Source organism: Magnolia sinica, chromosome 12 (genome assembly GCF_029962835.1).
Source record: "Magnolia sinica isolate HGM2019 chromosome 12, MsV1, whole genome shotgun sequence".
In the NCBI taxonomy this organism is placed as follows: Eukaryota; Viridiplantae; Streptophyta; class Magnoliopsida; order Magnoliales; family Magnoliaceae; genus Magnolia; species Magnolia sinica.
This window is the reverse complement of record NC_080584.1, coordinates 73,761,760-73,833,848: the sequence shown is the minus strand read 5'-3', so window position 1 is coordinate 73,833,848 and position 72,089 is coordinate 73,761,760. Positions and strand designations below refer to the sequence as shown.

Genomic DNA, 72,089 nt, shown 5'->3' with positions numbered 1-72,089 from the left:
TCTTTAGGCATTCCCAAGTTATGCTCTGATACCAACTTCTGTCACTCCCCAAACTTGAAAATCGGGCTAACAAAATTTCTCATCACCGAATTCAGTGCCGACAGCCTTCGTAGTACCCCATTCTCGGCTCTCAGCGTTCATACGCCAGATTCTGATCCTGAGATCCTACAAGGAGGATTTTCAACATAAATTTGTCTCATAAGAAGCATAACCACAAGTATACCCAAATCACAAAGGCAAGCTAAGCTCCTCGGCTTTGACTTTGATGGAGAATGATGGAGATCGGATGGTTGGATTGTGTGGTAGAGAGGTGGGCCACACTTGACTTCTTCCTCACCATAGAAAACCATGGACGGTTGCTCTTATGAGTTTGCTTGAAAATAGAGAAATGAGAGAGAGAGGGAGAGAGAGAGAGAGAGAGAGAGAGAGAGAGAGAGAGAGAGAAGATGGGATGTGAAGAGAGAGGGATGGGTGTGAGTGATGAGTGATGTGTACTTGACATGTAAGGGATGGGTTGCTTTAACTTTGGGGTTGTTTTGGTAAGGGAGTGATGGGATATGTACTTGACATATGAAGTGATTGATGTGTACTTGATTGATGAGACATGTTGTAGAGATTCTCTTGAAATTCGCACGCGCGGTGTTTTCCTTGAACTGAACGCGGGCCCACATCTCCTGGCCTAGGTATCGGACCGGCGCGCGAGACATGATATCGGAACCACGGTGACGGCGGGGTCGCTTGGGTAAAAGTCTCAGGTCGAGCTGACTCTTTAGTACGAGATATGACTCAGGGTCGCGCGCAACTGTCGATTACAAATCGCGAGTTGTCGAAATTCGACTGGGAGGATCGCGGAAGCCTATGGAACAGTACGGGCTAGGATACGGGCCTCACATTACATGTCATCTATAAATGAAGTGTGACTGAGAAGCTCGAAAGGAGAACTTTGTCGAGAGAAAGACGATGCTGAAGTGGTTAGTGGGACAGGTGTCTAAGAAGAGTCTAGAAGGCTATAGTGGTGCCAAATCAATTGTTATAATCAACTGAACGTGAGAAGAAGCATCTAAATGACTATCACAAGGAAATCTATAAATAGCAAATGAGTTCAATGAAACAAAGTGTCTCGTACCAATTAAATATATCAATTATCTTTCACGTTCCTTAGCATAATCACTCTTTTACGTTCCCTAGTATAACCAATATCTTAATCTTACATTAGGAGTCGCAGTAATTTATCAGTTGTAATCCAAGTCTACGCTCACATGCATTTCCATTGCAATACAAGAACTTCCTCTTTCAAAAAGGTGTTTTGTAGTTATTCCCTGCGGTGGACTGTAAGTGTTCCCTTTTGGTATGCTTTTGTATTCAAAAGTCATTTCCATTAAGGAAGGTAAGGTGCAACTCATTCTTGGAGGACAATCCCTACCCTCCAATAATTAACTGATCATTTTAAAAAACATCTTGCAAGTGGCTGAACAGGTGACCGATCTCCTCATATCTCGTTCACATGTGCTTAATTTCGAGCTGTATGCCTATCTTGCCATTTGGAGTTAAAGTTGTTTTGTTGGAATCGAGCCACATAGTCGGTTCTAGCACACCAACACATATCACATGACCGTGGTGGGCCAGCCAAGCCCACATGGCATGCAAGCAGATTGGTTGGTGTACCATGATTGCTTGCCTCTAAGTGCAGAGGTTCGTAAGTAGTATCCTGTGAATACAGGGTTGATCCTACGTGGAGATGAATTGCAAGAACGAGAAAATCAAATGCAAAACAAACTAAGTAATAAAAACTAAAGTGATGATTTGATTTTGGGAGTTTTAAATGAATGTAATTCAACTGAATTAAAACAACACTCAAGCTTCAAAGTTCCACGTATAAGTTAATGTTCTAAAATCATGATGACTTGAATAACACAACTAGGATCCGAGCACTATGGTCAGCCTAATCAAAAAATAAAGCAATTTAAACATTTTAGATAGATGATATAAAATATTAGAAAATCATGAATTTGCACTATTGATATATATTCTTTAATGCCAGTGATTTTAAGAATTCATATCTATGAGATAATGAATATTAAAGAAATATAGCAGGTTGAAAACCTCTCATATCTAAGAAATCTAATTAATATAGGGTAAACATATCCATCAATGTGGATCTCATATGATGGAAATATATAAATCTCACACAAGGATAAAAAACTAGACATAAACAATAGATAACATGTATACACCATTCTTCTTATCATTTAAATAATCAATCATTATAACTATGAAAACATTAAACCAATGTGCTTCCCTTTTAGCTTGGGCTAAAGGAAACTAGAAAAACATAAATAAATAAAGGAAGCAACAAGAAAGAATAAATATATAAAAGCTTGTAAAGAAAAACAAATTAAAACTATGAAATTTTTTAAAAATCTTAAATAAAACTCTTTAAAAAGCCTAGATCTTACTTTTGAATACTTTGAATGATGCTTAGGAATGCCCTGAGAAGCCCTATTTATAAGTGGGGAATTCCAACTTTCGTACCAAGTTAGAAAACTTTATAAACTGCCTCAAAATTACGAAGTTTGCTAAAATAAACTTCTCACTGCGCAGTTTTTCAAAATAGACTTCAGAGTTTAGAATACACTTTTTCAGGACGATTTCAAGATTTTTCACTTCAAATTTTCGATTCTCTTCATTCCTCACTTGGTTTTCTTAGATCTTTGGCATGTCAATTCTTCAATCTTGATATCCTAATATCCATTCATTGCCTCGGTAATTCTTAAACATCAAATACACGCTTTTACCACCCTTTCCAATCAATGCTCTTAAATTCACATTGTAACAAAAACACAAGTAAAATAAAACATTAAGATGATTCATGTTCATAAAACTAAGATATAAATGGGAGAAATTTTGCATTATTTGAGTCTCAACATACCACACATCATCATCCCGGTTGGTGTGTTGACATCACCAAGTTCTATAAGTCCCATCTTAAGGTATGAGTTATATTCAAACCATTCATCCACTCGGTGAGTTCTCCGTGAGGCTTGAGCAAAACAAAAAAAAAAAAAGAAAACAAATCCAAAAATCAAGTGGACCACATTGCAAAATCATTAAAATCCTTTTGAGGTCACAATATGATATTTGTATTTCCTTTTCATCCATGTCCTTGTGACCTTACACGGACAAATTGGATGGAAAATAAACATTATGATGGGCCCTACTAATGCTTCATAAGATCAGACCGACCTAGATAAAGAGGAAAAATAAATATCATATCTACAACTTTTCTAACCCCTTAGAGAGTTTCAATGGTAGAGGTTGGATCCCACACTGCTTTTCGCAGTGTGGTCCACTTGATCATTGGATCTGTCTTATTTTTGGAGGCCGGCCTCCCCAAATGGACAGACGGTTTAGATATAACACATTCCTCATGATTGGCCCACGGAACACAGTGATGTCAACACACCAGCTAGGTAGGTGGTGTGTGGTACACCAGCCAATCCGCTTCCACAAGGTACCTAGTATGAGTAGATCTTCAAAAATGGACGGATGGCCTGGATTAAAAGGCATGCATCATGAGGGGCCCACATAGCTTTGTTTGGATTCGGTGCTGTGTCCTGCACTTCGCAATCCGAGTACGAGGGAATCAGCGTCAACCCTACGCACACCAAGGACTACAAACGTCACCATCTTAAACACACGTGGCAGCCTTCCGAATTCCTTAGCCGGATGTTTTCGAATATATTCTTGGGTTTTCTGTTCTGACAAGTGGGGCCCACCTGTAGATAATCCTGACCATTGGCCTCATGTAATCCAACGGTCCGGATTACGAATCCACCTTCTTGATTGTCAGGATCAAAACCCAAGTAAACCGTCCATCACCTTGGGCCGTTCACGATTCGTATAGGAATTGTTGGATGATTTGACAAGTGGGTCCCATGTTCAGGTAATCTGAACCGCTGATCAGCTGCATCCCATCCCAACCGACGGACCACATTCCAAAATTGCCGAAGTGGATTGGGTGATGGTGTTGGCACTATGGGGTCCACCATAATGTATATGTTTTATATCCACGCCGTACGTCCATTTTCCCAACTCATTTTGGGGCATGGTACCTAAAATGCCGCGGATCCACTTGAGCTTTGGATCTGCATCATTTTTATGATCATGCTTTAAAATGATATGAAAAAAATGGATGGACGGCAGGGATCGAACACATACATCGTGGTGGGATACACAGAGCTATTCCACGTATACAATGTACCGAATTGGGTGGTGTGTTCTACGGTAAGCAATCCGAGTCCTGCTGGCGCGGCTTCGGTGGATCGCGGAATCACCGTGGGGCCCACCTTGATGTATTTTACATAAATCCACACCGTTCATCCATTTTGAAAAATTATTTTAGCTCCAAAAATGAAGTAAATCCAAATCTCAGGTGGACTATAATAGAGGGAATAGTAGTAATTGATAATTAAAAACCTTTAGTGGGTAACAAGATTTTTGGATCAAGCTGACATTTGTGTGGTCTCTTCATACATGTTTTTGTGACATTATCAAGAGGTTGGATGGAAAATTAAAATTGGGACGAACCGCAGGAAAATTTTAATGGTGGAGATTCAATAAAGACTGCTTCCTGTGAGGAAATTCACCCAGATTGGAAGATGCTAGCCACTGATCTTGGGACTTTTTGAAGTCCAACGTTGGATGTTGATGGCCCACTCTTCAACAATCTACCCAATGGAGTAAATTATAACTTTTCTATGTATGCGTTTCAGATCAAATTATAGGAAAGATTAAAAAAGAATGCAGATGCGTGCGTTCAACTTAAAAGCTCTAAAGATGGGTGGCTAGGATCTTCCAATCTAAGTATTTTTTGGACCATGGTCCATCCACTGTGGGATGCTACAATCCAATGGTCTGGATTACGAAACTAGATTCCTGATTGTCAGGACTAAAACCCGAATAAACTGTCCATCACGTTGAGATATACATATAGGAATTGTAGCAAGCGGATTGGGTGGTGGTTAGGCGCTGTGGGGCCCACCATAATTTACATGTTTTCTATCCCACCGTCCATCCGATTTTCCATCTCATTTTAGAGCATGATCTAAAAAATGAAGTGGACCAAAAGCTCAAAGGGCCCACACCACAGGTGTGCGCACGACCTCGTGTACAAAGCACTAGGGTGCGGCCATCTCTCCAAAAACGGAAAGATCCGTTTCCTAGCCTTTTCACGGTGGAGATATGCGAGAAATCTCCTCCTAATCATCACAGCCGTCCACTAAGATAACTCCCAGACCTCTGTGATCGTGGACCCCACCCATAACATAATCAAATCCTTCCGCAATAAACGCGAACGGCGAGGGAAACGAACGAACCAAGATCCATGCACGTTGGACGACCAAGTGCGGGATCACCATCCAAATCCGAGCCATCTAAAGCATTGGGGTGAGGGTTTCGACCACTCCCACGTTGACAGAAAAAGGAGAAGAAAGAAAGAAAAGAAAAGAAAGAAAAGAAAGGAAAGGAAAAGAAAAGGAAAGAAAGAAAGAGAGAAAAAAGAGAGAGAGAAAAAGAAAGATAGAGAAAAGAAAAGGGGAAGAATCCTGACCAGTGGGGCCCACCTGTAGATTTTCGTTTTTGACAAGTGGGGCCCACCTGTAGATAATCCTGACCATTGGCCTCTTGTAATCCAATGGTCTGGATTACGAATCCACTTTCTTGATTGTCAGGATCAAAACCCAAGTATTCTGTCCATCACCTTGGGCCGTTCACGATTCGTATAGGAATTGTTGGATGATTTGACAAGTGGGTCCCATGTTCAGGTAATCTGAACCGCTGATCAGCTGCACCACATCCCAACCGACGGACCACTCTCCAAAATTGCTGTAGTGGATTGGGTGGTGGTGTTGGCACTGTGGGGTCCACCATGATGTATATATTTTATATCCACGCCGTACGTCCATTTTCCCAACTCATTTTAGGGCATGGAACCTATCTGAAAACATTCACTTCTTCTAAATCATATCTGATCCATTCAAACAGTGGGACCCACCTATGAGATCACATGAAGCAGAAATCGGACGGTTCCAATCAACAATCACGCCACGCTATTCAAAATAATCGACTATCAACGGTCTGACTCGAGGCACTGCCACACCACTCCTAATTAGTAGATCAGGCTAACTTCGGAAACAAGTAATTTTCATGGTGGGTCCAACCTTTTACACACGTGCATTCACACTCAAGAAAGATGAGTCATCATCTGTAGGTAAAAGATAAATACCAGAGACACCGTCTACTTTCAACTTCAAAATTATATATCTAAGTACAAGATCATCCAATCTAGATTTTTCTTTTTATTTTTTCATCATAGTCCATCCACGGTGGGATACATCATTCCAACGGTCTAGATTACCGAAAAACAATCCCACTTATCAGAACTGAAAACCCGCGTATATTTACAAATCCTCGAGTCTCCTTATATAAGGACCCCTTTCCGCCGTTTCCTTTTTTAAAGAAGGAAGAAAATCAGAACATGAAGGAAAAAATGAACCATTTTCGGAGCTCAAGTGGGTCAAAAGCGTGATAGTGATAATTGAACGTCCACAATTGAAATATTCGTGGGCCACAGAAGTTTTGAGTCATGCTAATATTTTTTTATTTCAGTTCATCCCAATAGGAATGAAGTTATTAACGGTACTGGTGGCTTGTAAACATCACCATCGAACTCAGGTAGATTTTAATGGTAGGAATTTCTCTAACCACATTTTCCTTTAGTACGGCACACTTAAGCTTTGGATATAGTTCATTTTTGGCACCATATCCTGAAATGAACTCAAAAAATAGATGGAAGGGGAGGATTTCTCACAAACATCACAATGGGCAGCACCTGGGTTCCCAGGAAGCGGATTGCGTATTGAGTAAACTCTGTGGGATTCATTGTAATTCATGTATTTTATCCTGTTTATCCACCTGTTTTATAAGATAATTTTAGGGCCTTAGCTCAAAACCTAAGCATATAAAAAGCTAAATGCGACCACACTAAAGGAAATAGTGTGAATGAAATTTATGCTGTTGGAAAATTCTTAGAGCCCAGAGAAGTTTTGGATCGAATTTTTTTTTTTTTTTTTCACCTTCATCCATGTTTTTTGATCCTGTGAACATTTTGGACGAAAAGTAGACATCATTGTGGGGCTTGGAAAGGTTTCAACGTGGAAATCATTATTTCCACTTTTTCTTGTGGTATGGTCCACTTGAGATTTTTATAAGCTTCAATTTTGAGCTCAACACCTAAAATTAGATGGAAAAACAGATGGAAGGTGTGGATAAATCACATAAATTTACAGTGGGCCCAACTGAATTTTCAAGTATAACAATCCGATTTCATGGCCGAGTGGGTGCACGGCCGAAACGGAGAAAGATCCCCTAACAGATCTAACGGAGTAGCATTTATACTCGGGGAACATGCCATTGGTATCTAACCAATGGCGTTTTGCCACTTCACTTTAGTAGCATTTTGGCTACTGAAGCGTTCAGTATCCAATCCGCTCCCCTTTTGCACGGATCCGATATTGTACACGTGCAGAGCACCCCATGAGAGACGGGCTGCCAGCTGTAGGTGAAAGAGAAATAACAGAAACACCGTCCAAATTCAAATGTAAAACTCCCAAAATATCTACGTACAAGATCATCCAATCTACCATATTTTTTCATCATAATCCATCCACAGTAGGAAAAATCATTCCAATGGTCTGGATTTTCGAAAAATGGTCCCCACTTATCAAAAATGAAAACCCGCGTATATTGTCAAAACTCCTCGGGTCTCCATCTTATATAGCTTTCCTCTTTTTATACAGAGAAAATCAGAGAGAGAGAGAGAGAGAGAGAGAGAGAGAGAGATGGGAGGAGGAGCTGTCATCAGAACGGCGTGAGTATCCAGATTCAGCTACGACCAGTCCTGGACTTTGTTCAACCGGTCGTGTGAACAGTGCACGACTCGTCTTACGACCAGTCCTGAACCTACGACTCAAATTCTAGCAACTGTTCCTGGTTTCTGACGACCAGTCGTGAACACCCTACAACTAGTCGTGAAACAGTTTTGTTCGATCACGCTTAAAATTTCAAAAATCTGTTCAGTCTACGACCAGTCGTAGTGTCCTCAGGACCAGTCGTAGATGAGATTTATGCAACTATAAATAGAACACGAATTTTAGAGTTTCATATCAAATTTCAAGTAAAATCAAGGTATCACTCTGAGATAAGTTTGTGTTCATTTTTAAGATACATTGTGTATATTTAATATTATCTTTTGTTAGTTTTATTAATTTGATTTTGTTTCTGTATTCCAATCTAAATTGAAAAGAAGAATTGTTGTATTCCTTCTTTTTTGAATCAAAATCAAATATAATTAGCCCAACTGGTTTAATTTAAAATCAATTAGAACCTAGAACCATTTCAAAGTGAGTATTGGACATTGAACTTTTACATTCGAACTTCTGCTCCGATTGGTTCTTCCGGGCTGCTACAAAAGGAGAAATTTAAGTATTTTACTATATTGTAAATTTCCTTTGTCACGCCCCAAACTCGAAAACTGGGCTCACAAAATTTTCGATTGCCGGATCCAGTGCTGACAGCCTCCGTAGTACCCTATTCTCGGCTCCCAGCGTACATGCGCCAGATTCCGATTCTGAGATCCTACAAGAAGGATCTTCAGTATGATTTTTTTTGTATGGAGCATAACCACAAGTTTACCCAAATCACAAAGGCAACATCATCATCACATATCCATTAATATAAATATTTGAATACAATGCTTAAAGGGAAATACATATGTCGAAAATCAAAACTCCAGAAGACCGCTGCACGCCTCAAGCTCAACGTTGCTGCAACCCAACGCCACCTGCACGCAACTACCGTGCATAAGCTTACAAAAGCTTAGAGGGTGGTGAAAGTGTGTGCACGAGGTAAGTGTCAAGCACGCAAATATCAGAGTAAGCGGAAATGCTGACAAGTTCATAAATCATACGATATCAGAGTAAATAGAAGTACTGACAAGTTCATAAATCATATGATATCAGAGTAAATAGAACAGATCAACTATGTAAAAGAGGAGTCATAGAGAGCCAAATATCAAATGCCGAGGGTACAATGTAGTATGTAAATCCTGCTAAGTCTGTCTAGGCCATATAAGTATAGAAAACATAACCCAAAATGCCATATGCATGCGGATGCAATATGCGTGCAATGAAATGACCAAGCTGGAGTGTGAGGTCGGGATGATAGTACGTAGTATCGCAGGCTACGGGGTTCATCACACGGGACTTCTATCTAAACCAGTCTCATACCTAAATTTGGATAATCAGACTCAATGTGGTAAACTCCTGGTCTCAGGTTAGTCGCGTGCCCAACCGAAATCCTGGCCATGCGAAGGTACACGTAACAAATAGTTACGCACCACCAGCCCGAGTAGATAGTGAATGAATAAATGGATGAATATGCAATTTCTACTCAATAAGTCCATATATCAGTACGGTTCCTCTCTGAAAAATCACCGAGGTCTATTACACTCCAAACCAGATTGTCGCCCCATCGCCCGCAACAAGGTGAGTGAAAGAGGCCTCACTATCCGCCTGCAATATCGGGCCCGGCTCATCGATAGCGGACCCATTCCTAGAGCTGGTCAGACTCAGCCTAACATTGCCCCCTCCTCTCAGGCAGGTAAGGCCATACCCCCTTCCAACTGACCATGACACAGTGAGAGACGTGGCCTAACGGTATACGGCCCTCGTGCGCTCATGCATCCACTCGGTCTAGACGTTTCACCCAGGGATATCTATAGCACCCCATATAGATCCGATTTTCGATGTCCCATCTGGCCATCCACGAAATACCTGTAGAGGCTATGTCCCTGATGTCGCTAGGGCGTATGGTGGTCATGTCACACAAATGCGAGATGCATGAGTCAGACAGTCCAATCATGCATCAATCCTGCACATACTGTGCTCTCATGTGAGGCAACTCCGCCTATCAGGAAGCCCTATGAACAACCTGCCCTATGACATATACAATGGTCAATCACATCTCATAACAAACATGCAGATGATGCGTATGGGCATGTATTATGATGCTATGCTGTCACATACTCATAATCGGTACTAATAACCGGCATCAATAATCGGCCTCGACAATGTGGACATTTAACCAACATTGCCCTTAAGGAATGGTCACATAGAGCCAAACATATAATGGGCTCACGGCCTCACACAAAGGCCTAATATACAACACAATGGGTCTTACTTAAGAGCCACATATACACAACAGGTGGACCCTGCTCATGGGCCTAATACATATCACAATGGGCATTGCCCATAGGCCATGAATACATCACAATGGGCCTTGCCCATAGGCCCTGAATACATCATAATGGGCCTTACCTATGGGCCATGAATACATCACAATGGACCTTGCCCATGGGCCTTAAATATAGGACATGTGGGCCCTACACATGGGTCTTGAATACATCAAATGGGTCATGCATCATGGGCCTAATACGTGTCACAACGGGCCTTAACTATGGGTCGCATGTACATCATATAGGTCTCGACAATTGTCCTTGGCAATCGAAATCGGCCTTGACAATTAGAATCGGCAATTCGGCCAAGTCAATCGGAATCGGCAATCGGCCATGACAATCGGAATCGGCAAATCGGTTACGATAATTGGCCTCGATCACTAATCAGCAATCGGCCACGACAATCGGAATCGGTAATCGGCATCGATCGATAATCAGCCTCGATCGACAATCAGCAATCGTCCACGACAAATCAGAATTGGTAATCGGCATCGATCGATAATCAGCCTCAATCAATAATCGGCAATCGGCCACGACAAATAAGAATCGGTAATCGACATCGATCGATAATCGGCAATCGATGAAAATGGGCCTAACAAGGCCCAAGGGAAGGTCACAATGTGGACATTCAACCATCATTGCCCATCAATGTGGACATTTAACTATCATTGCTTCCAAGGAGTGGCCCACAAAAACATTATTATATACATTATTGCAAAATCACACATCACATCGGCCTTGAATACACAACAGGTGGGCCCTGCACCTGGGCCTCAAATACACAACATGTGGGTCACAACCCATGGGCCTAATGCTTATCATAATGGGCCTTATTAAATGGGCTACAAAGCATCACAATGGCCACGCCATATGGGCCGGAAACACATCTCATTGGGCCTTACCAAATAGACCGGAAATATATCACAATGAGCCATAACATATGGGCCGAAAATACATCTCAATGAGCCACGACCCATGGGCGTAATACACATCTCAATGGGCCATATGATATGGCCTAATACACATCACACTACATCAATGGGCCGCACTAATGGGCCGTACTAATGAGCCCCATAAATATATTAAGGTAGGCCTCACAAATGGGTCACAAGTATATCAAGGTGGGCACCTCCAATGGACCACAAAATACATCAAAATGGGCCCGACAAATGGGCCACAAAACACATCAAAGTGGCCTTAACAACATACCTCATACACATCAAGGTAGGCCTCAACAACGGGCCATAAATATATCAAGATGGGTCCTCATATGGCAAGTGGGCCACATCACATGGACCATATATACCTCAAATGAGCTACACCAATGGGCCTTATGTATATCAAATGGGCCACACACCAAATATAAGTGGTGATAATGATTTCCACCATTAAAATTCCCGAGGCCCGCCATAACCTTCATTTCCCATCCAATCTGATCATAAGGTCACAAAGGCCTGGATTTAGACGAAAAACAAATATCAATTTGGTCCAAACCTGGTAGCCCCAAGAGTTTTAATGGTGGACGTTCAAACCCATTGGTTCCTATAATGTGGTCCACCTGATCCTAGATCTGTCTTATTTTTAGTCTCAAGTCCTAAAATAAGCTTTCAAAATGGTTGGACAAATTGAATGCAACACATGCATCATGATGGGGGTCCACATGAACTATGGATCTGACTCATTCTTTAGCTCATGTCGTAAAATGATCTTTCAAGATGGATGGACGGTTTGGATGCAACACATGCATCAGGATGGGTCCCACCGTCCAGGTGTGGACAGTGTGAATAAAACACATGCATCATTGGTGAGTCGCACATGGGGCCCACCATAATGTTTATTTGCAATCCAACCCACTGATAAGGTCACACGGACCGAGTGAAAGGAAAACAAATTTCATACTGATTCAAAACTTCTAACCCAAAAGGGTTTTAATGGCCGACCTTCAATCACCGCTGCTCTTTTTTTTGCCGTGTGGTCCACTGGTTTGGACGGCATTGATAAAACTTATACGTCAAGTGGGTGGGTCCCACCGTCCAGTGGTGTGGACGGTGTGGATAGAACACATACATCTTGGGATCCCACGTGGGGCCCACCACAATGTTTATGTGCAGTCCAACCTATTGACAAGGTCACGCTGACCTGGATGAAAGGAAAAACAAATTTATATTCACCCAAAACTACTGTAATACCCAAAAGGGTTCAATGGCAGACGGTTCAATCACCACTGCTTCCTGTGACGTGGGCCACCTGATCAATGGCTGGATGGCGTGGATAGAACACGTACATCACGGTAGGTCCCACCGTCCAGGTGTGGATAGTGTGGACAGAACACACACCATGGTGGGTCCCTGCCTCCAGCGCACATAGCTGCGTGCGTCAGCAGCATATAAATTTTTTTTATTTTTTTGAAATCTATCTTTTTTTGGGTTTTTCGGTTGTAGGGCCCGCATCAACAAAATCCACCCCACCCATTGGTCGTTACTGCTCAAGACAGACCAAATGAGCCTAATATTGAGTATATTTCGGAGTACAAAAAATATTAGAGTGGATTTCAATGGTACAGCCACTATCTTCTATGATATGGCCCACCAAATGATCGGATTAGCTTCATTTTTCGGCTCAACGCCTAAAATGAACTAAGGAAAGGTATGGACGGCTTGGATTAAAAACATACGTCAGGGTGGGGCCTACATGAACAGCCCTTCCCAAAAATCAAAAAAAAAATTTCTTGCTACCGTCAGTACACCCACTGTCAGCTCACACTTCACTTGTTGGTAACGTCCAGCGTCCCTGGACGCTGGACGGTTACATATAACACATATATTTAAGGTGGGCCCCACCCACATACATGCTACGAGGGTGGGCCACCAAATGGTTGGATAGTGTGCATGAGACCCACATCAAGGTGACGTCCCTTTGATGAACGGTTTGGATATCTCGCAACTTATTAAGTGGGCCACAAAATAAGGAAGGAGAGAAAGAGAGAGAAAGAGAGAGATCGAGTGATGGAGGGACCCCGCCACTATGGGCCCTCCCTTGCATGATTTGAAACATACATCAAGTGAGTCCTATTACACGTGCGTCCATCAAACCGAAAATCAACGGTGGAGATCCTTTCTCCACCAAATGTAAGGTCTAGATGACCCTATCCATACAAGGAAAATAAACATTATAATGGGGTCCATGGAGAATGGCCCCATCGTGGAATGATCATGAAGATCAAGGTGGTCCATCGGCCACATCAAGGGTCCAAAGTGAGATCCGTACCATCAATCGGTAGGCCTCACTTGACCCATCATCAAAACATGAAAAATCTAGCCTAATAAGCACCCACCTTTGATCGTCTATTCCTTCTTCCGCCAACACGATCTAGAGCTCCAAAGGACGGACTTCAATGGTTGAGATTGGTTTTAGAGGGTGGGGATGGGAGATAGGAAGGCGGGCCACACATGGCTTCTCCATGGAAATCATGAACGATTTTCTCTTTGGGGTTGCTTGGGAGAATGAAAGAGAATGAGAGAGAAAGAGAGATGATGAGAGAGGAGTGATGGGAGAGAGGGATGGCGAGTGATGGGTAGGTGTACTTGGTTGTAAGAGAGTGTTAACTTTAGGGGAGGGGTGGTTGTACTTGGGGATGGGGTGTGAGGTGATGGGAGTACTTGACATTTGACATGATTGATGGGATTGATTTGAAAGGTTGTAGAGTTTCTCTTGGAATTTTACAAATGCGCGGTGTTTCTTCGAAATAAACGCCGGCTCACATCTTCCGACCAGGGTATCGCATCGGTGCACAAGACGCGGCGTTGAAACCGCGATGACGGTGCAGTCGCAATGATACAAGTCTCCGATTAAGCTAACTCAACTCTACAAGATACGAGTTAGGGTCGTGTGCAAATATCGATTATACGTCGCAAGTTGCCGGAATTCGACGGGAAGGATTGCGGGAGTCGTCGGAATAGTATAGGCTAGGATACGGGTCTTACATCCTTCATTTTGGTTTTTGTTTGAGATTAAGCCAGAAAAATCTCAATCTAGTGATTATTTGAGGAGAGCCAGGAAAACTCAGAAGTGGAATTTTTGAATTGTGTAAGCCCATTTGAAAGACACAATTGTGAAGGTTTTAGGTGAACACATGAAACCTACTTTCATAGTGAACGCCGATATCCCCTGTGTGAGGATATTAGGAGTGGAGTAGCAAGCTGTGTGGCTGTTGTTTAACAATTGGTGTACACACAAGCGAACCATTATAACTCTTTGTGTTTTGTGGATGTGTGATTTATATTTCCTATCTTTTATCATTCAAGTTTGTGGAATGTATGTGTGGATGTGAATGTTGTAATATTTACATTTCAAGCACTGTGGGGAATGTTGTAATAATTTAGATTTAAATTCTTGCAATTTATTTCAATTCCTTGCTATTTATTTATTCCTCTTCAGTTTGAGTTTTTGATACGAAGAACGTTCTAGAAATAAGGTTGTCCTGCCATAAACCCTTGGTTTTTATGGTGTAAGGTTGTTCTTAGAACAATATTTGTATCAACCTCTCAATACTTGTTTATTGAGGTTGCCTTTCGTTTCAGCATTGTGAATTGATTTCCTTTATTTGGCTGTCTCGTTATTTAATTCAATTATTATTATTTTAAATTTGGCATTGTCCTATTCACCCCCCCTCTAGGACATATAGCTAGACCTTTTTAGTTATATTATATGGGTCGTGGTTGTCATGTTATATGGGTCATGGTTGTCATGTTAAATGGGTCGTAGTTATCAGTTGATTTCCTGATTTCCTGTGGTGTGTTCCACCTTAGATTTATATCCATTTCATTTACACCATCCTTTACAACTAAACGAAAACACTCTTCAAAAGTAATAACTAGTGATGATGACATTGAGGAGGATGATAATATCCCCATTTGCAAACTTAAGTGGAAGAAACTTGAAGAGTCTTGTGCAGCTCTAAGTTTCTCTTCTGGCAGTGACTATGTTATATGGATTGTAGTTGTCATGTTATATGGATTGTAGTTGTCATGGATCGTGGTTGTCATGTTATAAGGGTCATGGTGTTCATGTTATATGGGTCGTAGTTGCTATGTTGCATAAGTCGTGGTTGTCATATTATATGGGACGTGATTGTCATGTTTTATGGATCGTAGTTGTCATAGATCGTAGTTATCATGTTATGCAGGTCATGGTTGTCATGTTATATGGGTTGTGATTGTTACATGTTCACCACGACACATATAATATGACAACCATGACACATATAACATGACAACCATGACCCTTACCGCATTACAACCACCTAATGCGACCTATGCTACTATACAGATATCGTTTGCACGACTATGGCGTGACTTGAACCAACTTGGTGAGTACATGGATAAACGATATCTACGTATGTCATGTACTAAATTTGATGGACGATAAGGATCTTATGTGCACCAACTTGGTGAGTACATGGGATAAACAATATCTACATATGTCATGTACTAACTTTAATGGACGGTAAGGATCTTATGTGCAAGTCATGTCATTGTCGTGCATATGTAGCCATATGTGCAACGTCCCGATTTTCACGTAGCCAATTACACTCACGCCTATACATGTACATCTACCTCACGAGGGATAAAGTAAAATACTAAACATAATAGAGCAGTGCAAGTAGAACAAGTAAATAAATTTCGGGGACAAAATTTTGTTTAAGAAGGTTAGATTATAACACCTCGAATTTTTCTATACTCGAGTATTGAAAGTCCTCGAGTGTTACCATAAATTTAACCTATTATGTACACGTGTACGGTACCAATCTAGCTAACCTAACCCTACATCCATCCTCCAATGTGAATCTGACCGATTAAGAATGATCTTCATCCATAAATCAAGTCATCCAACCGTTGATCGTGTAGTCTGATATATGTACCTTCCTTTGACTAAATCGATGAATAACTCTTTAATCATAATGATTTATATATAAGCTATTTTGTAAGAATTGTTTAAAAATAGATATAAAACCATGTAGAACCATTAGATTTCACAAAACGCTTAGATCACCAATAATTACGAAAATGCCGTTAACCTAGACCCCTGAATTATAGATCACATGGTTCGCATGATATGCTTGATAAAAAATTTTATACCACGCCTATTTATCATAAAATAACCATACACATTGAATTTCAGTCATTCGATCATTGTAAATGTGGCCCAATTGACAAATCAACCAGTAACCGTTAATTTTGGTGTCCATCAAGTGAAGAAACCTCGTGGGCAGTCGTAGTATGATATTTTCCTTTATATGAATGACTTGGATTGTCCATAAAATGGACCAGGTATGAAATATAAAACGCCACTTTGGTAGGCTTTTTCCTTAAGCACGAAGTTATCCTATCCTGTCTTATCAACTCTGTGAAAACCCAGATCTTCAGATTTAGTCACTTCCTACCGTCTATCGCAACTCAAATTTGTATCACATATTGGCGTCACTTGACTACGACATCATACAAAATTTGGACCCCGATCTATAACCCTACACCATTGAACGCGGAAGCCAACTCCTTCTTTTTGATGCAAAAGGTGAAATTTCAGATCTAGGCCTTTTCTACCATCGATCAACCACCAAATTTCGTCCAACCATTTACCTATCTTGACTATACATTTTTCTAAAAGTTGGGCCTCGATCAGTGAACATGGACTGTTAATTAAGGTCAAGTCCGTTTTGACACTCGTTAAGAGAACTTCTAAGATAAACTTATCTAATGCTCAAATATACTTCATATTTAGCCTTATGGGCTAATATGACATGAATAGACTGATGAGTGGAATAGATTTCCTGAACATGCATCGTAATAGACCTCACTTAGCTCTTATACAGGTTACGTCCAAATAAAGGAAAAATCGAATCCGTTACGTATATAAGTACTTCTTACGGAAACTCTCACTCATATATCCTTGCAATGTGTGGCCCACCTAAGGCTCGAATCCACTTTATAATTGTGTTTATAGCAGAACATGATCCTACAACGCTGATGAACGGAGTGGATTTCTCGAGGAAACATCACAGTGGACCCTACCTCATCACAGGTGTGTAATGCGAAAGACAAAATTTGCATTGTTGCATGTCCGGCATCCCCAACAACAAATCCCGATCAGAACTCACCTTCATTAACACAGAAACACCCGAGTCCGATGCAATCTACACTATTCAAACTTCAGAAAAGGGAAATCCGACTCTTCCCAGTTAAGTAGGGAGATGGGAAAGGAAACAGAAACACAGCATTCCGCCGTTTTTCACGCAAGATAAACGCATCTTGCGAAAAAAAATCCCCCCATGCAAACCACCAAACAAAAACCTCCCAACCTTCGATTTCATGGTCCATGGAGCATCTATGGACCAATCCGAACCATTCGGGAGAAATGGCTTGAAGAAAGACGGGCCAGAACAAAATCTGCCATTGAAGCAGTCCATCTTCCTCGCCAAGAAATTAACGACAGCTGTGGACAACTGCCCAGCCACTATTTTCAAATCCTAACCAATCACAGTGTGGCCCATATAATCAGTAGATCATAAGCAATAAAATAGGAAATCATGATCAGACATAAACGACCAAACTTCCCAGCCTATGCACATACGTTGTATGCGTAGGGTATTTCCACACGCCGTATGACTTGACCGAATTCCTCTTCACGTAAATATATATATATATATATATATATATAAGTATTCCCATCGCTAGTCGTCCAAGAAATAAAGAGAAGAAAGAAAAGAGAGGAGAAAGAGGACGAAAGAAAGAAAGGAAAGAAAGAGAAAGAGAAAGAGAAGAAGAGAGAAAAGAAAAGAAAGAAAGGAAAAGAAAGAAAAGAAAGAAAAGAAAAGAAAGGAAAGGAAAAAAAAAAAGAGAAAGAAAGAAAGAAAAAGAAAAGAGAAAGAGAGAGAGAGGGAGATTGCGTGCTGAGTTAACACGCCGAGTCCTAAGACTCACGGCCAGATTTGAGTCGAGCTTACCATGAGGGTTTTATCCTTTAAGCTCACATATTTAAGTTGATATATTTATCCTGCCTTTTACATGCCTTTCTGTCTTTCATCTTGCCTTTTTCTTGCTTTTATGTTATTTTATCTTGAACTTTTACATACCTTCATATCAGTTTGAATCTTGTCTGTTATTATATGTTTTATCATTAATTATTTACCCTTTTAGATCATAGTATAACATTATTTACAAAGTAATCTTTCTAAATTTATATGGGGCCATGGGTACAAGCCTTGTCCTTGCCTTGCCTTATCATGTTTATTGATTTAGATCTGCCACTCTCTGTATCCAAGAATTGGCCGTTGCCGCTCTTCTACTTATGGAGTTGATCATTGCCACCCTCCTCATTATGGAATCAGTAGTTGCCGCTCTCCTGTTTGTTATGTTGGCCATTACCACTATTCTAATTGACCATTGTCACTCTTCTTTATATCGACCTGCTGCTATCTATCTTTAAAGGAGCTTGGGCATGTGTCTTGATATTGCAAAACCTTCATGATTCAGTTCGTAATCTTTATAAGTACAAGTACTATGTTGGGAATCCTTCTTCTAGCGATCGAGTATATTTATTGTGGACATAATGCATTTTCGATAACGGCCCCTAGGATGACACGTAAATCCATGTTTCATGGGTAGTGGTGCACGAATCGATGTAAGTAATCTGTAATATGGTAAATAGTCGCTCCATGAACAAATCGTATTGCGTAATTTTTTCAGGCCTATGTTGTTTTTGTCTTGGAGTAACAGCATAAAACCATGTTCGATCAAGCTGATATTTATGGACCACTAAAAACCTTTAGTAGGTAATAAGATTTTTGTATCAAGCTGATATTTATGTGGTCTCTTCGGACAGGTTTTTGTAACATTATCAATAAGTTGGATGGAAAATTAAAATTCCAATGGACCAGGAAATTTTTAATGGTGGAGATTCAATAAAAACTGCTTCCTGTCGTATGCTACACATAAGTTTTGGATCTACTTCATTTTTATGATCATGCTCTCAAATGAGCTTTCAAAATGGATGGACAGTGTAGATGCAAGGGACATGGATCACAGTGGGCCCCACAGGGATGCACCAACCTCGGTGCATCCGAGGATTCACCCGAACCGCATCCCCAATGGAATGTCGCCATCTTAAACACACGTGGCAGTCAACCGAATCACCTCGTGATAATACAATCCTTCGAAGGAGGTTTTGGAAGATATTCTGGAAACGGATTTGCTACTCCCCTGCCACCGGCCAATGGCTGATGGTCGGTGCTCTGCGGGCCCCACCATGATGTATATTTTTCATCCATTATGTCCATCTATTTTTATAGATCATTTTATAATATGATACCAAAAATGAGTTATATCCCAATCTCAAGTGGACCACATTACCGGAAACAGTGTTGAATAAACATCGACCATTAAAAAAAATTTGGAGGCCATAAACATTTTGGATCAAGCTGATCTTTGTTTTTTTTTTCCCTTAATCTGGGTCTGTACGACCTAATCAACAGATTAGATGTCAAATAAACAGTACAGTGGGCCTGAGGAGGATTTTTAATGGCTGATATCCAACCGCTATTATTTTCTTGTGATGTGGTCCACCTTAGATTTATATTTCCCTAATTTTGGGTATCAATTATCTGTAAAAATGGATGAACCGAATGTATGAAACACATACATTATGGTGCGGCCCACGGAGCACCGACCACCAGCCACCGGGATGGTGGCAGGGGACTAGCCAATCCGTTCTTGATATTCTTGGGTTTTCAGTTTTTCAAGTGGGGCCCACCGATAGATAATCCTGACCATTTTCGTACTGCATCACATGGCGGATGGACCATGTGACGAAATTCGCCCAGATTGGAAAATGCTAGCCACTGATCTTGAGACTTTTTGAAGTCCAACGTTGGATGTTGATGGCCCACTCTCCAACAATCTACCCAATGGATTAAATTATAACTTTTCTATGTATGCGTTTCAGATCAAATCATAGGAAAGATTTTTTATTTTTTATTTAAAAAAAAAAAAAAACAAAAAACAAAAGCAGATGCCTGCGTTCAACTTAAAAGATATAAAGATGGGTGGCTAGGATCTTCCAAGCTAAGTATTTTTTGTACTATGTTCCATCCACTTTTCTTTGTTCCATACATATAGGATTTGTGGCAAGCCGATTGGATGGTGGTTGGGTGCTGTGGGGCCCACCGTTGTACATGTTTTTATCCCACTGTCCATCCGATTTATCCACTCATTTTAGGGCATGATCTCAAAAATTAAGTGGACCAAAAGCTCAAAGGGCCCACACCACAGGAAGCAGTGGTGATTGAATGCCCACCATTAAAAACTTCTCTAAGGCTACAAAAGTTTTGAATCAAGCTGATATTTGTATTTTCCCTTCATCCAGATCTGTGTGACCTAATCAACAGATTGGATGGTAAATAAACATTACGGTGGGTCCTAGGAAGGTTTCAACGGTAGGTGTTACTATCCCACTGCTCCTTGTGGTGTGGTCCACTCGAGCTTCAGATCTACTTCAATTTTCAGCTCATGCCCTAAAATGAGATGGAAAAACGAATGGACGGCGTGGATATAAAACATATATATCTCGGTTGGCCCCACAACCCCCAACACCACCTATGTGTTGGGGTCACCACCCAATCCGCATCCGGAATTGTTGGACGATTCTGACGAGTGGGTCCCATGTTCCGGCAATCTGAACCGCTGATCTGCTGCATCCCATTCCAACCGACGGTCCATTCCCCCAAAAAAAAAAATCCCCTGGATATTGACAATCGTGCCCTTTCAGTTTCGAGAATTGACCCTCTTCCACCCGACTGTTTACTAACGTATCCCGACTCTGCATCCAGCCGACCAATCCCTGCAGAAATCGGGCGCGGATTGGCTACTGACAGGTTAAGTAGGGTGCCTGCTACTGAAGTGACGTCACCAAGTTGTGTGGGCCCCACCATAATGTATGTTTTATATCCACGCCGTCCATCCATTTGGAGAGATCATTTTAAGGTAATATACAAAGAATGAGTCACATCCAAAGCTCCAGTGGACCCCACCACAGAAAATAGTAAGGAGAGTGACACCACCGTTAAAAACTTCTAAAGGCCACAAAAGTTTTCGATGAAGCTGATATTTGTGTTTTCCCTTCTTTAATGTCTTTGTTGACCTTTGAACAGGTTGGATATGGAGAAAAAATATCATGGTGGGCCTTAGGAAGGTTTCAACGGTGACCATCAATCTTCGGGCTGTTTTATTTGGTGGGGTCCACTAAAGCTTCAGATCTGCCTAGTTCTCTGAGACATGCCTTAAAATAATATTTCCAAATGAATGAACGTTGTGGATACAACAAATACATCACAGTTGGGTCCACAGAAATTGGTGACGTCACCTCACGCTACTCAACCTGTCAGTAGCCAAAATTCTACTGAAGTGACGTCACCAAGTTCCGTAGACTCCACCATTATGCATGTATTGTATCCATACCGTCCAACCAGTTGGAGAGATAATTTTATGGCATTACAAAAGGAATGAGATAGATCTAAAGTTCAATTGGACCCCACCATAGAAAACAGTGGAGATAGTGATATCCACCGTTCAAAACTTCTTAGGGATCACAGTGGTTTCCGTCAAGCTGATATATATATTTTTTCACTTCATCTATCTTTATATTAACTTATGAATTGGATGGATCTCAAAAATACATCACTGTCGGCCTTATAAATGTTTCAACGGTGGTGTGACTGCTCCCACGGTTTTCTGTGGTGGGTCCATTTGAACATTAGATCTGTCTCATTATTTTTTTAATGCCATAAAACGATCTCTAAAAATGGTTGGACCGTATGGATACAACACATGCATCATGGTGGGGTCCACACAGCTTAGTGACGTCACTTCAGTAGCCATCTGGATACTGACCTTGTCAGTATCTAATCCGCATCCTTCTACATCATACCTGATCCAGTCAGATGGTGGGACCCACACAGAAGATCACACAATTCAAAAATCGGACCGTTTCAATCATCATGCGGGCCCCACTATTCACAATAATCAACGGCTGACGGTCTTTCTCACGACACTGGAACGCCTCTCCTAATTAGTGGATAAGGACGACTTCAGAAATACACAAACTTCAAGGTGGGTCCCAGCTTTTGCACGGATCCGATGCTGTACACGTGCAACGCACCCCGTGAGAGACGGGCTGCCAGCTGTAGGTGAAAGAGAAAAAACAGAAACACCGTCCAAATTCAAATGTAAAATTCCCAAAATATCAACGTACAAGATCATCCAATCCACCATATTTCTTCATCATAATCCGCGTATATCGTCAAAACTCCTCGGGTCTCCTTCTCATATAGCTTTCCACCTTTTATACATCCCTCAAAGGGGAAAAAATCAGAGAGAGAGAGAGAGAGAGATGGGAGGAGGAGCTGTCATCAGAACGGCGCGAGTCTCCGGATTCAGCGCTGTCACCGGCTTCCGGAACATCCTTCCGACGCCGTCCAGGGCGGATCAGATTGCCCGTAGAACCTTGAGGCCCGTTCCCGCCGTCGCATCTGCTCCGGCGAACGACGCCCACGTCAATTCCAGGAACGTTCCGATCGACCCTGTGTTGGTGCAGAAGCCATCGTGGGAGATTGATGAGTGGGAATTCGCCGAGTACTTGGATTCGGCAGATCACCCGCCGAGGGTTGTTTTCGGAGCAGTCCCTACGATCGAGGAAGCAAGAGAGGCCACATCGGATCTGAAAGATGCTTTGGAGAAGTAAAAAATGCCTCTTTGTTGATTTCTTATTGTGGTGAAAATTGCAGTATTCAAGCTTTCTTGTAATCCAGGCCGCGTAGTCGGTGGGACCCGTCGTGAATGGATCGGGCCCTCTTCTGCTTTCCCAATCACATATAGACGGCTCACAAAATCGCTGGATTGCTTGTTTTTACCCATTTTCTCAGTGGATATTGATTGGGGAGGAGATTGTGGGACCCACCAATTGAATGGTCTGGATTACCAGATGGTTGATCGAAAACATAGAATGGAAAAAAAAATATTACTTTTCATGGACAGAAGTGAATAGTTGGGATCACTGAAAGGTCGTCCCCACCTGTATTGTTGGTGGGGCCAACATTAATTCATTGGTTTGTACATCAGGAACTGTTCATTTTGCTGGTTCCTAGGAATTTTGTGCGTATGGGATTGAGTCCCTACGATCTAAATCAATGAATAGGATTCCTTGAAAAATCTTCTAGATTGAATGATTCAACCTTCAATAAATGTCTTACAAATTGACACTAGAAAAATACGGGGATTATCCACTTTCAGCATGGTTGATCTACGGTTTGGATTGCTGAAACATAGCTCCTTGTATGCAGAATTCTGGGTTTTAATAAAATTGTATGTTCCCTAATGTGTGTTCTTGTAATTCCTCTATTCGTATGATACACTCGTCGCTAGGGTTTGATGAATATGTGATTCAACCAAACGGCTACACAAGCTGATTGATTAAGATTTTAAGAATCCAACCGCTCAACTCTTGATTGATGATTTGGACTAGAATTGAGGCCGGATGATCAATCTGATGGGGATCAATGGTTAGAATACATTATGGGGATTAGAGGAACAATGAATGGTCATTATTTCTTGGATTTATTTGTTTTAGTTAGTTATTAGGGTTTGATTTAGTATTTAATAATTTCCCCTTTTTGTATTTTTGCCACTGTTTTGGTGGGCTACTATTATTGTACCAAATGATGTCTCAATTATATGAATTTGGCCCTGTTTGATAGCCCATTGACTTAGCTTTCAAAAGAACCTAAGATCATGCAATTCTATTCCATTTGAGTGAGTTATGACCCATTTATACGAGGCCCATATGGGGATTCAGGGGCGTTTGGGTCATTTTCTGTTATTAGTAGAGCTGTAAATGAACCGAGTTACCTCGGTTAACTCGCTCGACTCGACTCGACTCAGAAAAGCTTGATTCAACTCGACTCGAACCCCCAAGCTGATTTTTTGAGCTTGAAAAAATTTCGAGCCGATTCCGAGCTTGACTCGACTCAGAGTTTGACTCGACTCGAATCAGATTCACTTAATATAAATATTTTGTAAATATTTATATTTAAATAAATTATATATTATATACATTAAAAAGCCTAAAATCTAAACTTGAACTCAGCTCTTAGGCCCAAGCTTGAATTCGAACTCGGCTCAAAAGATCGAGCTCAAGCTTGGCTCGAACTAGGCTCGAGCTGTCAACCGAGCCAAGCTGAGATGGCCAGTCAAGCTCGAGGACTGAGTCGAGGTAAGTTCAAGCTAGGGTAGCCTGCTGGCCAAGCCAAGCTAAGCTAGGCCAAGCTCGAGGACTAAGTCGAGGTAAGTTCGAGCTAGGGTAGCCTGCTGGCCAAGCCGAGCTGAGCTGAGCCAAGCTCAACATGGTTCGACTCTTGTATAGCTCTAGTTATTAGCACTTCTCTACTTAGTCTATATAAGGCCATTTTACGAATGTGTAATGCATTATTACAATGGTTTGAATAAGGGGTCGTCTAGATGCAACTTTACACCTAAAAGGAGTTTTTAGGTGTAAACTGTTCACATGCTGATGCAAACCCAAAAGGGAAAGGAAATAAATCAATAAGAAAATAAAGAGATTGCGAAACAAGACCCAACAATCCTCTAGCCAAATGCTACAGATCAAGAATGCAAGACTGTGAGCAAGCTCAACAATCCTCTAGTCTTAAACTAGAAATCACTTTTCCCCCCTTCAACAGCTACCATAGATAAAATAAGAAATTTTCATAAAGAGAATATTAATCAGCTTGTCTTATTCCATAGCCACATGCCCTATTTATAATCAAACCTTACAATTTATAATAAAGGCTATAGAATCTAAAAATCTACAAAAATAGTAAAGCACCTAAATAACGAAGTATTATAATTAAGAAAATGCTTAGAATAAGAAGATATGTAGATAAAAAAAAATATTTAAAATTATTCCCTGCCTAAAATAAAGATATATGAAAGAAAGAGCAAATTTCCTAATCTAGATATTTGAAAGAAATGGGAAGTGGTGATGGGCTAAAAAAGGAAGGTGGTCCTTTTCTTGTACACATGTGCGGAGCATGCACGTGTGGGATGTGGGACGATTGCACCACATGACATTCCGATGGATAGATTGGATGTACAGTGCACATTACAGCGGGCCCCACACATCAGCAGTGTGTATCAACCATTGTGTTCTATTAATGTCTTTTTAGTCGAAAGGACTTTACCCATAATCTGAAACATGGCTTTTTGCCAGGTTTCAGATCACAGCCGAAAGATGCAATGTGTTTACAGCCTATAAAGTCTTTCCAGGCAAAATGCAGGTATACAAACAGCCACTGCAATCTGATTACTTGTAATAATCCCTCTACAACTTAAGGATTTTATAGGCATCCAAATGACCCCTAAAACTTTTTTGTTGTTTCTTTACTTTGGAAGAGGATTTGGAGAGGGAGTTTGTGATCTCTAGCACTCAGCTAGAGGATTGTTAGGGTTCTTCCCTACAATCTTATTTATCTATCTTTGATCCTTTGCATTCTCTTTTGGGTTTGCATTAGCATGCATTACAAGCAATCTTTTCCTTACCAAATCTGAAGATATTGGTTATTATGATTTCACTCAATCATCTATACCCTTTGGATTAAATCCTTTTATCAATACGTTTATGTAGAAATGCATCTGAAGATTACCAAACTGATGAAATAGAGTGCAATAGCTTCTTCTAGAATGTAGTTTTTGTTTGATTCTTATGCATTACTTGCTAGGGTTTGGAGCACAAATGTCAATTATGTATGAGAATTCAATGTCATGAATCCAAAAATTCTTTTGCGAGATAACTGAATTTTATAAGAAAAGAAAGAATGCATTGTGGAATAGGGAAAGAGCTAGCTAGAATATTGTCCACGTCATTGCCCTATCTACCGACATGGACAAACAAAATGTTTATCTTTGAAATGTTCTCAAAATGAGGATGCTCCCTGCATCATCTCTTAAGGATATGGTCAATACTACAAGGACTCAAATTCCCATGAGAAGAACCATCAACATTTCACTTCCAGCACCAATCTTCAAGCACTAATTGGAGGATGTATTGCACTTTGTCACCACAGTTTGAACTTCACCATGATTAATATCTGACCAATAATTAAGAATACCGTAGATAGTACCCTCCGAATTCATTTTGGAGAAGGACGCAGCTGGTCACATTGCTTTTAATTATTTCCATGATTCTCACAACCAAAGATTCAAATTCAATGCTATCGAGGATGTTAGAATTCCTCTCTTCTAAATCTCCCAACAAATGGCAGTGGGGTTAAAGCACCAAGATTCTACTGTATCTCTTGGAGAGAACCCATCCCCAACTTTGAAACCCCTCACATATTGTTTTGGTGAAGTCCACAAGAACCTAGAAAGCTAAGGGAGCTCACATAGATTAGCTGAGCCATCAAACAATGTATCAGGAGATGGTGCACCATTCCCATCTCTATTCTACCCATGAACCATAGATTCGGTAGCGTGTCCCCTGTGCTGGAGATGATTAAGTGTGAGGAGGAAAAAGTGTCATTGATTTACTCACAGATTACTCAGGGAAAATGAAGAAGTAAATGTTGCACTCAAATGTGTATGGAGATCAGGCATATGCATCTCATGATACGATCTCTTTCCATTGGAAGTAGTGATTACTTGGTTCGACCATTGCATCTTATGGCTATATTGAAAACCAAATGTGAAATTTTTATATGCAGGAACAAGATCTTGCTCGTAAGTGATTTTTATTTATTTATTTATTTTTTTTTTAAATTTTAAGTGAGGATAAATTAGCAAGGAAGACTTCATGCTGATGGAAAATTCTAGAGAGTAGTCTATAAAATGTACCGAGGAATACTTTCAGTCAAGTTGCTAAATGCATGGAATTAATGATACTTTATATTTTAAGCTGTTTTGCTGCTGCTGGATTGTTTACTCAAAATCTTTGGTCTCCAGCCAGACCCAATGAAAAAAATTAGATGTGGATACTTTTTCTTTAGATTGGTCACTCAAGATTTCTGCTGCTGCTGAATTAGTGATACTTTTATCTTTACAGCAACAAGGTTGTGGATTGTCTCAGTTTTACCACCCCCCCCCCCCCCAAAAAAAAAAAAATAATAGTAATAATAATAATAATTTATATGGGAAGATTCAAATAAGGTGTCGATCTTAGTTGCTTATAATGAACGTAGAGATGTAGATGATGGGAGAAGAAAGAAAAAACTGATGGATTGCTGGAGTGGTGGGACTGTGGTAGAGGAAATTTTGTTGACATCGGAAGTGTCAATGGTTCACATCCAAAATTCATCAAAAGGTACCTAGTTGCCTCAAACTAGTCGTTGTCACTCATTGTTTCTTTGCCATGTTACCTTTTTTTTCTTTTGAATAAATGTTCACCATACCTTTCAAACTTAAGTTATTCCTTTCAAAAGCACCTTGTGTTTTAGGGGGGATGTTAGAGTAGGTCAGGGTAATCTTACTTAAGATTAGGATATTTCATTTTATGTTAAGAAGGGTATCTGTTAAGATCGCTCCATATCATTTCAGGTCTCCTATCTCTTCTAATATATTCACATTATTCTCAGATAAACAAGTCACAGGTTCCACAATGTAGTTTCTTGTGGTTTTACACCCTCAAGGCCCAATAGTTGGCGGCAACCTAAATGTCTCTCAGGGAAAGAAAAGAGTTGCCTCCAAAGCCCAACAGTTGGTGGAGCCATTCTCTAAGGGCAGGCAATAGGAGCTATCCAAAATCATTCAATAGAGTTCGGTAGAAAATCATTTCTAACGGAAGGAGTTCCTGGATAGAACAATGGGAGTGGTGGTGACTGGCGAGAGACTCTCTGCCAGCCAATAGATGGTATACACGGAGGTCTTAGATCATTGGTAAGGTTGATTTTAACATGATTGGTGCTTGGTGCTTTCCAGCTTGCTGTTTAAAGGGGGAAGCTGTTAGGGTTCTCCATGAAGGTTGGGTGCTACCTGACGGTTCACTGAAGCATTTGCTCGTTGGAAGAGACAGCTGGCTCATTTGGCTGATCAGCATGGTTCAAATTTTGGGGGCACCACTACATGCATAAGCTTGGCATGGTTCAAATTTTGGGGGCACCACTACATGCGTAAGATTGGCATGGTTCTAGTTTTTTGGGGGGTACCACTGCATGCATAAGATGTGGAAACGTTTGCTGCTAGGCCTTGCATCAGGTTGGTGTTAGAAATCGACACCGAAATTAATCAGATATGTGGAAGTGAGGAGGGTGAAGATCTTGTTAGATCGTGTTGCGGTGTTGTTGAGTCTGAAATAGCTATCTTGCGGAATGTAGAAGGGAGATAGCCTTTGCCGTTAAAATCAGGTAGGGGGAAAACTCAGTTGGTGTTGAAAAGCAGATTTCAATTCAGGACGATAGCTATGGAAAAGTCACCGGAAGGCTGCTCTGACACAAAGAAGATAGCTGATCCTGTTACAGCAGCGACAAGATATACGGCTGAGATGGAAACAGGGGTCCCTCGTATGTCGGGGCCCAGATGACTGCCAGATGGCAGCAAGGTTGGACTATTGTGTTTATCGGTTCTTGAAGCATTGAATTAGACATTCCAAAAGTTGAATGAACAGTTGAAGCTTCTGAAGGGAAGGTTTGTTAGTTGGAAGTTGAAACTGCTGCGAACCATTTGTTTTTTTTTCTTCCTTTTCTTTTTTTCAAGTTCTTTTTTTTTTTTGGATTCTGTTTCGATGTCATAGATTGTCCCTTATATTTGATTTTGGTTGCCCTTAATTTGTTTTTTCTGCTACCAGAAATTTTTTAAAAATAATAATAATAAATAAAATAAAATCTTGCTGTTTACTCTCGCTCACCATGCTGCGTTATTTGATATTTGCAGCATTTATTTATCCTCGTCTACTGTTGGTAATTGTGACAAGTCTCCTAGAGTCGTGCAAGGGTCTACCCTGCAAGAGCCTCCAAGCTTGGAACATCTGGAGATTAAGGCTTGTGTTACCAGTGAAAGTGAAGCAATCCTTAAATCTGTGCCAAAACCAGTTATTAATGCATTACATTTGCTGAATGAAAGTCCTGAGGCCCAGGTTTAAAATTCAGCTCTCACTATCTGATCCTTATGTGCTCATCTGATTGCATCTGTATTGGAGGATTCTCGCACAAATTATCTGCTTTTCTGCTTGTATCTGTATTGGAGGACTTCTCATTAACTTCTCTCCTCTCTTTTTTTCCCCCCCTTAAATTGCTGAGTTCATGACTAATATATCTGTTTTTACCATTCCTTAAACGGTAGCAACTCATCTGTCGTAACACATGCTGTTGATGCAAGTCAATCTGGACTGTCCAAATTGTGTTTCCCATTGTGGACAGACATCATGAAAATCACATTGATTGGATGATCTTTATTCTCAACTACTTGGTTTTTTTTTTATTTTTACTTTTTTGAAAAGAAATATTTTGGTATTAACCGTGTAAGTTGAACCACTGACCCCTCTTTATTTCTTAACAATCTTTTGATGACCACCAATTGGGTAGTTGGGATCATCCAATAAATGTGATTTTACAGGATATACTCCATCTACAATGGTGTCCTTACTTCTGGTCTGGAATTGACTTCACACAAACCACATGTATAGTCGATAAGTCATCACCATGGTTTTCAGAATCATTTACATATCCAATACATAACTGTATCAGTCACCCCTATTACGCATTATGGGGGTGAACCATTCCAGCATGAAAAAAAAAGGGCAGTACTATGGGATGATATGGCAATAAAGGCCCATTTTGAATTTTTAAAATTTTAAATTTTTCTCTAGTTTCTCACTTCATTTCAACTGTGAAGGAACCTTAAAAGTAATTTTAAACTAGATCTAGGTGTATTTTGAGGATCACTCTTTTTTTCCCCATTTTGTCGATCTTCTTTTTTTCAACTGTGAAGGAACCTTAGAAGTGTTTTGAGGATCGAAGCGAAATGGATTATTTTGTGAAATATTGGAAGAAGCGGTAAACCTTCAATTCTTTTTTTTCCCCCCATTTTGTCCATCTTCTTTTTGTAGTATTTATATGTAATAGGCCCAAATTCCCCAAATCATGCTTGATTTGTGTTCTATTTGGTCAACTTTCAATCAGCCATGCTGTCACTGCCCACAAACAACATTCTTAATAAATAAAAGTAAAAATAATCTAGTGCTTTTTCATGATGTAAGAGGACAATGAAATTCACAAGCAATGCCCCCTCTCAATTCTACTTCATCTTTAGTGCCTTTCGTGGCAAATGTTCTCACTCAACAATTCATTTCAAGGTTTTCATTCAAGTAGGCATTTGCTGTATGATCTAAATGATTATGAGAAGTACAATGATTGGTAAAAAAATGACAAGTTCTAAACTTTCAAGGCCTCCAATTGGCCCTGAACAGGAGGCTGCCTATGAGAAATGGTGGGTCCAAACCTAATTTCTGGTAGAAGCTATTGCACTAGCATGCAAGGGTATCAGGAATTCATTCATTCTCTCTTTAATTAATAAATTCTTCAGTTTCTAAAAAAAAGAAAGAAAAAGAAAAATCAGGTGGGTCCTATCCTTTCTGCCAGTGGCAGGTTGATGCATTAGCTCTCGTGGCCTAGCAGTTTATTTTCTTTCTGTAAAACATGGTTTTAAATATTCGACATGTGTATTCATACCCGGATCCCCTCTGCTTTGGTATGGGTCTGGATACTTGTGAGAGAAGAAATTTGAAATCCTTGTTAAGTTAACATGTGTATCACACCAGTGGATGCATTTGAATTTTTGTTCCCGTCTCATAGTACTTCTATTGATTGTTGTTGTTTTGGTTTCTTGTGTAGAATGTCGTTGCTTCTATTGTTGCTGATAAAAATGTCTGGGATGCCGTGATGAAGAATGACAAGGTTATGGAGTTCTACCACTCCCAACAGAGATGTAAGCATTCAAGAGCCCAATTGAGTTTTGAGGGACTGGGAATGCTTTCTGTTAGCAGCATATGAGGTTTGTCATTTGATGATCAAGACCAGTGATTTCCTACCACTTGGATGTAGGATGCCACAAAAATCCTCCATCTCGGTCTTTGACCTTCTTTTCAGTAAATATGCTGAAGCTGGACTATACTTTTCTTTTTGGGCCATTGATCAAAGAGCTAGGTTCTCTCTGAACCTCACAGAGTTTTGGGGTAATCCCCATCCACAGTGGGGACCATCAGATCAACAGTCTGGAACCATACTTTTCTGACCTCAGGATCATACTTTTTAAGTCTGTACTCTCTTAACGGAATATCATTTTTTTTAATCAGCCCCTGATGTAGCAGATACCATTTCCTTTAACGTGCAATCCTCATATGATGTATGCAGCATGCGATCTCTCCCTTAATACCTACACAGCCACACAGGAGGGCTTCACAGGACATGGGTCTGCGGAGCAACTGCCTGGAAGCTTCGGGGACTGGTTTGCTCAGTTTGTAGACAATGTCAAGCTGAAGGTAGCAAAGATGGTCAGCAACTTGTCGGAGTTCTTCCAGAATGTCATGGGAAGCTCAGCAGAGGAAAACAGCTCTGGGGACAACAAGAGAGGTGACACGAATTGCACCACAATGGTCTCTTTTATGGCATTGGGAATCCTAGGGATTATCGTTGTCCTGCTGAAGAGGAAATAAACAGCTGCAGTGAGTGCAGTTTTAGCCTAATAAATCTGCTGAAATTACATGAAGAAGTATATACCTAGGATATGTTTATAGTAGTTATTATCTTCAAAAGAACTCAAACAGTTGCACTGATCTGAAATAGATTATGGGATTTTTATTTTTTTTGGTAAGTCCTCTGATCCAAGGGTTGGGATAGCCCCGTTATTGCTGAATTCTGGGACATATGGTTGGCATGATGATCGGTTGGACAGGGAAGACAGTGAATGAAGAGTTAAAAGTAGGAATTGAGAGAACCGTTCTGGCTTCTCTTCATGTATTCATTATGAATTATGAACATAATGCAATGCCTCATGCTGCTGAGAAACTATGTAATTTTTTTAGACGTATCCTCTACTGGTGGGTTATGCAGGAGAATACGATGCACAAGAAAACCGCGCCCCCCCCCCCCCCCCCCAAGTGGGTCCCTTAATGGGAGTGTACCCTGATTTATAGAACCCTTTTAGAGAACATGGGTCGTTTGTTGTTTTTAACTGGTCGTATGACTGTTGATGAATGAAATTTATAACTTACAGGAGTAATCACTTAAGTACATGTGCTATATGTCGTTCAAAATCCTGAACCTGATTCGACTCGTTTGCCAAATGGGTGGGTTGACTCGAAGACTCGATTCGGTATTTGATAATTAAGTAGTATTTAAATCTATAATAAATATTTGAAATATGGAGTAATACAACAAAGGGGAAAAAAAAAGAAGAAAAAGCTAACCATGCCTGGTTCACCAAATCAGAACCTAGTCTGCCCTGTGGCGGATTCAGGCGCAGCTTTTGGTGGATAAGAGGATCCAGTGAGATGGGTGGCACCCCTGACTGTGGGGCCCACCATTATGTGTGGGATTACAGTCATGCCATTCATCCGTATTGAAAGCTCATTTAAGGGCATGATCCAAAAAATGAAGCAGATACAAGTTTCTCCAGATGGACCATAGTACGTGAAACAGCGGTAAGTGACAATTAAATCTTAGATGGACCATGGTACAGGAAACAATGGTAATTGATAATTAAAAACTTGTGGGCAACAAAAGCTTTGGATCAAGACGATATTTGTGCGGTCTCTTCATCTAGGTGCTAGGTCTTTGTGACCTTATTATTAAATGGTTGGATGGGAATCTCTTCATTTAGGTGCTGGGTCTTTGTGACCTTATTAACAGGTCGGATGGGATGGAAAATAAACATTCCGGTAGAATCTATTAATGGTGGGGTTTCGATCAGGACCATTTCTTGTGGTGTGTTCCACCTAAGATTTGAGTCAACTTCGTTTTTGGAATCATGCCCTAGAATGAGCTGGGATGGAAAATAAACATTCCAGTAGAATCTATTAATGGTGGGGATTCGATCACGACTGTTTCTTGTGGTGTGTTCCACCTAAGATTTGAGTCAACTTCGTTTTTGGAATCATGCCCTAGAATGAGCTGTCAAAATGGTTGGACAGTGTGGATCCACGGTCAGGGTTCCCACCCACCTCGGACCACCAAAACCGCACCCCACAGATTCTCTGCGCATGTTTGTGGGCCCCACCTTACAGGCCCATTGAAAATGATGCTGCTTTGTTTGTTGCAGCTCTCATACAAAATTCTATGCAAATCAGACCCAGGTCGCAAATGGGCAGGTTTGGGACTGGCTCATGCCCAGTGGTAGGGGTGTACATCGAGTCAAACCGAGTCGAGCTGGCCTCAGCTTGACTCGGCTCGGCCACTAGCTGACCTCAGCTAGAACTCGGTCCTCGAGCCTGACTGGCCAGCTCGGCTAGCTTGGGCCAGTTCGAGCCAAGTTCAAGCCAAGATCGAGCCGAGTTTGCCATTGCAGCACTTTCACAAACACCTGGACTGCACCTTCAAAATCTCACTGTATTTGAAACAACAGCAATGGTTTTACAGGTATTTTATCAAAAACTTTCTAAGCAACATAAAAACTAAGGAAAAAAAAAAAGATGTTGGTTTCATATACATACCTTCCTTGCCACCAGCCACACTTCGTTGAGTCATTTCATCAAACATCAAACACTTGGTGAGCAACATCAATATCAAAGTTACCGAGTCCCCAAACTGGTTCGATCTGAGTTGAGTCGAACTGGGCCAGCTCGAACTTGGCTCGAACTCAGCTTCAAACCGAGTCGAATCGAGCAAGCTAACCGAGCTAGCTCGGTTGGGGTACACCTCTAACTAGTGGGCAGAGAGGAGTCAGGTTTGGTGCTTTCCAGCTCTGTTTCGACACAGGCTGATTTTAGGGTTGGACCACCCAATTTTTGGGCCATGGCATTGACACAAATAGGCATGGGCAATGGACACCTTCACAATGTCCATCCTGCCCTGTAGAGGAGATGTAATGAGAAAACCATTGATACTCTGGCAGAGGTATGGATGATACGCAGGGACTTCGAAATTACTGGCATTCAAGTCATCATTCAAATTAAAATATCCAAATTTTGGTCCATACGTATCATGAAACAGAAATAATGCTCATTTGATTACCTGACCAGGGTATTGATGGACATTCATTGGACAGTCAAAAATAAAAAACGTAATTGTAGTATTTCAACAAACAAGTGCTCACAAATCAGAGGCTCAAGATCACTCAACCAATCCAACTTTGGTAGAATGACTTAGCAACAATGAATTCCACAATTTAGTCAGTTTGATTTAAGTTGATGTATGCTGTGTATACAAATAATGGGGTGCCTGTGTATCAAGCAGCGTCCACTCATTCTTGGCCAGAGCATCAAATAACTCACAAATATGATTCACGTGAACTGTGAATTTTCTATCCTAGTATTGCTTTGCCAAGTCCCTGACCGCTTGCATTTTGCCGCCATTAAAAAAAAAAATTATAAAATAAAATAAAATAAAATTGCATTTCTATTACATTTAACAAAATTTCTTTTTTTCTTTTTTATTTCCAGTCCACCCTTAATTGCACATAACCTCCCCATCAGTATCTCTCCACAGGCTGCCGCTTTACGCTAGGCGATGGTGACGGAGAGCGATGTGGGGTCCACTTGCTACGTGGCATTACCCCGTTGGTTTGAGATTGGGGACTCGAGGAGTATCTATTCACCATCGTTGTTGAGGTACATGATGTCGCCCTTCGGGATCTGCATCTGTCCGTTGTTTCCTCTGCTGCCCCTCCGATTCAAATCTGGTTGTCCGCGCTGTGACATGAAATATAATTTTAGCTTTAAAAACAAATACCAGATCTGCTTACAAACCTTTCAATGGGGTATGAGAAACACCAAAACCCCACTAAATTTTAAAAAATAAAATAAAAATAAAAAAAATAAAAAGCTGTGGAGGTCATATGAGATGTTGGCTCTCAAGTGAATTGAATCACAAACGGTCTAGCTTAATAAGAGGAAATGGACAAGATAAATGATCCAACAGCGCACACAAGGCATCCCATGTACAAGATCCAAGCATTCCATCACTTGGGTCCCAGTGCAGATGTTTATTAGCCCAAAAATCACGCAGTCCACTTATCAAGTTGGCCATAGTTCGCAAAACAAATGGATGGCTGAAAAACTCGGCAACATTTACATGGGCCAGATCATCTACATGGTCACAATCATCTAACAGATGATTTGGATCTTGCTCCTGTATGCCACACTGCTGCATGTAGAACATCAGTCAGCTTAGCAAACCTCCTTTCTTTCCTAGGTTCCATAATATGGAAGAAGCCTCTCGGGTCCAACTTGAAATAACCAGGTTGAAATTTGGAAGCCTGGCCCAACATTCAGCATGAACACTGGGAAACTACAATCTGGTTATTTCCACTTTGTTAGACAAATAATGAAATTGAATTCAATAGTGCATCCAAACACAACCTTCAGGCCTTTTTGGGATGAAGAAAATGGGATATGGACATATAGCGAATCCATCAATTTTGACATATTCGTAGATATGCCAGATTTTGGATTTGACAAATCCACAAGTCCATTGTTTGATGATCAACATACAAATCGGTGGATTTGGGGAGCATTTATTGCAATGGTAAGAGCCTTGACTGCTTTTGACTCAGAATCCAATGATACAAGGGTATGGATTTGGGAAATCCATGGATTTGGCAAATCCCCCAAGGAAAACAAACAGGGGAGATTTCAAATCTGCAGATTTCACAAATCACCTACTTCAAATCCCTCAACCCAAACAGCACCCCCCCCCCCCCCCCCTTAATGTTTTGACACCCATGGGAGAGCATGCTAACTTCCCCCCTTAATGTTTCAACCTCTCTGCCATCCTTCTTCCATTGATGGTTGGAATCCTCCAATGATTGAAACAAAGTTTCCAGAAAGCCAACTTCCCCGGTACAAATGACCAAATCATCCACTAAGTTCCACCAATTCCTTCCATTGATGAAATCTTTATCTTAAGAAGACCATCCTAACATTTCCCCTCCATTTCAGATGAACTTTTGACCCAAATCCTTCAAAGAAGATGAGATAGAGGATTAGAAAGAAATAGAGGCCTGTTGAGACAGAAAATTGGATGACAAGTCACCTATACAAGGAAGTGTGAAGGACTCCACCTGAAAATCTTTGATCTCCTCCAATGCAATGCTACTATCCCTATAATCTGCATTCCTTTCACCAGAAGAACTCAACAACTCTACTGAGATAGATGACTCGCTATAGGGATGGTGAACCTGTGCCACTGTGATGCCACTCTAGACCCTGCATTTTTTATTTATTTTTTTTTTTTTTTTTGGGCGCCCATTTCTCATGGCCTCAGTATACTTAAAATGGGCCCATACAAAGGCTAGCAACTGAAGCCCAAGGTTTTACTCATCCCCTCAACCGAAACTCGTCAAACAACTCGCAAGATTTTGTAAGTCTCCAAAGTCGCTGTGTATCATTCTCACCTTCTGAAATCTCATCAAAATATTACAAAAAATAGATATTTTCTTGAAGGGACATTTTTTGTAAGTATGGTAACAGCTTCCATGTCCATCGCCTTTTTCAACCCAAACCCCCTGCTCAACGTCTATTGCAGCATTTTCAAAACTCCCACATGCATCATCGAGATGTTAGGTTCCTGTACCCATCGGCAGGGACTTTAATGCTTCCTACTTCGAGTTCGTCCCTTTACAAAACCTCCCTAGCATGCAACTCCATTACAGGATCTGGTCACCAAGAAAGTTTCCACATCCCACGTGCACAGCAGGGCGCCCCAAACTTTAAGAGCAAAATGCACTTCTGTCCAACTCCACAATGGCCTTCCACTGAGATGGAACTTCCAACTGGCTTCCAGGTCTCACCCACCCACCTTCAAGGACTCTCATGGCTTCCCTTTCTATTGCAAACATAACCAAAACAGAGAATCAATCCAGTTTATTTATTCCTAATGTTGCCGTAACCCTCCAATGGATTTTTACCCAATCTCCAAACAACTCCCTCGACATACTACTGATGTCAGACTTAATCGAACACAAATCAACCATGATTGAGTGGATAAGGGCCAGTTACATATAAATGCAATAAAAAAGGATGGAAAATGGGGAAAATATATATATATAGAGAGAGAGATTTTTGTTGAGAAGTAAGAAATTTATTGCTGCAGCACAAGGCTGAAAGCAACAAACAAAGAGAGAAAAAGGAACCCCAGAGAATTACCAAGCCCACTCCCTGACAAAAGAAAAAAATAAATAAATTCTATCTGTGATTCCAATGGTTTCACATCCTATCCCTATAGCAGCAAAAAAGATTAAAGAACCAAAAAAGTAAAGAGATCGTATACCCCTTATGATATTTCCCAAAATGGTCCACCATGCTTATGATCACCAAATCCCACTCAAATTTTGTATTTTGATCCTCAAAATAAATCTGGATCTAGTTTAAAATTAGCTTCTAAGCTTCATTCATGGTTAACATGAATAAAGTGGAAAAACAAGAGAAACATCGAAAATAAAAACTTCCATAATGGGCCCTTTTTGGACATATTGGCCTGTAACTGCTGTATTTGCACAATACTTGGCCTCATAACAATGCCGATACATATCAGCTCATTTTTTTCATAACAAACCGATTCACCTCCGTATCACATGACAGGGGTATGACTTTTACTTTACATAATGGCCGGTACGGCCAAAACACAAGCATTTTTAACACCGTGGGCCCCTACTTGCTTCACATATCCATGTCATGTTTCTTGTAATGTAGAGATAATTGTGAGCAAAATAATGAAGCTACTACATTTTCTTTTGTTGATGACGATGATAATGCATTTGAGTTCATTGATTACCTTTCTTAAGACAAATGCCAAATACAGGTAAGCTACTTCCCATTCCTCCGCTGATAGTGTGCCTGCAATTTCATAATATGAATAATATAAAGCAACTATTCAACAAGAAATCATGTGCATGCTGAATCTATCTGACTATGGTTGGACTTTAAATTCAGGAGTTTGAGTTAAAAACCAGCGAAGAATTTGTGAAAAAGAAGAATGCAATTTTTCGATAAATAAAAAAGGGATCTAGGAAGAATCTACATAAGAGGATTTAGAATCTTCAACTCAAGGCTTTGCACAGTATATTCCAGTTTTAGTTCAAACAAGTAGGGCCTATTATTTTGTAATCCAGACCACTGGCCTGTTGTGTCCTGCCATGGATGGACCATGCCCCGAAGTCTCCTTGATAGGACAATTCTAACCTTTCGACTTGTGGTCTACAAATGAATGGTTAAGATAACTATAGCAATAAGCCCACATTCAACTGAAAGAAGAAAAAAAAAAACTCCCAAGCTCGGTGGCAAGGATCTTGCAATTTGGAAAAATTTTGGGGCATGGTCCATCCACGTTCGGACACGACAGACCCGATCCTGATTACTGAAACAAGGATGGCTCCACTCGTCAGAATTGACAACCTGAGTATACTGTCCAAAGGTTCATTCAAGTCCTATTAAGTCTGTCTCTGCATAGGCCCCAAATAGCAATCAAAGCTTTTTAGTTAGTATCCCAGATTGACAGGAAACAGAAAAACATACGGATGTGGACTCACTTTGATCCTGATTTCCATCACCCAACGCACCAAGCCTCCGCATGAGCTCTGCAAATTCAGGCTTTTTCAAGTACTCAGCTACAAATTCATGAAAGTTCTTCACAAGAACAAGCTCCAAATCATACTGCAATTATAAAGACAGCAGAAACTGCATGAATACAAATCGCTCAGGTAAACAGTAAAATATGCTAGAGGTTCACTAACCACAGATGCATGTAGAGCCCAAGCCCAATCCATTCCCCCAAACGTGCCCACATGGCATGCCCATGAGATATACAAGCCATGCAATTAGGCAAGACCCAACATGTTGTTCTCCTGGCCTAAGAACTAGGATGGTCCAGTCCTCAAGCAGGCCACCATACATAATAAATGGGCACTCAAAAGAATCAATAACTGGTCTACATTTCACATACATATGTGCCTGCCATGCTTGATGAGTGGACCAACCTGATTCTCAGGTCAGGGCATGATGGATGGCTTGGATCTTGCACCATGTGGGCACATGTGGAGGCATATTTTGGCAATGGGCTATGCATGCACGAAGGACCATCAACCTCATGCTTGTCTGCAAGTGCAAGCATGCATGTGTATACACAACTTTCTACCATAATAATCCAACAAATGCAAAACATTAGCATGCATGCGTACACACAACTTTCTACCATAATAGTCCAACAAATGTCAAACATTAGCATGCATGACATAATCAGGAAAGGAAATCCACACCTCCTCTGCTAACGACTTGAAAACATGAAAAGGAACAATCCATTCGGGACAATCAACAGCATCCTGCAACCGTTACGAGATTGTGATTATAAATGAAGAAACCTTAAAGACAGTAAAATGGTGAACCATTTTAGAATTGGTCAATACATTCCATTAATTTTCATCAAGAAAAACATATTCTTATAAGACTTGTTGTATAGAGCTATCAATGAAAAGAAACTTGTGCATGTGGAGTCCACAGCCTTAGCAGGTGAATGGGATCTCTCTTTCCTCCATAGCTTTGCTAAGCTCGCATGCACTTCCCCACAAGCAACTACACATGCCATGGTAGCATATGTGTGGGACATCCAAACTGTGCTTCAAGTGGGCCTGACCATGTAGTAGACCTGCCCCAAAGCTCAAGCCTTCAACTCATCAGATGGGCCACTGAAAAAAAATGAATGCCTAATAGAATTGCCAATGGTCCACATTCAACATAAGCAGGTGGCCCACCTTATGAGTGGACCAGCCCAATCATCTATGAAGTGGGGGCCACATGATGCATGTCTTCGATGTCCCACACATGTACCAGCTAGGCAAATATAGATATACATAGAGGTGCATGTGGGCTTACATAACTCCCGTGCCTGGATAAAAGTAAAACTTAATGCCATTAGGAAATATTAAGTGAGAATTTAAGTCTAGAAACATTCATTTACAGGAACTAATGCATTCCAAACAATCACATATCTTTTGAGGATATCAGTACCATCAATTAATAGATTCCAATACAACCACGTGAAAAAAAGAAAAGAGCTTGGCAGCCAACAAGATTTTTCGTGTTACATAATTAGTAAAGAGTTGATACAAATAACCTTTCCACCCTGCCAAGGGCAAATGATTGGTACACTTGCATGCTGGTCTGGAAAGGATACAATGCATTTGCATACAAATTTACTTCTGTTTACGGCGTTGCTGGTGTTGTTATGTAGGAGGAATCATATGATCGTAAAGCCTCCTGATTTTTGCAGCATGCCTCATGCAGGAGCTACCCTACCCCATACGTGCTCCTTCCACACATGTGCACAAGAAGAGGCCTGGATGGGGGCCCACTTAATCACACATGATAATAGTACCTAATTTAGTGGTTTTTAATTTATTTACGTGGTTTTATTTTAGAGGTTTTCATACTATTAAGAGCTTTTCCATATATATTTTCTCTAGTATCCTCAAAAGTCCAACTGTATTAGAAGTCTTTTGTTATTTGTTTTTAGATTTTGAAAAGTCTAGAATTGTTAGGAGGAGAACAATAAAACTATGCACGTATCTCTATAGATATGCCTCAAGTCCAGACACATGAATACACTTTCTATGACATTCTAAAAACATTTGCCGCAAGCCTTCTCTCGTTCAGGTAGAAGCATTAGGGCCTGTTTGGTTACCATCAAAATTGTGTTCGGATAGAACTTTTTTTAATAAATCTATCCAACCAAGGGTGTATGAATGGACTATTTTATTGTACTGCCTGCTATTTGTTTGTCAAACACACTACCTGAACAAGCATACGTGGCTCTTGTACACATTATGCACATTGGCACGTGTGGAGATGCGGCACACTTGTAGATTAACAATGGCATAGGTGGTACGTATAGGATTATATGAAGATGCATAGCAGCACATTCAATATCTCGAAAATGCAGTGTCATGCAGCATGTGTGGCATATATACATATGAGTATTTGGCCTATTGACATACACGGCATATACCAGGCATTTGAAAGTTGAATGTAATACATGTGGGGTGGTTGATGACAGTGTTTTCAGTAGCATAGTAGCATGGTGTAACGAAAACGCTATGTAGCGTACGCAAGTAGCGTAATTCCCTGGTAGCGTAAGCTATGGGGTATGTAGAGTAACCTACAATGCATGTGGCGTATACTACATGTAGTGTAAGCCCCGTATCCTAGATCGTACCGTTCCATAAACTTCCACGGTCTTCCCGGTCGAATTTCGACAACCTTCGACCATTAACCGGTATTTGCGCGCGACCCTGATTCACATGCCGTCAACCCGAGTCGACTCAACTCAAGACTTGTACCATAGCAACCGTGCCATCGCCGCGGTTCCGATGCCGCGACTCGCGCGCCGAGGTGATACCCTGGTCGGGAGATGTGGGCCAGCGTTCAGTGCGAGAAAAACGCCGTGCGTTGCAAAACCCGAGAGAATCTCTACGACTTGTCACATCAATCAATCCCATCATATCAAGTACATGTCAAGTACACATCACCTTTCACCCTTTCCCAAGCAAGCCCCAAAAGTCAAAAAGTTCTTACAAAGCCCATACTTTTCTTACAACATTTGCCACAAAAGTCAAAAAAGGGCTCTTACACCCATCACTCACCACATCAACACATCCATCACCCATCTCTCCCCCTTTACAAGTCTCTCTCTCTCATTCATTTTCAAAGTCATTCCCAAGCAACCCAAGAGCACCATCCGTCCAAGCTCTTCCACTCCAAGAGAGCCACAAGTGTGGCCCACTTTTCCTACCCCTTCATCTCCCATCTCAACTATCCAAACCTCATCTCCTCCGTTGGAATCGAAGCTAAGAAGTTAAGGAAGCCAAGGGAGCAAAAAGATCAAGCAGTGGGTGCTTTGATAGGTTAGTTTTAATGTTTTTAAGATGGGCCAAGTGAGGCCAACCGATCAATGGTTTGGATCTCACTTTGAACCCTAAGATGTGGCCGATGGCCCACTTGGATCATCATGATCATTCCATGATGGGGCCATTCTCCATGGACCCCATCATGATGTTTAATTTCCTTGCATACTTAGGATCATTTAGACCGTCTAATTTAGTGGAGAAGGGATCTCCACCGTTGGATTTTGATTTAATGGGCTCATGTGTAATGGGACTCACTTGATGTATGATTTAGTGCAAGGGAGGGGCTATAGTGCCGAGGTCCCTCCATCACGCGTGTCCCACTCTCTATCTCTCTCTCCCTCTCTATTTCTTTTTTTTTTGTGTGATCATAACATGGTTGTTTGGCCCACTTAAATGAACCCCACCATGAGGCATGTATTATATCCAAACCATCTACAAGTGGGGCCCACTTTGTGTGTGTAGTATCCACACCATCCTCCATGAGGTGGCCCACCTCTAATGTATCTGCTAAGTCTAGCGGCCAGGGACGCTGGACGTTTGTTGGAAAACACAAATATTAGCTTGGTTCCAAGCCAATGGGGGAGGCCCACTTATTTTGGCCCCACCTTGATGTATGTCTTCAATCCACGCCGTCCATTCCTTTCCCAACCTCATTTTAGGCGTTGAACCGAAAAATGGTATCAACCCGAGGTCCTGGCGGGCCATACCGTAGCAAATGGTGGTTTTCACTATTGAAACCTTCCCTAATAATTTTATACGCCGAAATATGTCCAATATTGGGCTTGTTTTGCTTGTCTGGAGCCATGGAGGGCCATTGGACGGAGTGGATTCTCTAGATGCGGACCCCACCTATGAAAACCACAAAAAAATTGAAATAAAAAAAAAAATTTATAACACAGCAGCCAACGCTGCTGTGTCAGAAGGCAACAGGCGTTGCCTGCGGACGGGCAGGCAGACAACCACCCACGGCTCTAGCCGTGGGCCCCACCTTGATGTTTATTTGTCATCCAACCTGTTCACGAGGTGGGCCACTTCCTTAAGTGGGCCCCCTCCAAATTTTATCCACATCCAGACCTCAGGTGGACCACACCGTAGGAAACAGTGGGATTGAACGGTGACCTTTGAAATCCTTTTTGGGTCCACAGAAGTTTTGGATCAGGATGAAATTTGTTCCTACTCTTCATCTAGGTCTACGTGACCTTATCAACGGGTTGGATGGTGTATAAACATTATGGTGGGCCCCACGTGGAGCCCACAGTGACATGTGTTTCATTTCCACCGTCCGCCTGGACAATGGAGCCCACTATAATGTTTGTGTCATATCCCCACCGTCCAGGGGACGGTGGGTGTGTGTGTGCGTGTGCGTGTGTGTGTGGGCGTGTGTGTGTGTGTGTGTATAATATTATATTATATGTATAATATTGTATATACTATATATAAAATATATATTATATTATCTATAATATACTGGGTGGTGGGCCTTCATGTGGACCCCCATCATGAGGCAGGTGCTGCATCCAACCTATCCATCCATTTTAAAAGTTTATTTTATGGCATGGGCATAAAGAATGAGCTAGATCCATAGCTCAAGTGGACCCCATCTTGGTATGTGGATGAGGCCCATCTTAATTTATCTGCGGTAGTCCATTGGGGCCCACTTTGATGTGGATGTAAGGCCCATGTTAGGAGGCCCATTCGATGTATTAGGGCCTATGGGTTGAGGCCCATTTGATGTACATATGGGGCCCAATTGGTGTGGCCCATTTGATACACACAAGGCCCATGTGATTAGGCCCATTGTGATGTATTTTAAGGCCCATGGGCTATGGCCCATTGCAATGTACATAAGGCCCGTTGGTGAGGCCCATTAATGCGGCCCATTTGATGAATGTAAGGCCCATGTGATACGGCCCATTTGATATATTGAAGGTCCAATGGGATGTACCTAAGGCCCATTGCAATGTGTGCTCCCAACATGGTTTATGCAATGATGTTTACGACGGGCTATGCCTTGGGAGTAATGTTGGTTTGACGTCCACGTTGCAAGTATAGTGTTGGTTAAATGTCCACATTATGACTCTCCCTAGGGCTCATTATAGGCCCATACATGTAATGTGTAGGCCGTCTAAGCCCATCTTCGTTATGAACTGCATCCTTTACCATATAACCTGCTTAATATAGTCCCATGATTCACGATCATACGCATCATATGTATGCTTGATATGAGGAGTGACTGATCATAGCATATGCCTCGGGCAGATTGTTTATGGGCTCCCGGATAGGCAGTGCTGCCCTGCATGAGCGCACGATACGCGCAGGATTGCTGCATGACTGGATAGTATGATTCATGCATTCGCATTGTGTGATATGGTACTGTACGCCCTAGCGACATCAGGGCCGTAGCCTCCACAGGCGTATCGTGGTTGGCAGGATTGGATACCGAAAATCTTGTTCTACATGGGGTGCTATAGATATCCTTGGGTGAAAGTCCCTAAACCCTTATGATACCAAGAGGTTGCTCCAACGTCTAGACCGAGTGGGTGCCTGAGCGCCGAGTGCCGATTACCAGACGGTTGCACTTTCCACCGTGTCATGGTCGGTTGGAAGGGGGTACGGCCTTACCCGCCCGAGAGTAGGGGGCAATGCTAGGCTGAGTCTAACCAGCTCGAGGAATGGGTCCGCTATTGACGAGCCGAGCCCGATATTGGCAGGCGGATAGTGAGGTCTTTTCCACTCACCTTATTGCGCGCGATGGGGTGGCAATCTGGCTTGGAGTGTACTGGACCCCAGTGATATTCCAGATTTTGAGCTGTATTGATATCTGAACTTAGATGAGGATTTGCATGCTTGAGTTGCATTTCGCATTGCATGGCCTTGGTATGGCCGACATCATTCATGCCTTGCACCGCATGGCCTTGGTACGGCTATGGTATTCTTGGCTTTCATCAGCATGTTCCGCATTACTTTAATACTGCATAACTGCATTACCACCTTGAGCACACACCTTCACCACCCTCTAAGCTTTCTATAAGCTTATGCACAACCGTTGCGTGCAGGTGACGTTGGATCGCAGCAACGCTGAGGCCTGAGCACGTGGCAGATTATTTTGGAGTTTTGTTCATCATCATTGTATTTCTCTTTATGCTCATTGTACTTGTAAAGTTTTTTATCATAGTGGAAATGTGATGGAGTTTTTGGTTGTTATTTGTGGGTTATGCCTTTGGTTATGCTTATTACGAATCAAACTGATGTTGAAAAAAATCCTCTTCGTAGCATCCCAGGATCGGAACCTGGCGAATGGGCGCTGGGAGCCGAGAATGGGGTTCTACGGAGGATGTCGGCGCCGGATTCGGCGATCGGGAATTTTGTGAGCCCGGTTTCCGAGTTTGGGGCGTGACATGTAGTGTAGCATAGTGTGTAGCATGGATAGCATAAGCCACCTGAAATCTCATTTTTTTAAAGTGTTTTTTTCTATGTTAGTTTAACACCTATTTTAAAATGGTGATGACTTATACCTATGACACATGGCACTACATTAAACTAACCCGGACCATCCAAATTGTGGTCCATATCGTAGTTAGAGCACTTAGATCAATCTGGACCATCCAAATTGTGGGGTCTATATCATGAATTTGTGATGTCTCAATGAATAAATAAAAAAGAAGTCATAGTTAGAGATGTCTAAAGGCGAAGAGAGAGAGAGAGAGAGAGAGAGAGAGAGAGAGAGAGAGAGATTTTGCATGGAAATAAGTGGTTGATGATCCAGATTCGTAGTCAAGAACTCATAGAAATTATGCATTTTGTAAATTTTATCATATTTTCCATTATTTTAATTAAAAATATTAAGGATTGTGTGGCTTATGCTACACGTTATAAAGGGCCAAATGCCACGCTATATGCTACGCGTTATTTAAAACACTGGTTGAAGATGAGCGGTCTCACTTATGGCACATTCAAACATGCGGTTTATGCAGCAAATGCAGCAAATGTGGCAAATGTGCTACACATGTGTACACAAAATCATTACTCCATGTATTTTATGAAAATGGGCCAAAACCAACTGTGTCCGGATTGCACAATCCACAATAATGGCTTCTTTTTTTTTACAGCCTTGTCTTTGGTTTTATTGAAGTTAGTTCCATGTCCGAATAATTGCTGTTGACAAACCATGGACAAATGCCATGTCTAGACAAGGTTGTCCAAATGGAACCTCTTCAGTAACCAAACAACCCCTTAGGGAGGGGGTTTTGCGTGATCTCTAGCTTAAAGGCTAGAGGGCTGTAGTGCTTATGCTCAGTCTTCTTTATCTTCTATCTGCTTCTGAGTATATTTTTTTCTGCAACTTCTCTGATTGTTTGAGCTATAAACTTGGTACATAGATCTGGAATTTGCAAGTGCTTTCTGTTCTTTGACTCCATCTTCTTTATCCAACTCCTCTGCAGAGAACCCAATCAGCTCCATGTTACTTCCATTTATCCTAGATTTTTAATTCTTTAACAGGTTCCATTTCAATTCAATCTGATGATTACCTGCTTTCCCATGTTTGTTATCATGAAAATTAATCAACTACTTCAATCAGTGTTTTAAATAGCTTAATTACATAGTGTGTAGCTTACACTATGTAGCATGCCCCAGCTTCATGGTATGTAGCTAATGACAATAGCTTAAGTCACATGTAGCTTAGCTACACGCTACGTAGCATACACTTCAAGCTACGATACAACTATGTAGCGTTCACCACCTGCTATGTAGCCCATGGTAAACGATATGTACTATCCGCTAAATTATTTTTCACTGAAAGGGTAAAATGAATTAATGTTTTCAATGATTTGTTACTTTTTTCCACTAAAATTAATTAATATTTTCAATGATTTTAGTGAAAGAATATGTGCAACAATATTAAATAAATCCCGTTGCCATTTTTTTTTCTTCATGTTTACTCCTTGCTCTATTTTTGCTATTATTTTAATTAAAATTCAGAAGTAGTGTGTAGCTGATGCTACATGGTGTGTAGCTTATGCCTTGCTCTTCAAAGTGGGACTGCAGTACATAACTATTTGCTATCTAAAACATTGGGTTCAATTAAAGAAAGATGGAGATGAAGAGGAAAAGGTGAATATGAACTCAAAGAGCGCATGATAAACACTACTATTTCGAAAAGAGTAACAAAAGAGATTTGTCAAATCAATTACAACCCCTTAACTGCATGTAACTACTTTAGGTAGTTTGCTAACCAAATGTAAGTGACGTTAAGTGTGCTTTAGGTAGTTTCCTAACTATTTGTTACTTTAGGTGGCTTCCCAAATCATGTACTTCTTGTACTCGTCTTGGCTCAAGTTCAACAAAGCTAGAGAATTTTCAAACGTCTCTTGATATTCTATATGGTATCAAAGCTCACAAGAACATCTAGAACTTGAGAGATTCAATCAATCCTGTTGGTGCCAAGGGAGATCAACCTCTGACAGTAGTTGTCAATCAATTGATCGTGAGAGAGAGAAAACTCCTTCAACGAACTTTTTGTTGTGGAACATTGCAAATCTCCATGTTAGAATGAGAGGATATGTGGGAGTCATTGATGAACAATACCCCATGCCGGACAAAGAGACTGTAATAACCCAAATTCATGTAGGCATTTATACACATTTGTGCACACACAACCATACATCATGTGGAAGGTAGCGGACACTTAGACACACCATAGATTAGAGGAGTCTCCTCATTTGTCCACCTGATAGGCCAGCTTGAATTTCGAGGACGAAATTCCTTTTAAGGGGGGTTAGAATGTAATGACCTTGGATTCTTGTACACATTCATGTACACTCGCAGTCATCCAAGCATACATGCATACATCCATCGATTCATCCATGCATTCATGCATACTCACATCCATCCATACATGACCAACTATGCATCCATCAATCAGGTATACAGATGACCATTGATTTGTGTATTGTAATTACCTAATCTTGACAATTGCTTGTGAATTAAATTTATCCAAGGTGTGACCGTTGATGTCTGTTAAATCTATCTACTTTTAACCATTGAACTATGTAGCAAAATTAGCCCACTTATGACCATAGATCTAAACGCTAAATTAGGCCAATTGTGACCATTAGCTTGCATGTTATATTCACTCAATTGCGACCCATGCATCAAATCTATCCAATTAGGACCGTCAATCCATGCCGTAAACCTGCCCAAAGATGACTGTTTATCCGAGTGTTAAACCAGCCCAATTTCAACCATTGATCATCAGTTACGTACCAAATCAGCCCACTTTTAAACCATTGAATTGCGACATATTCTATCGAAGTAGTATGACCCTTGAGTTGTAGCTTAAATCAGCCCACGTGTAATCGTTGATTTTAATACAATTTGGCCAAACTGGAGCGTCAAAGTACATGTTAAGACAATCCACCCTAGACCGGTGATTTGTGCATCCAACACACAATTTGGACCATTGATCCGCACATCCAATCTGTCCAATATGGACTGTCAATCTGCACCTAAATCTGAATGCTTGTGACCGTTAAATTGACTTCCAAACCCATCTGTTTATGACCGTTGAAATACACCCAAAGTAGACCATGGATGGTCATTGATTTGTACATCTAAAATCACTCAATCCAGACCATTGATCTAGTGACCAGCAACGTCCAAATCTATCCAGCAACTCTCGCACGTAAACCCTCTAAAATCGGCCATTAATCACACAGTGTAGACTCTCTCTCTCCTTCCCTCCCTCCCTCCCTCCCTCCCTCCCTAAACCCCAAACATCCCATACGTTCATCTCTACAACCACCCACGATAACTATTTACATCCATACGTTCATCTCTATAACCACCCACGATAACGATTTATATGTGCACTACTTTCTAAATAATAATAAATGGCAACTTCCATTACCAGACTCTTAACACATATGGGCGTCTTCACTTTCTAAATAATCAACCCACTTTTAAACCAATGGATTGACAAAACCTATCCAAGTATAACCCTTGAATTGTAGCTTAAATCAGCCCACATGTAACCGTTGATTTTAAGACAATTTGGCCAAATTGGACTATCGAAGTCATCCACCCTAGACCGGTGATTTGTGCATCCGATACACAAATTTTTTTTTTTATTTTATTATTTTTTTTGGGTTAGCTTGTTAGTACACACCCATGTCAGTACACACACTCTATGTTAGTGCACACCCATGTCAGTACACACACTCCAATACACACAATTTGGACCATTAATCCACACATCAAATATGTCCATCATGTACCGTCAATCATCACCTTAAATCTGGCCATTGTTACCATTAAATTGACTTCCAAACCCATCTGTTTATGACAAGGTGTCCCATATCGGTATCGGTTGGCGTAACGGTGCCCTCCGAAACTGATACGGATACGGGGGCATAACGGCCCGTAACGGCACAATTTTTTTTTTTTTTGCCAAAAAAATATGAAAAAATATGGATTAAATCCGAAATATTCTAAGCATTCCAAATATACATTCATTTATAAATTGAAAAATGTTTATGGTGGTGTAACGGTCCACTCTTTGGTGAGAAGTTGTATGGGACTGTCTGATTAATTTTTTAACCAGGTAACTTGAATTTGACTACAAAATTCATATATTTAATTTTCTAAATATGTAATTTATATACTTAACTTGATATCATTTCTCCCAATAGTTCTTTAAAAAAATGAAATTAAATTCAAGCAGATGGCGTTGCCAATTTGGGGCTGACTTGGAGGACCAATCTATTCTCCAAATCAGCCTCAAATTCATGCCATTTATTGTCATTATCCCACTTATAAATTGGTGGACATTTATTGGATAGTGAATCATAAAAAAAAAAAATCAAAAGGCCCTATTTTAAAAAATAAAAGTCCACAAATTAACAATTAAAACTATTCAAACAATTTGATTTTGGCATTGTGAGTTAGCAATTGCAGTTCATAATTTAATTGCCAAATTTTAAGTTAATATATGTCTCGTGTACAATTTTTTAAGGCTTGAATTAGGAGGGACTCGGATTGTAAAGTGCAACACACGTGTCAAAGTTTTTTGGGCCCCACCCGTGATGAATGTGTTATATCCACATTGTCCATCCATTTTTGCCAAATAATTTTAGGGCATGAGCCCAAAAATGAGGCACATCCAAAGTTCAGGTGGACTGCACCATAAGAAACAACAATAATTAAACGTTCACCATTAAAAATTTATTGGGGGCTAGAAAAGTTTTAGATCAAGCTGACATGTGTGTTTTCCCTTCATCCACGTCAGTGTGACCCAATTAATAGGTTAGATTGAAAATAAACATTACAGTGGACCTTAAGAAATTTTTAATGGTGAGCATTCTATAACCACTATTTCCTATGGTGTGGTCCACCTGAGATTTGGATATTACTAATTTTTTGGATCCTGACCTAAAATGACGTAGCAAAATGGATGGACAATATGGATAAAATATATACATCATGGTGGGGCCCACTCGGGTCTGATCAGATTGGATGGAAAATAAACGTTACCGTGCGCCCTACAAATTGTTTAACCGTGAAAATCATTATCTTCGCTACTATTTTTGGTGTGGTCCAGATGATCTCTGGATATAATTCATTTTTTGGGTGGTGCTCTAAAATGATCTCTAAAAATAGATGAACGGTGTAGATGTAATAAATACATCACTGTGGAGCCCATATAACTTTGATCTCCTTTGAACCGTTCATACAACTCGGAGCTCGAGGAGTGTCAGCGCTCGTCTCTTTGCGTGACACGTACCTACAGCAGCTAGCTGCTGCAAATTTAAAAAAAAAATGGAGGGAAACCGAAAAGAAAAAAAGAGGGAAAGAAGAGATTGAGAGAGAGAGAGAGAGTGAGTGCGAGAAAGAGAGAGAGGGAGAGGAACAAGAAGAAGAACATGAAGAAGCTGCAGCCGCAGCCGCAGCTACCCGAGAAGAAGAAGAAAGAGAAGAAGAAGAAGAAAAGAAAGGAAAAAAGGTAAGGTTTTTTTTTTGTTTTTGGTTTTTTTTTTTTTTTTTTTCAGGGCCCGTAACAGTCGTTACAGTCACAGAATTCCGTAACGGCCATTTCGACCCCGTATCACATAACGGGTCCCACCATTACCGTTACGTATCGGCTGCTATGGCCAATACGTAACCGATTTGGGATACCTTGGTTTATGACCGTTGAAATACACCCAAACTAGACCATGGATAACCGTTGATTTGTACCTCTGAAATCACTCAATCTTGACCGTTGCTCTAGTGACCAACAACATCCAAATCTATCCAGTGACTCCTGCGTGTAAACCCTCCAAAATCAGCAGTTGATCTTTCAACTTCGTCCCTTGATTTACACATGCTAAACCCAACCGTTCAACCACTAATTTTATTTTTCAAATGGTCCATTCTAATCACCCATCAATACCCGTTCCTTAACCAATCTAAACCACCCATCTTCACCTTGGTCCACCCGTCCAATCACTCATCTGTCCATTAATCCAACTACTCATTTAAACACCCGATTCACCTAAATTGTCCATTCAAAGTCTACCACTAGACCAGCCCTCTTGAAAATCCAAGCCGTCCATTAAAAAGACCATCTAGACATCCACCTTATGAGCAGTGTATATCCTCCCCTCTTGGCACCCCTCACACGTGTGAGCATGGCAGGCAGCAACAGTATATATCCAGCCCTGTTGCTAATCTGATTTCTTTGTATGCAAATAAGCAGCCTACAGTCTCTTGTTCAAGTGTTGAAGCCGAATACAGGTCTATGGCTTCTACTACTGCTGAATTGACATGGTTGGCTTTTATTCTACGAGACATTGAATATCTTTGTATATGACGCATGTTTTATTATGTGGTAGCATCAGTTCTCCACATGTCAGTCAATCTGGTCTTCCATGCTCGAACAATACACATAGAGTTGGATTATCATTTTGTCTAGGAATGTGAGGCACTCCACCTGCTCATTACTAGGGCTGTCAACGGGTCGGGCCTGGGGTTGGCCTCGGCATGGATTTTGAACTGTTTCGGGCCCGAACCATTGATAGCCCTACTCATTACTCAATTTGTTTCTCCTTACCACCAGCTCACTGACATCTTTACATAGCCACTCTCTCGCGATACTTTTTGCTCTATTCTAGTCAAACTTGGCCTCGTCACTCGACCATGTTTAAGGGGGAGTAATAGAGGAGATTTATCATATCAGTTGCGGCCCCTTAACTGCATGTAACTACTTTATGTAGTTGCCTAACCAAATGAAAGTGGTGTGCTTTAGATAGTTTCCTAACTACATGCAACTACTTTAAATAGTTTCCTAATCAAACGTAAGTGGCGTAAGTTTATTTCTTCTTCTTCTTCTTTTTTAATGACAACAGGGTGCCCACGCCCCTTTTAAGGGGAGACTAATCCCTGTGGATGCACACAATCCCCCGCAAACTACGTGCATCGAGAAAAGTGGTGTAAGTATGTTTTAGGTAGTTTCCTAATTAAATGTAACTACTTTAGGTAGTTTCCTAAATCATGTACATCTTGCACTCTATAAATTGAATACAATACACTGCACCTCTCTAGGCTCATGCTTAAGAAAGCTAGAGAATTCTCAAACGTCTCTTGATATTCTAGAGGAATCACTATGATGATGCCAAGTGCTTCATGGTGTTGTGTGCAACAAAACATCCACATTGATTATGTACTGTGATCAGAACAATTGATTTGGGAGCCGTGGTGTGGATGGGTCATATGGCTTCAAGGCGAAAATGTTAGACATTCTACAAGAAGAACACACAAGTTGATGGTCAGGCAAAAATTGCAATCGATGGTCAGGATTGTCCAATCACTCAAAATTTTGGGCATCAACATCCATGTGGTAGTCTACCAGCTCAACAATCCTAATCACTATACAAGTTTCCAACGAGTATGGTGGGAACTGTTCCTTATAGGACTATGAGATATGCATCATAATACAATTTCATTAGAAAAGTTTGTGAGAAAAATGCAACCAGTGTTTTTGAATAAGCTTAGAGAAAAGAAATATTCACATCTATGGTTTACCTCTAAGTGGAATTTGTACTTGATGCCGAAGGCGCTGGATGATTTAAATTTCTGGAAAAAAGTCGCACAAACATTTTCCATTAGTACGCCATGTTGAAATTTGAATGGTGTATTCATATATGTTTTCAAGACATTGTTCCACAATAAAAATTAGTCACTGTGCATGTGGTAGATGAGGTTTGTTACCCCACATACACCTCACTGCATGCATACATACACACAAGCCTGAATTCAAACTTGTGCCGCATCCATCAGGTAGGCCCCGCTGTTTAGATGACCTTGTTCAAAAATTAGACAAGTCAGCTAATCAGGTGGGCTACCCATGTATGAAAGAAAAGAGGACAGCAAAGAGAAACGGGCCAATGGTCAGTACACAGTACACATGGGGACCACCTGATGAGTGGACCAACCAGATTTTTGGGTAAGGCCATCTCCACAATAGGACCAGCCTGATGAGCAGTGTGGATGCTGAATAGGGGCCCACATCATGTGCAGCTGTGTGTAGGCGCGTGAGTAGAGAGATGCATTGAGCGTAGTAAACCTTGTGGTTTAAATACATGAGTGGAGTTTACATCCACCTTTTCAGCATATTCGTCGTCAAAAGAAATCCAGTACACATTATTTCCAAATGACAGACCTTCGGCTGCATATTCACAATGAAAAATGCATTTGTTAGAAGGGCAAGAAAGCATGCATGTTATCCAAAACGTGCTTTCATCGGAAGGAGAAGACCACGGAAGATAAAAAGGAGGTATTATACAATGCTTGGCCTGAGAAAATATACAGTCAACTCAAGTTTTCAGTTTGTATAAGTGGTATCAACCGCTCAGTGTTCCAAACAGCTGATGTGAATATCCCACATGGATGGCCCATGCACAAAGAATTCCCTAGTCTGAAAGATCCCATCCATCAAACTGTTTGCTTTTTATAGTTTAGTGTAGACCATTTCTGCATTTTCTAAACAGCAGTCACAGGCTTGAGATAGGCCAATATCTGGCCAAGCCCAGCCTGCAACGTAAACATAGGCCCAAGCCCAGCCCGGGGTCTATGACGGGCCAAATAAACAAGCCCTAGCCTCACCCATGATGATTTTGCATGGACCGAGTCCAAGTCCAGTCCAAGCATTAGCCAAGCCACCCACTTTTGTGCAAGATCCAAGCTGTTCATCAAGTTTGCCCCATCATGCAAGATACATGACAATAATGCCCTTGAAATCCTAAACAGGCCGGGCTCGGTTGACCGGCTCCTAAATTAATCCCAAGCCCAGCCGAGTTATTAAATGTGATTAAATTTATGCCCAGAACCGGGCCCTCAGGCATAGTATTCCAGCCCAAGCTCAGCCCGAAAGCCCAACAGGAAAGGACAGCCCAGCCCATTGATAACTAATTTTCTTTCTCAACTATCTATTTGCCTTCCCCAAAATTGAAGTTTTATGATTTCCCAACTGGAGTTTTCCAGTGCATTGCCCATCCAAGGTGTTCGCATAATATGAATGGATTGAATCACTAAATCATGGCGCCCACTTGAACAAACTGAAAGATCAAGCAGGCTAGATATTCTTGAGCTGAAAATTGTATAATACCTCCTAAATCTGTATGACATCAGGTGCCCAAGCACCTTAGATGTCTGGAGATGCAAGCAATGAGAATTGATCAGCATGGCATAGACTGCTATAGTAACAGATAAATGGAGGAAAGCAAGGAAACAGAAACGAAGGTAATGACTTAGGAAGTCATAGGTGCTAGAACTTGCATTGCTGTAGGAAGCATCCAGACACAGGTAACCATTCAATTCTTCTTTAGAGGGAAGGTGACAGGAACTGCATATTTTTGAAGGGTCTGCTTGGGTAGGGAATCCCACAAGCTAGGATTACCCCATATCAGATTTGCCACCATAAGAAAAGCATGATTTCCTGTCCTTAATTACAACTTTTGTTCTTTTTACTTCTGTTAAAATTAACATGATTGTAACTGAGGGAATGTGCCACTTTTAGGGATGCAAATCTGACATGGAGTAGGGAGCCCACCAAAACTGGGATTAAGGCATAATCCCAATTTTGTGGGATTCCCTACCCAAATGGACCTATAGGCAGCCTACCCATCTGAAAATTTTGCCTCAGCATCTCAAATGCTTCTATAGAGTCCAATACCAACATGCAAGATTTCACTTGCTTCAAGTTGCACTTGAATCAGATAGAATCAAGGTCATGTCTGCCATGCTTTATCAAAGGTTCAACCTTCATTCCAAGAATAGATTAGATTAGATCTAATTCAAACAAAGTTTCTAACTACTTAAGATACGAAGAATCCATGGTGTGAACATGGATAACTTTCTAGCACCGTTCACCAGTGGATTCCCAAAAGAGTGGTTTATTTATATAGCGAGTTGAAATCCCAATTTTCACTAGACAATGTTCACCTTGTATCTTGCACCAACTGTGGATAAGTCTAATGATTACCATGTGTAATCAACGGTTTTCTTTGCAAGCCAAACAATTGTAAATGTCAAATCAAGGGAAAACCAATCATTTTCCGTGGATTCCTCATATCCAAACAGGACCTGATTGGAACATGTCCAAGACATTCTTTTGACACAAGAAACCACTCAACTTCCTTTCCATGACTTATATTAGTAGTTACAAGCAATTGAGGGGGATAATACAAGGATATATGCCACTTTACCTTCTCCTCCTTTCTATCTTTTTAGATAAAACAGGACACAAGCCCTACCAAATAATAAAAAAAAGAGAAAGAAAGAAAGAAAGAAAGAAAAGCAAAAGAAAGAAAAAACAAAGACCAACTAATGATAAGCCTAACATGGCCTGAATCATTTTTTTATTTTTCAAATGACAAATCTTTATTAAGAAACATGACGAACCACAGATACAAAAATAAGGAAAGGCTTTCCTCTGCGCTGTATCCTCCTAGTCATATCTTCAGGAAGGTTTCTGCATAACTAGAGGCAGGAATTATTGCCAAATGTGTCTTCGGTCATGGCAGCTTTCACAACCATATAAACAAAAGCTGAAAAGACTACCCCCATTTTGAGCTGTTCGGTATCCTCGTTACAAGTGGCTTTTAAGGAAAAGACTTTGTGCACAGAGAGGGATTATAGTCTTAAAAGATTTACAGCAAAACTGTGAGATATTGCAAATGATGCCCAGATATGGAATCAAACACAGATGTCATTGTGAGGAATGCGCATATGGCTCAACATTTGCCAAGTCTACGACACATGCGAATAAGGGCAACCCCATTGACACTTCAAGAGCTTGGAAAAATAATGAACTCAAAAAAGAATAGCATAATGTTTACATTGTGTCATTCAAGTACTCAGTTGTATCATGTAAGAGTATTGGTAAAGCATGTCAAGATACCACTTGGAAAGCCACGAATATCATTATAGGTCAGCAATGAACTACACTTTTAACTACAAAATCTAGTTCAATGTCCAGAAAACACCAATCCATTATCTTCACAGATGGAAGTTTAACTGAACAACACTCAGATAAGGTCCTTGGCAATTAAAAGCCACCAGATCATATCATTCTATGAATCTTTACTGATATGGATGCTGTGAGATGAATTGGAATTGCTAAGAATTTCATATTCTGACAAAAATCATATTAAAGTTATCTGAAGCTAACCACACGGCAAATAACATGCTTAAGAACACTGACTAACTCACAAGAAAGAGCAAAATACAACATCAACCATTCCATTCATGTTCTCAGAGCTCTAGAAGATCTAAGAGATTGATTTAAAGCATTGGGATCAGAACTAGGGGTGCAACTTGGGTGGGTTGGATCAGGTTGAGGGTTAACCCAATCTGAAGACTTCCAGACTCAACCCAACCTGAAGACTTCCAGACTCAACCCAACCTGACCCAAATACATGCGATTATTCCCAACCTCACCTAACCCGACCTGAATTTGATCAAACCAAACCCAACTGGAATTCAAATCGAGCAGGTGTTTTCCAATGCAAAAACCTCGAGAACCCAACCCAACCTGACCCAAATTCGGGTTGGGTCAATCGGGTTTGGGTTGACCCAAACCCAAGTTGCAGCCCTAATCAGAACCAATATCAAGTTATCAACTAACAGATCGATTTGAGAAAAGGCCAAAATTGAGAAAAAGCATAGTCACTGATCATTATAAAAAAAAGGCATAGTTCAGGGTAAGTACCTTCTCTAAGCTTTTTGACAATAACATTTGCATCAGGCATTGTCCCAATGAAGGTCCCTCCTGGGCGAAGTAATAAAGAGACATTTGCCAGAGCTCGTCGTGCACGTGCCTCAGTTGACCATGAGTAGTGCAAAGCAAACTGCAACATTTTAGAATAGTTGTTAGTTTCTGTTCTAGTTGAAACATTACAATTACTACAGCAACCATCTACTCTTGGCAAACAGCACAAAATAATCATATCCATTCATTCCACGATTCAGTCATCTACTGTAGCTAATGGTTTTGCCAGATTCCAGAATCACACAATATAGAAGTTTCAGCCTTTTGGGCGTACAACTACAAACACCTGCAGAAAGTCCACAAAGAGTGGTTTTTTTTTGTTAGGACGTTAGTACACACACCCCACTGTTAGCCACACCCCACTTGGGAATCGATACCAAGACCTCAGTATTGAAACGAGGTTATCTTCATTCAGTCTACCACTTGAGCTATGGATCGGTGTGTAAGTCCCCAAAGAGAGTTGCCAAGCAGATATGATAACATTGTCGAACATTGTATTATGCTAATTATTTGGATCCAGATCCAACATGTATGTGCCCTGGTTCAACAAACAGGCTAGTCAACTGAACAGATGAACCACAAATGTGCATTGAATGTGGAACATTGGCCAACTTTATTTAAACGGTCCATTTCTTACGTACACTGATGCTGAGTTTATGAGTTGACTGACATGATTCATGGGCCAAGGCACAGGCATAATTGGCTCACACGTGATGGGGCAGCTTGGTTCTAACATCAGTGTCATGTTGGCACACATGGCAGAAAGTAGAGGGACTGGGATAGAATTATGAAATATCAAGTCACTGGACAGATAGGTCGAATCAAGATTTGAGAGAGCAATGTGGCGTCCGTTCTTTAAACAGTTTTAAATGAATTTACCATGTCCAAGCCATTTCATAATGTCCACGTTCCATTTGTTGGGTCCTTTGAATTTCAGCTTGATGACTGCATCCAGAGGCAGTATCTGTATCCAACAGACTCCCAGAAATTTGTGATGGTAATAACAAATCAAGAATCAAGACACCTAACCTTGGAGACAAGCAAATCTCTCTTGAAATACCAAACTAGATGAAGATTGTAGTTTTCGACATTGACTGCAAAAGGATTGGGAAGACTGAATGGATCATCATACTCATTGAGGTTTTTGTTTTTTATTTTTATTTTTTTCAGAACTCTTTGAGAATAATTAAATCGTCATAACTAAGTATAATGTGCATTATATTTAGAGGATATATTGGCAAAAGTTTGTAGGGGCATGCTCAAGTGGTACCAGGCCGAAGTGGGGCCCACGTGATTTATGAAGGCCGTCCAAGCCATTATCAGATGCGCCACTTCATAGTACCCACCAGTGTTTGAAATATTGGTATCGTGTTACGTATCGCATCCTTGGGATACGAACCCCCATTGTTTATTGCATGGTATCAGTTGAATCGTGTAATGTATCGTTGTTGTTGGAAACATGGGAAACATTGGGAAATTGGTCGAATTTTTCAATGAAACTTCAATGATTGTAAAAAAAAATACATCTATACACACTTATAAATCAAAACATTAGAAAAACAAGTGCACATAATAGGTTTTCTTTGTATGGGGTCCTAATCTATGTATTGTCTAACTGAATTGATGCAAGTATATTCAAAGTATATTCATATAATTTATAAATGTAAGAAGATGTGTGGAAACACAAGCAATACATTCAAAAGCAAAAGAAGAATCACTAGATCAAGTTACATGTTTGATTTTATGTTTGGATACAAATATTGCAACCGATTTGTGAGAAATTAGGAAATTTTGATTTTTTTCAATTTTTCATAAGTCAGCTCATCTCCTCCAAATCTTGAAATTGAAGCTCCCAATCAATAATGAAAATCATTGATTTGTAATAATTTGACACTGATATAACAAGATTTACAGGGGGGGGAATAAAAAATGCTCACCGAATCGAACATGTGGGATATATTCCGCTACTTGTGCGTTTCGTATCGCAAAGGTGGGTTACAAGATATATCGTGGGATATATCCCATATCACACAGGTGGGATACAAGATATATCGTGGGATATATCGGCCGATATCGTCGACACTTAAAACACTGGTACCCACAGGTGTCGAACATCAGCCTCATCCAACACTCAAGTAGGCCACAACACAGAGAAATATGAGAGAGGACGCCCACTTTGATTTATGCAGAGTACCGCCTGAACATAAAATCAGCCTGATTTTTGACCTAACACTTATCCACATCAGATGACGGGTCGGAGTGGGCCCTCCACGTAAATCAAGGGTGGATGTTCCCTCCCAATTGTTCCCTGTGGTGTGGCCCTCCTGATTCACAGATCGGCCCTACTGTCAGTATGTGGGGGTAACATGTGCTGATGCATATGATGGACGGGTTGGATTTCATTCATGCATTATGTGGGCCAACATCTGTCTGGTACCACCATAGCTCGTACCACTGGAGCTGCCCCATGTTCATATTTTCATAATTGAGAAAACATGTACTTTTCTCAGCTGCAATCAACCGCGGCTTTTAAAGACTGACTAGTTAAAGAGTCTTCTTTTCACACAGATGTACAAAACATGTTTTCTCTAACACCAACTGAGACCCATTCGAACATCTTTGACAATAAAAGTAAAGGATGCTTCATGTTAATTGCTTACCTGACAGCTGCATATATCGAATGGCGCATCATCTTCCAAAACTTTGTCCAAGCGAGCCTGAGATCCATGACATACATAATCGAAATCATGATTACCCATCTTAGAGAATATCTAAGTTAGTCATCAAGCACTCTTATCTTCTTGCATATGGAAAACATCTATGAGATCCAAACTGTACATCAATTGGGCCCTACCATGAATGGATCATGCCCCAAAAAAGGACTGAATGCATCAAGGGGAACTCAAGTAACACCAATAGGTGATAAGATGAAGGAAAGTAGACTTAGATGGTTTAGTCATGTGCAACTGAAGCTAGCTCTAACTAAAGGTTTGATAGAGTGGAATAGTAGAACAGGATTCATGTAGTCGACGCCAATTAATTGGGATAAGGCTTGGACGACAACAATGATGGTAGGACATAGTAGACGAATGGTCTAGATCTGTCAAAAAACTTGCTGGAAGTATAGAGATGGAAATTTTGATAATTGCCTCGCACATAGCACCAAATACTTTTCCTCATCTAAGGGACCATTGGGAGGCAACTCAAAAAGGAGTTCTCATGCAACTTTCGTATCAACAAAATCATAAGACTCATGATCGTTAAACGCTCCTTTTGAGGGTGCATCCAAACAGGCCATAAGCCTTATTCCAACTAACTGGGGTCGGCCACGCGAACCCTGTTCTGCCATTCCATTCTACTAGGGCCATAACTTCAGTTTGATACATTAGGACATAGCACAAGTGACTATAATCCCTGCTCTTTCTGAAAATGCACATCAGAGACAGAGATGAACCGCTTGGGAAAGAAAAACTTAAAGAAATAAGGATCACAAACATTGAAAAGCATAGCCCACCTGATACTATAACCATCAGGAAAAAAAAAAAAAAAAAGGCTAACCGTGTTAGGCAGATTGATATGACAAGGAATACTTATTAGTAATTACCTCAAAACAATCTCCGCATATAAGGCGTGCAGGAAATGTAAACTTCTTCCTGCGCATATTTTGTTCAGCATCACCATTGTAGCGTGTTCTACAGTCTTCTATCTGAACAAAATTACAGAAGCTGATGTAAGGCAGGTTATGTCGGTAGAAGCTTCCCATGAGAATATCTGCTAGAGCAAAAACAACGCAGCCAGCTGCTGAAAATTATCTATTTTTTTCTTTTGAAAGGTAACAATAATTTTATTGAAAATAGTGAAGACGAAAATCAATGCTCAAAGCAACTAAAAAAAAAAGTATCCCAAAAGGATTCAGCATTTACAAAAGCTTCATTCTTGAATGGCCTATGCACCAACGCCTAAGAAACAACTTCCATTTTGGTCCTCAGAAAAACCTCTTCTGGACGATGGGATTGATTGTGGAAGCAGCAATTACTATGCTGACTCCACATCGCCCGCAAGTCCACTAGAAATGACAGGCACCAAGCAATTCTTCCTTCCGGCCCACAAATTTAAGTCGGCCCTTTCCGCACCAATTTTCGAGGAGGAAAAACTGACTGATCTCCATATCTTGGCAAGTGTTGGTAAAAAGTAATAATGACTTATTTCCATGCATTTACCGAGGGATTTGAAAAAACAAACACCCACTAAAACTTGTTAAGTTGACTACGCTCAGGTTATTTCGAAATCGAGTCACGACATAACTTGGTTCGGAAAGATTTGGACTAGAATTGTTTGATACTCGGTTGATTTGACTCATTGTGCCATGCTATGTTTTTCTTGAATATAGAAGTACTAAACTTTACAAAAAGAAAAAATAAATAAATAAAAGGGTTTCTTTTTCCCAAAAAATTTTAAAAAAAAAAACAAAAAGTATTTCGACTCAAACAAGTTTAGACTCAAACCGATTCACAGGGGCACAAAGTCAAGTGGGCTTTTGCACTATCAAATTACTTGTATTATGATCCCAACCAAAAGCAAAGATGATAGGTTGGAGAATGCCAAAGAACCCAAAAATTACCAGCTTTTGTACATTAGATGTTAAACTCCCATTGCCACACTGCATGTCAAGGGAAGGGAATTTTTTTCTTTTTCTTTTCTTTTCCTTCTTTCTTATATGTGTGTGTGTGTGTGTGTGTGTGCACGCGCGCGTGCATGTGTGTGTATATGTGTGTGTGTGCGCACGCATATCTAGGAAGGATAGAAAACCAAAGAAACACAAAGAGCATGTAAAAGGTACTTTACCGAGCCTTCTGCTATATCTATACCAACGTAGTATCCAACCTTCGCCTTGTCCCATTTGATCAGGTCGCCTCCCTGAATAAAAATAGACTGATAGATTAATGATCTATTTAAAGGTAACTGAAAAGTGAAATTTGGGAATGTTCTTTCTGTCATTTGCCCTGATTGATGAAGACTGACACATTCTAGAAGTGATCCTTTTCAAATTATTCAATATAAATGCACCGCGAAAATCTCCAAATGAAGGCATCGAATAGTCATTTTATCATCCCAACAAGGAAGCACCATGTTGTGAAGAAAACCCATGATGCAGGTCTCTAATATCAGTACAGTCATATTCAAAACATCATGGATGAATAGGAACCAAGTACCTTCCCGCAAGCAAGATCGAGAACAGCATCTCCCCGACGAGCATAAATCTGAATGAGGACACTTTTAATCTGTCAAATGGAAAGAACTGTAACCAATTAAGAACTAAACTAAGAGATATCATCCTCTCTATCTAATTTACTCGGCATATACACATGCATGGTCGCTTGAGGCACCAAACTTCTTAAAGAAGAGCTTTTACTAGCCCTCAACATGCAGACAAACATTTGTGTGTGACATTTGAGCCGTAAATTGGGTGGGCCCCTAACATAAATGACCAGGCCTACAATTCAGGCAGGACAAATGTGTGCCTATTGGCAATTCTATTGAACCAGACGTTGTTCTCATACAAGAGCTGCCCACCTAGTGAACTAGCCAGCCAGCCCGCCCGCCCGCCCGAATGTTAGGCCAGGTCATCCACATGGCAGGGCACTCCCAATACAGCTCAGATGTCCCACAGATGTTCAATGTATATGTGTCTGAGTGTGGATATGCATGTGGGTGGTGTATGTGGCCCTAGCAAAGCTCATTCTAGAAACTAGTATGATTTGCTAAGCATTCCTCAACCCTCACCATTGACCCTATCCCACTGCTTATGATTTAAATGTGCATTGGGAAGGCTTTGCAAAGTCCAAAATCCCACATTTTAGCACAAAAGGGAGGGCCAGGAAACTTCCCCCAAACAACATGACGAGTGATAAACACTGCATCCAAACACTACATAGACAACCTCAGTTCCTTATAACCAATATCAGGATGCAAATAAAGAGACCCAACCAAAACCCAATTTCCGCAAGAGGAGCAAATCAAAACATTACCCAGTTATTCAGCTTTTTCAAATGGATAATCGGACTCGCCTCCCGTTCTTCAAGTGTCTGATTCGTCCTCGCACTGTAGTGCTCTGCCACTTTCCGCGCCAAATTCTTTGTACTCTCATCTTCCAAAAACTGTGCTTCATCTAAAAATCAAATGTAAAGAAATAACCAAATTAGAAATTTCATAGGATAGCTATTTGACCAGCCATGCTTTATGGGACAGAATGTTAAGGAACAACATGTTCATAGTGTGAATATAGCTGAAATGAGGATGTTGAGATGGATGAACGCAAGACGAGGAAGTATAGAATTAGAAATGAATGCATTGTGGAGAACTTAGGAGTAGCACCAGTAGGTAATAAGATGAGAGAAAGTAGACTTAGATGATTTGGTCATGTGAAACCAAGAGCAGTTAGGAGTGAGCTGGTACAAGTTGAAGGCTCTAAAAGGTCAAGTGAAATCTACTTCTAGAAACTCCAATATAACTAAAATGGCAGATGGGTTTAGCTTAAATTACCCAAAAGAACTGAACCAAAACAAATCAAAAAAGAAGAAAAAACTAGAACCTACCAATGATTTTAGCCCCAAAATTTATAAAAATCTACTTCCAAAACTTCAATCTGATCAAAATAGCAAATGAGTTTACCTGAAATTACTAGATAAAGATAATGTGTAACGTAATTTTTAAAAAAAAAAAAAGATAAGCTACAATCCAGCCATGATATCAAGGAAAACACCAACTAATTTGTAAAATTCCTATTTTTTAGCTGAAATTTACCATAGTAGGATAAAAATACAAATCAAAATTACATGACAAAGCTAGGAAACAGCAAAAATCCACTCCCAAAACTCCAATCCGAACAAAATCATAAACTGGTTTTGCTGGAAATTCCAAAAAGTAAATAAAAACCAAATATTCAATGAAAAAAATCCGTGAAATCAATGAAAACACCCAAAGCCTGAATTAATTCTACTTCTGAAATTCGAAAGGGGAAATGGGTTTCCATGAAATTACCAGGAGAACTCAACCGAAGTCTCGATTGAGGCGGGCCAACAGATGTCGATGCGATTTCTTCATATCCACGCTTCATCTCTGCAAAAACACTCGATAAAAATCGATGTTTTTTTTTATTTTTTAATATATTTTTCCTTTTTTGGATCCTTTGGAGAGTGATTGAAATGGGTTTTGAAAGAAAGGATTTGAATTGAAATGGGTTTTGGAAAAAAATCCAATTTCAATTGAAATATAAGGGGCCGTTTGGATGCCAATAACTTGCGTAAAATGTAAGAAAGTTACAGGTGACTTTCTTACAGTTTGTGTTTGGGGTAGAAATGTTACAGGTAACAAAGTCTCAACCTGTAACTTTCTATCAGGTAAGATTGCAAGAAATGCAACAGAGGAATTAGGTGTTTTTCAAGTCACAGGTTACTTTGTTACAGGCAACGGCTATCCATTTCGAATTTGGGAGAGGGTGGTGGAAACGCAGCTGCATTGAAAGTGCACCTACCTGCTCTGCCCCAACGTCTCCTTCTCCCTCTCTCAGCGTCTCCTTCCCTCTCTCTGTCTCTCTCAGCGTCTTCTTCCCTCCCTCTCTCTCTGTCTCTCAGCGTCTCCGTCCCTCTCGCTGCCCTGGCAAGTAAGCCCTAACCCTGACTCGTTTTTTCCACGCGCGGAACCGGCTGTTTGGCAGGGGCGGTTTCGGATGCCTAACTGCGGGGCCCACAGTAATGTACTTTCCTTACATCCACACCGTCCATCCGTATTGAAAGCTCATTTTAGGATACGATCCAAAAAATGAATCTAATCCATATATCAAGTGGGCCACACCAAAAGAAACAATCTTAACCAAATTCCTACTGTTAAAAACATGGGTCTACTGGAATATTTATTTTCCATCCAACGGAAGAGCAACTCAATGCGCTTGGCGTACTGAGTAAACTCTGTGAGGCCCACCATGATTCCTGTATTTTATCCGCTCCTTCCATCCATTTTCCCATATAATTTTAGGGCTTGAGCCCAAAAATGAAGCATATACAATTTTCAAATGAACCACACCACAGGAAACAGTTGACTTAAACTTCCACCGTTGAAATTTTCTAAGGGCCAGGAAACAGGTTGGATGACAAATGAATATTACTTTGGGGCCTTAGAAAAGTTTCATTGGTGGAAATCATTATCCCAGCTATTTCCTATGGTATGATCCACTTCATCTTTGTATATGCTTCAATTTTGGGCTTAACCCCTTAAATTAGGTGGAAAAAGGATGGACGGCGTGGATAAACCATATACATTCAAGGTGGGCTTAGCTGAGTTTACTCAGTATGATAAGAGCTTACTAAGTAACTCGGCATGCAATCTAATTTGCCATCCAACCTGTTGACAAGGAAATCAAATCTCTTATCGTGCTAAGTAAACTCAATTAGGCCCATGATGAATGTATATGATTTATGCATACTGTCCATCCATTTTTCTTGCTCATTTAAGGGGTTGAAACCAAAATTGAAGCAAATTCAAAGCTCACTCAAGTGGATCATATCACAAGAAATAGTGGGAATAATGATTTCCATCATTGAAACCTTGCTAGGCCCCATGGTGATGTTTCTTTGTTATCCAACCTGTTCATAAGATCATACAAATATGGATGAAGGGAAAAATCAAATATAAGCTTGATCCAAAACATACACATATATACATATGCAGATACATATACATATATACACACACACACATGTACATACATATATACATATATATACATTTACATACATATAAATATATACATATACATGTATATATATTATAGACACCCCACCCAGGCTAACATCTTGAAAAGTCAAGGACAATCCAAACTATGATCAATAACCATAATGAAACCCTAATCCGAACCCGAAACCTTGATCTAAACCTCGAAAGCCTAACCCAAACCCTAAACCATAATCCAAACCTCTAAACCCCACCTTAACCTTAGCCTAGATCCTAAACCCAGCCTAACCCGAATTCCAATCCAAACCTAAAGCCTGTCGAAATCAGAGTATACATGCAAATTAACATGGGAACACACCCATTTGAACCCAAAAACCCAAAAAGAAGACCATCGGACGAACCAGTGCACCAAACGAGACCCACACACTTGAGCCCGACCCGGGAGATAATCCGACTACCGCCTCTTGCGGGGCGCGTGCGTCATCCAAGTAACAGCTATCATAGCGTCCAAAAGTCAACTTTCTTTTAGAATTACCCCTCCAGCCGACTCTATTTACCCTTTTACCAACCCCAAAAGCCAATGAGAGCACACCACGGGTCATTTCTCTCTCCTCAACCACTCACAAACTGTCACATCAGCTTTTACCCCTCATAAACCCTATAATTACCATAAAATCATTAGAGAAGGCTATAAATAGCACTCTTCTCTTCTCGTTTTTCACACAACAACTTTCACTTTTCAAGTGAGAGAGAGAGAAGAAGAAGAGAGTATGAGTGAGGGTGAGGGGTAGCTCTCAAGCCTTAAATTTCATATTTTTCTAGCCACCTCCTAGCCTCACCTGAACCATCTCAATCCCTAGGTCTAGCCTGGATTAATCATGGTGTACCTCATCTTCTAGTCAACTTAAGTTCAAGCCAAATATACATTCATCCCATACCCAAGCATTCATCATGACATTTATTCCCTTCTCAACTCCCTTGCTCCTCTAGATTGTTAGTGAGCATATGCTCTGTGACTTGCCATACATCAGATATTGTCACATCAGAAATTCCTAGTAGTCTAGTCCACTTTTCTTACCTCTTTGCATAAGCATCATCACATCTGCCTTCTATACACACCATTAGATGTATGCTCTGTGGCTTGCCGAAACTCAGATCTTGTCACATTAGAAATCCCCGTGTATGCCTAGTCCCATGTTGACACAGCATCCATTACCCCTTGAGATTATCTTTCCACGCTAAGTAGAGATCGTACCTTTGTATGGGCAGAGAGGGTACCTAACACCTTCCCTCTTTGTAACCGAGGTCCCTTACTCGAAATCTCGGATCGTAAACCAGGAGTCAATCTAAGATAGGATAGTCTTCGGATTTCTCCAACCTTACATATTTCGTGGGTTCTAGCCGACTGTGGGATTCTAAGATTAATTAGCTAGTGGCGACTCCAACATTCACAAATCAGCCTACTAATTCTCACCTTTCACACCAAAAACATTTAAATCAGCGTGGGCGCTAATTTTCAGCGTTCACAGAATAGCGACTCCACTAGGGACTTTTGCTAGCTTCCACCAGCCGAGACCCGACTCGAAAGTGTGTGGCACTTTAATTTCAAGGGACATCATCACTGCATTCATTAAAAAAAAATTTTAAAAAAATCATTCTTTGGCTTACACTTGTTTTAAGCATCAATCCGAGTAATGACTACTCGAACTCGAGCAGCCTTGGTTACCCAGGAAGAAGAGCCGACAGCTCCACCAGCTCCTGAAACACTAGCATCAGAACCAATACCTGTACCAGTACCGGCACCGGCACTGACAGCTCCAACAGATTTACCAATCACAATAGCCTTGAATGAGATGTCTCAGAGCTTCAAGGCATTACAGGAGTTGCTACTTCGCTTAGTACCAGGTGTCATATCAAACACACAGGTAACACAGCCTAGTGTTCGAAATAGCTCAATCCCACAAACTCCTTTCGCTTTCTCCCTCATTCCTCCAGCTAATCCTGTTCTCCCTCTTTCAGAGGAGTCAGCGCATCTACAACAGCAACCAACAAACTGGAGTAATCCTCCTACACATCACTACTCGACACATCACAACAATTAGGTTACAACATAAGTTCCCCCTAACGAGAATCACAAACAAGAACTGGCGGATGCTCACGAATGAGGTCAGTTTTGAGTCCAACATACTCCCCCTAACGGGAGCAACATTCCGGAATTGGCAGATACCCCGATCGGGAGCCATTTTCATACATCAACCCTCCCCCAAAAGGGAGTGGAGTTCAATTTCAGCTACCTCTTGCTACCGAGAGTCCATCTTCTTTCCAACAACCCCCCACTCTTGGAAACCAAAGGGTCGAAGAACTTGACCCTTATGAGGAGGAAGCAGCACAAGCCCTACATCAGGGTAGAAGATATGCGCAACCCCATAAATCTGAAATGGATGAAATGTGGGAACAATTGCAAATGGTACAAAATCAGCTGTAGAGGTAGCAAGGAGTGGATCTCCCATCCACTAAATTTAGGGATTTGTGTCCCTTTTTCAGATGCTCGGGTGCCTCTAAACTTTGAGGTACCAAAATTCAAAAGATACGACGATAGTGGGTGTCCTACTACACATCTAAATGCTTTTTGTAGGGAACTCAATGTGATAGCCGGGAATGATGGAGCCTTGATACAACTTTAGTAGAAATCCCTCAAGGGCGATGCCCTGGACTGATATACCTCATTGGACAGCCATCAGATTAAGACTTGGAAGAGACTCCCCCAAGTGACAGATTTTCCTATAATCTGAACATGGCTCCGAGAAGAGCTGATTTGGCTGCCTTAAAACAAAAAAGTGACGAATCATTGTTAGCATATGTGGGACGATGGCAGGCCATGACAGTCCGAATGAGAAGCCCCATCGATGATGAGGAACAGATATCCATGATTGTCCATTCGGCGAACCCAAACATCTTAGGATACCTGATCTCATACCCATATATAAACTTCTCCCAGCTCATCCGAGCTGGAGAACAGGTAAAAGCCGGGATAAGAGCCGGAACCATTTCACCATGACCACATCAAGCCCCCTTAATCAAAAGAAACAAAGTCGAGGGGAAACCTATTAAATATGTGAATGGAAACGACATTGCTCCCATGCAACGTACCACCGAAGTCAATAATATCGTCACCAATACTCAAGGCAACTAGTACGCTCCGCCACTGAAGCCACAACAAAATAGGTAATACCAACCAAAGCAAACCCAACAGGGATATCAGCCGCAGCCGCCTCAACTGCAACCGCAACCACAACGGCCTCAGGGAAATGTGCAAAATTCGTACAGGCAAGCCATGTTAGGCAGGAAGTTCACCCCACTCGCACAAACGTACAGTCAGGTTCTAATAGTGTTAATACAAAGGCAACTCATAACGTCACTCCAACCGTGACTTCCGTCAAATCCCCTCCCACCGGGATACAATGAAAATCAATATTGTGCATATCACCAGGCTCCTGGTCATCTAACAGACCGTTGTTTCGCCTTGAAACATGCAGTCCAACATCTGATCGAAAGTCAGAAAATCGTGATCACCCCACAGGCCAGCAACACCACTCAGGCCAACATTTTTCAGAATCCCTTGCCATCGCATCAAGCAGGACCCAGCACATCTGGCATCTCTACCATCGACAACATTGAGAAAGAGTGTCCCATATACTCCTCCCTACATTATTCTATACAAGCAATTATGCCCAATACAACAAATTGCACATGGGGATACCGATAGGCGCCTCTGCCTGGGCCACAGGTATTCCTCGAGGCAGCACCAACAATATTACCTCTCATCCTTAAAGCAACACCAACATCACCATCTCTCATCCTTGAAACAACACGACCTCTTATCCTCCAGAGGGCATCAACAACGCCCACCAAGTCACATTCTTAGCCTCTCTCTCTCTCCGAGGGGCATGTCCAGCCCCATCCCCGGCATATCCAAACAAATTGAATTCTGAACCCCTCATCCTTTCGATTGGTCTCCCTGATCTACCCCCCTATCCTTTCGATAGGCCTTCTTGATCTACCCCCTTATCCTTTCGATAGGCTTCCCTGATCTACCCCCTATATCCAAACAAATCGAATTTTGAACCCCTCATCCTTTCGATAGGCCTCCCTCATCTACCCCCCCTTTCGATAGGCCTCCTGATCTACCCCTACTAACCTTGCAAGGGGCACCCCCAGTCCAATCCCCAAGTTTCCTAATGCCTCACCAACTAGCACATGCCCAGAGGATCTCTCCTTCACAAAGTACACATCAAAAGGAGAAGGAAAATCCCACTGACAAATTCCGCCAGGATTTAGTCATACTCGAAGAGAAATCATCAAGTCCACCACAAATAGTTCCAGTAACCACCACTAGCCTCAAGAGCCGATGATTTATCTGGAGGGGAAGACGACTCCCTCTTATAACACAAAGGTAGTCCCATGGCACTATTCAGAGTGCGCTGAAGTGGGCAATAATAGTAGGTATTTCAAGAGAGATAATTAGAACCCAAAAGAAATCTGAGGAACTTTGTCAGGAACAACCCACAAAATTGATGCTGCCTATGACATAGCAGCTCGGCTCAAATCCATTCTCATATAAATTTCTATCTAGGAACTCATGTGTACATCCAGATCGCATCGAGAAATTTTTGCGAAAACTCTGAACGATGCACATATCTTTCCTGAAGTACCTCCTGAAATGGTGGCAAGCATGATCGGACAACTCCTCGCACCGCGAGCTATCACTTTATCTGATGATGAATTGCCACCTGAAGGTCGCAAACATGGGCGCTTACTTAATATAGTCATCTGTTATAGGAATTTCAAAGTACCACTCGTACTCATTGACAACGAATCAAGTCTTAATGTTTGCCCTTTGAGGACTGACAAACATTTGAAGATCGAACCATCTTCTTTCAGGCCTAGCACCATGAGTGTCAGAGCCTTCAATAACTCCCAAAGGCAAGTAAAGGCGGAAATATACATTGAGTTACAAATCGGACTAGACATGACTCTTGTTACATTTCAGATCATTGACATTCCTACCTCATTTAACATTCTGTCAGGACGGCCATGACTCCATACTGTTGGAGCTATCGCATCCACTCTCCATCAAAGGGCTAAATTCCCTTCGAAAAATTGGATCATCTCAGTGCTGGCCGAACCAGAAATCATTTTACCAGTGGTGGTCAATACCCTAGAAACTGACATTCAAATGATTGATGTCCAGCATGTGGAGGGTAACATATCATATCATAATTTTAAGCTCGAAATCGTGAACTCCATCGTCAACCCATACCCACTCGCTGTCGAATATGTCATCCCTCCTGCTGAATAGCTAATCCTAAACTATCGTACTGAGCTCCATGAGAAAGGTAGGGTAGTAAAGCCAGCTCGTGCCAACGTGCAAAGACAAGGATTGGGGTATCATCCGACATCGGAAGATCTGACCGCAAGGTAAAAAAAGAGGCAACCATTCAAATGCACACACATCGAGTTTGTTAAAGCCGGAACAGTCTGTAGTGACATGATGATATCTCTC

General features: G+C 41.0%; 2 protein-coding genes and 1 long non-coding RNA gene across 4 annotated transcripts; 1 reads left to right on the top strand and 2 right to left on the bottom strand.

The window, feature by feature from the left end:
- The first annotated feature begins 22,754 nt into the window (after positions 1 to 22,754).
- On the top strand, positions 22,755 to 32,245 carry LOC131221710 (uncharacterized). Its single transcript, XM_058217008.1, has 4 exons — positions 22,755 to 23,139; positions 29,317 to 29,518; positions 31,275 to 31,368; positions 31,794 to 32,245. Exons 1-4 carry the CDS (start codon positions 22,793 to 22,795, stop codon positions 32,093 to 32,095), a joined length of 945 nt encoding a protein of 314 aa, XP_058072991.1. The 5' UTR covers positions 22,755 to 22,792; the 3' UTR covers positions 32,096 to 32,245.
- Positions 32,235 to 33,582, bottom strand: LOC131221711 (uncharacterized). The gene is made up of 2 exons (XR_009159543.1): positions 32,516 to 33,582; positions 32,235 to 32,471 (listed from the first exon to the last, which is right to left on the bottom strand). It is a non-coding gene; the product is annotated as an uncharacterized LOC131221711 (long non-coding RNA).
- Positions 33,583 to 34,755: 1,173 nt separating this feature from the next.
- LOC131221707 (mRNA cap guanine-N7 methyltransferase 1) lies at positions 34,756 to 65,455 on the bottom strand. Of its 2 annotated transcripts, XM_058217005.1 has the most exons (14): positions 65,331 to 65,455; positions 64,838 to 64,915; positions 63,826 to 63,965; positions 63,010 to 63,078; positions 62,642 to 62,713; positions 61,401 to 61,502; positions 60,457 to 60,513; positions 57,737 to 57,875; positions 54,129 to 54,193; positions 53,551 to 53,601; positions 39,850 to 39,912; positions 39,124 to 39,247; positions 38,370 to 38,431; positions 34,756 to 35,287 (listed from the first exon to the last, which is right to left on the bottom strand). In XM_058217005.1, the coding sequence occupies exons 2-14, from the start codon at positions 64,911 to 64,913 to the stop codon at positions 35,186 to 35,188; spliced, it is 1,122 nt and encodes a 373-aa protein (XP_058072988.1). In that variant the 5' UTR covers positions 64,914 to 64,915; positions 65,331 to 65,455; the 3' UTR covers positions 34,756 to 35,185. The 2 variants fall into 2 exon arrangements, with proteins under 2 accessions (XP_058072988.1, XP_058072989.1); XM_058217006.1 differs by lacking the exon at positions 39,850 to 39,912.
- Positions 65,456 to 72,089: the final 6,634 nt, after the last annotated feature.

What these genes read in the sequence shown, in the direction of transcription:
- LOC131221707 (XM_058217005.1), bottom strand. Translation starts at nt 64,913, where the DNA reads ATGAAGCGTGGATATGAAGAAATCGCATCGACATCTGTTGGCCCGCCT. An exon ending in TAGATATAGCAGAAGGCTCG is followed by an intron (nt 61,503 to 62,641) that starts GTAAAGTACCTT and finishes AATTTTGTTCAG; the next exon opens with ATAGAAGACTGTAGAACACG. An exon ending in TCAAGTCGTTAGCAGAGGAG is followed by an intron (nt 39,248 to 39,849) that starts GTGTGGATTTCC and finishes TTATAATTGCAG; the next exon opens with TATGATTTGGAGCTTGTTCT.
- LOC131221710 (XM_058217008.1), top strand. Translation starts at nt 22,793, where the DNA reads ATGGGAGGAGGAGCTGTCATCAGAACGGCGCGAGTCTCCGGATTCAGC. An exon ending in ATGAAAGTCCTGAGGCCCAG is followed by an intron (nt 29,519 to 31,274) that starts GTTTAAAATTCA and finishes TTTCTTGTGTAG; the next exon opens with AATGTCGTTGCTTCTATTGT. An exon ending in CTACCACTCCCAACAGAGAT is followed by an intron (nt 31,369 to 31,793) that starts GTAAGCATTCAA and finishes TGATGTATGCAG; the next exon opens with CATGCGATCTCTCCCTTAAT.